Source organism: Bactrocera tryoni, chromosome 2 (genome assembly GCF_016617805.1).
Source record: "Bactrocera tryoni isolate S06 chromosome 2, CSIRO_BtryS06_freeze2, whole genome shotgun sequence".
Classification (NCBI taxonomy): Eukaryota; Metazoa; Arthropoda; class Insecta; order Diptera; family Tephritidae; genus Bactrocera; species Bactrocera tryoni.
The window spans coordinates 50062333-50134421 of NC_052500.1; the positions used below are offsets into that span (position 1 = coordinate 50062333).

At 36.2% G+C, this 72089-nt stretch overlaps 4 protein-coding genes across 6 annotated transcripts; 2 read left to right on the top strand and 2 right to left on the bottom strand.

Annotated features, from left to right (window-relative positions):
• Positions 1-4639: 4639 nt before the first annotated feature.
• LOC120769455 lies at positions 4640-19924 on the bottom strand. Of its 2 annotated transcripts, none has more exons than XM_040096459.1 (4): positions 19557-19924; positions 17464-18340; positions 6530-6823; positions 4640-6469 (listed from the first exon to the last, which is right to left on the bottom strand). In XM_040096459.1, the coding sequence occupies exons 2-4, from the start codon at positions 18325-18327 to the stop codon at positions 6107-6109; spliced, it is 1521 nt and encodes a 506-aa protein (XP_039952393.1). In that variant the 5' UTR covers positions 18328-18340; positions 19557-19924; the 3' UTR covers positions 4640-6106. The 2 variants fall into 2 exon arrangements, with proteins under 2 accessions (XP_039952393.1, XP_039952395.1); XM_040096461.1 differs by lacking the exon at positions 19557-19924 and adding an exon at positions 18963-19049.
• A 1086-nt stretch (positions 19925-21010) lies between these two features.
• On the top strand, positions 21011-22620 carry LOC120769456. 2 transcript variants are annotated; one of them, XM_040096463.1, is made up of 4 exons: positions 21011-21079; positions 21187-21253; positions 21311-21841; positions 21905-22620. In XM_040096463.1, the coding sequence occupies exons 2-4, from the start codon at positions 21242-21244 to the stop codon at positions 22367-22369; spliced, it is 1008 nt and encodes a 335-aa protein (XP_039952397.1). In that variant the 5' UTR covers positions 21011-21079; positions 21187-21241; the 3' UTR covers positions 22370-22620. The 2 variants fall into 2 exon arrangements, with proteins under 2 accessions (XP_039952397.1, XP_039952396.1); XM_040096462.1 differs by lacking the exon at positions 21011-21079 and having other exon boundaries at positions 21087-21253.
• Positions 22621-24029: 1409 nt separating this feature from the next.
• Positions 24030-26701, top strand: LOC120769454 (X-ray repair cross-complementing protein 5). The gene is made up of 6 exons (XM_040096458.1): positions 24030-24155; positions 24233-24328; positions 24394-24638; positions 24699-24824; positions 24893-25574; positions 25676-26701. Exons 1-6 carry the CDS (start codon positions 24141-24143, stop codon positions 26606-26608), a joined length of 2097 nt encoding a protein of 698 aa, XP_039952392.1. The 5' UTR covers positions 24030-24140; the 3' UTR covers positions 26609-26701.
• An 8798-nt stretch (positions 26702-35499) lies between these two features.
• On the bottom strand, positions 35500-37693 carry LOC120769138 (bifunctional 3'-phosphoadenosine 5'-phosphosulfate synthase). The gene has a single exon (XM_040096011.1). The coding sequence runs from the start codon at positions 37453-37455 to the stop codon at positions 35578-35580; it is 1878 nt and encodes a 625-aa protein (XP_039951945.1). The 5' UTR covers positions 37456-37693; the 3' UTR covers positions 35500-35577.
• Between the last annotated feature and the right edge of the window lie 34396 nt (positions 37694-72089).

A 72089-nucleotide genomic window follows, 5' to 3' on the forward strand; every position in this document is an offset into this window, starting at 1 on the left:
TAAGCCTATTATGTTGAGCGAAGCGCGCGAAACGTATTCTTTACAGGACTTAAATATTCGTAATAAAGTTGAACGATTTGTAAACGTTGTTCAGGCGTAAGTCTATCCACGATGAAATGCCAAACAATACTGAGCAAAAATAACATGACAGCTTGACATGACTGATCCGTGTTGCAAAAAGTTTCTCTACTTAGATCACCTGTTAAAAGTCGTCTTCTGTTCACTGATCTCCCATTTAACGGAGACAACAGAATACAATATGTGAGGACCTTTTTAAACTAGTATAACTGATTGTTATTCCTCATTTCCATTTGGTTTTACCATTTGCATGTTCGGAGACCCCGTCGCCGAGTACTATCATTCACTCCGGTGAATGAACGTCTAGCCACAATCTGCATCAAAGCGAGGTTCTTCAACATATCGCTGATTTGCGCCCACGCCCCGACGGAAGAGAAGGACGATGTGACCAAAGATGCCTTCTATGAGCGCTTGGAGCGCGCTTATGGGAGCTGCCCCCGCCACGATGTCAAAATCGTGCTTGGCGACTTTAACGCCAGGGTGTGCAAGGAAGGTATATTTGGCACTACGGTCGGTAAATTCAGCGTCCACGACGAAACATCCCCAAATGGGTTGAGACTGATTGACTTCACCGGGGCCCGAAATATGGTTAGCTGTAGTACTAGATTCCAGCATAAGAAGATTCATCAAGCTACCTGGATGTCTCCGGATCGAAAAACTACCAACCAGATCGATCATGTTGTGATAGACGGAAGACACGTTTCCAGTGTTATAGATGTGCGTGCGCTCCGAGGTCCTAACATCGACTCGGCCCACTATCTTGTTGCAGCCAAGATTCGCACCCGCCTCTGTGCAACAAAAAACGCACGCCAACAAACACAAGGAAGGTTCGACGTCGAGAAGCTGCAATCACAACAGACAGCTGAACGATTTTCTACTCAGCTTGCACTCCTGCTCTCTGAGAGCACTCGCCAACAACTCGGTATAAGGGAACTGTGGGACGGCATTTCAAATTCCTTACGTACAGCTGCAGCCGAAGCCATTGGTTTTCGGAAAGTGCAAAAGAACAGCTGGTACGACGAGGAGTGCCGTGTCGCAGCGGAGAGAAAACAGGCTGCCTACCTCGCAACGTTACTATCGACCACAACACGTGCGGGACGGGATAGATACCGACAGTTGAAAAGGAAAGCGAGACGCATTTGCAGACAGAAAAAGAAAGAGGCTGAAATCCGTAAGTACGAGGAGCTTGATAAGCTGGCCGACAGGGGTAATGCTCGAAAATTCTACGAAAAAATGCGGCGGCTTACAGAAGGTTTCAAGACCGGAGCAAACTCTTGTAGAACCCCCAAAGGTGATCTAGTGACCGATGCCCAGAGCATACTTTAATTATAAAGGGAACACTTCTCCAGCTTGCTGAATGGCAGTGAACGCACAACGCCAGGAGAAGGCGAACCCGATTCCCCAATCGATGACGATGGAGCAGACGTTCCATTGCCCGACCATGAAGATGTTCAAATAGCAATTACTCGCCTGAAGAACAACAAAGCGGCGGGGGCCGATGGATTGCCGGCCGAGCTATTCAAACACGGCAGCGAAGAACTGATAAGGAGCATGCATCAGCTTCTTTGTAAAATATGGTCGGACGAAAGCATGCCCAACGATTGGAATTTATGTGTGCCATAAAAAAAAAAGGTGACCCCACAATCTGCGCCAACTACCGTGGGATTAGCCTCCTAAACATCGCATATAAGGTTTTATCGAGCTTATTGTGTGAAAGATTAAAGCCCACCGCCCACAAACTGATTGGACCTTATCAGTGTGGCTTCAGACCTGACAAATCAACAACCGACCAGATATTCATCATACGCCAAATCTTGGAAAAGACCCGTGAAAGAAGAATCGACACACTTCACCTCTTCGTCGATTTCAAAGCTGCTTTCGACAGCACGAAAAGGAGCTGCCTTTATGCCGCGATGTCTGAATTTGGTATCCCCGCAAAACTAATACGACTGTGTAAACTGACGTTGAGTAACACCAAAAGCTCCGTCAGGATCGGGAAGGAACTCTCCGAGCCGTTCGATACCAAACGAGGTTTCAGACAAGCCGACTCCCTACAGTGCGACTTCTTCAACCTGCTTCTGGAGAAAATAGTTCGAGCTACAGAACTAAATAGAGAAGGTACCATCTTCTATAAGAGTGTACAGCTGCTGGCGTACGCCTATGATATTGATATCAGCGGCCTCAACTCCCGCGCAGTTAGTTCTGCTTTCTCTAGGCTGGACAAGGAAGCACAGAAAATGGGTCTGGCAGTGAACGAGGGCAAAACGAAATATCTTCTGTCATCAAACAAACAGTCGTCGCACTCGCGACTTGGCTCTCACGTCACTGTTGACAGTCATAACTTTGAAGTTGTAGATAATTTGGTCTATTTAGGAACCAGTATTAACACCACCAACAATGTCAGCCTGGAAATCCAACGCAGGATTGCTCTTGCCAACAGGTGCTACTTCGAACTGAGTAGGCAATTGAAAAGTAAAGTCATCTCTCGACGAACAAAAGCTAAACTCTATAAGTCGCTCATAATTCCTGTCCTGCTATATGGTGCAGAGGCTTGGGCGATGACAACAACCGATGAGTCGACGTTACGAGTTTTCGAGAGAAAAATTCTGCAAAAGATTTATGGTTCTTTGCGCATTGGCCACGGCGAATATCGCATTCGATGGAACGATGAGCTGTACGAGATATACGACGACATTGACATAGTTCAGCGAATTAAAAGTCGGCTACGCTGGCTAGGTCATGTTGTCCTGATGGATGAAAACACTCCAGCTCTGAAAGTATTCGACGCAGTACCCGCCGGGGGAAGCAGAGGAAGAGGAAGACCTCCACTCCGTTGGAAGGACCAAGTGGAGAAGGACCTGGCTTCGCTTGGAGTATCCAATTGGCGCCACGTAGCGAAAAGAAGAAACGACTGGCGCGCTGTTGTTAACTCGGCTATAATCGTGTAAGCGGTGTCTACGCCAATTAAGAAGAAGAAGATTTGCATGTTCGATTCGCCAATTTCCAAAGATGTTATATTAGTACTTTTGGAGGAAGATGTTGTTGCTGTAAAAGTGTATTTGTCATAAAAATCTAGCACGTTTGAATAGATAAAAGTTTAACCTACTAGAATACCCTGAACGCAACTAGTATTACTAATCCAACCAACAGTAGCTCACAAAGGATGACCTTTTAACACTCACTTTTCCTAGGAGAATATAATTCTACAAGGACGTATCTGTAGCGTTAGAGAACTCTCAGACACTTTCGGGAACACACATCGGAGAGGGACACCAGTCAAGAGAAAAATACGCCATATTTTACAGTTCTTCGATATACAAGTAAACGCTACCGAAGTGGGTGAAAATGTGAGTAGTGTCTGTGATCTTGATAGGAGTCAATCATAGCCAATTTCGGCTTCGTCGATTCTGTTCCAAAAATTTTGATACCAAAGTTGCACCACGCTCTGAAAGATCAAGTGTCAAATATATTGCTAAAATAATAGAAATCGCCGAGTCTGACCGTGTGTAAGTTCTAAGAAGAGGATGGTTACTGATGATGAAAAATGGGTGAGTTCCGACAACATCAGAGAAGAACGGTCATGTTTGAATCGCGATAAGGCTTCTGCTAAGCCAGAATTAACGTTCAGGAAAGTTCTATAATGTTATTCTTTATATTCTTAATTCGGACCTCTACTTTCAGCAGATAGAGAGTCTGCATAAAGCAATCACCCAAACTAAAACTAAGACCATCTTTAAGCTTAAGGCTCAAAAAATTAGGCTTAGGGTCCATATTAAGTTCGAAATCAACAAAGTTTAAGACTTGCTTTACTCTAAAGTATTTTATTACATAGAGAGAGGGGTACACAGATATGCGGGAAAGGCCCATCGTCAACTCTCAAAATGCGTACAATTATTTAGGATTTCAAAAGGCGGGAACTATAAATTAAACACAATTTTCTTGAAAAATTTTATGAAATCTTGTCCGTTTATCAGCATTATTTTAACGAAATGTGACCAAAATAGTGTCCGTGTCCGATCATTGGAACGTGCTCATGTCCGGTTACAAGAATTGGTTTTGTATGAAAATCGAAATGAAAACATTGTGTGCATGACAATTGTCCAGTTATGAGACATGTCCGATGGGGAATTCCACTGTATATGATTTAAAAAAAACTTCACGCCGTCGACATATAACAAAATTTTGGTACTCTATTATTATTATTCTAGAGATATCGTTAATTAATAAAAACAGCGTAGGGTCAAGATGATTCTATTACGGCGGAACACTTGAAAAGCAATTAATTGAATCAAAGGAATTATAAATTATAAATGACCATTAATTAAACACATAAAAAGTTCGTTTGTTTCGAATTTAAATTTTCTTTGTATTTCAATTAATTACAAATATATCTTTACAACTGGTAAATCAAAGCTTTTAAATTAGATATACACGTAGCGGAATTTCTATATTAGAAACTTGATTTAGCTATTATAACAAAACTAATTTCTAAGTTAAAATTTGAATTAAATATTTGGTTTTTGAATATCTTCGCTAATTGTCAAGAAACAATGTTCATTTGTTATCATTCAACATAACATAAGTCATTTTCATTACAAGAATACAACTTTTATACCATATGCGAATGCGTCTGTATGTATTAACTTTGTTTACAAGTGTTTGCCTCTAAAGCATTTCCCTTCTATTAAATACATAGTACATGTGTTAAGTGTCTTAAAATTAAGCTAAAAGCTTAATTCTAAGTTGTTTAAATAAAAATAAAGTAGCTAGATGATAATTGTATGTTTTCTGCGAGAAAATTATTAATATAAAGGAATTATATTTAGATAATGCCGTTGGTCATTTTGATTTTTGATTTAAATACTCTTTTTACGTGCAGTTTATTTAAAAATTCGGAAAGTATTTTAACTTTTAGCCTTTTGTTTAAAAACTTGTTGTTAATAAATAATATTCTTCGTTAAAAAATAAAGCAGATTCACTGTTAAGTATCTCACCTATTGTAAATAAACAATATTATTCAAAGGTAATCGTTGGTGCAATTGCAAATGAAATAAAAGGATGAGAATTATCACAATGCGTTTGCTTCATAAAATATTACAACAATAACAGTAGTTATTAAAAGAGTAGATAAACCTAAATTAAGAAACTGACCTTATATGCTGTAGTTTTTCAATGAGTTTCTCATGGCATGTGACACTTGTATTCAATACAATTTTAATGTTAGCGCTCATAAATTTGCAATCCGTTTAATTTCTTCAGTCTTATTTAACTGTTACTGCACATGGTAATGATTGTCGTGGTACCAAAGGACAGACCTTTAAGCCAAGGATGCTGTTTTAACGTCTACCACAGAATTAATCATACCTACCACAGTCGAATCTACCACACCGGTATTTGTTATATTCTACAAAGGACTGTCACTGAAGCATCATGTTGGTTATTTTATGCTGTTACAACAAAATCCAGTGCTTTTAATGTTGTTAGTTTTGTACAAATTAAATTGCATAAGTGTCTATAACGCCGATTAAATTTGCTATTACAGTAAATTACAATGTAGCATGGAACAATGAGATACTTATAAACTTATAATGTTTATGAATATAGTTTCACTGATTTTGTATTACAATAACAATTAAAAACATCGTTAAAATCCTCATTTTACAACCTTATGTTGTAGCGTGCAGGTAATATAATGATTATTAAATTATATTTTATTTTAACTTAGACTATTGAAAATGACACTTTTAAATACCATGTGCACTAAGACGAATGATAAATTAAATAAAATTTGTTCAATACAGTTAGTTTTCTTTTGATTGTTGGCTTAGTGCAAAAGAAAAATTAAAATCTACTATGCACAGAATAAAGTACTAACTACCGCGATTATTCTTTTATTTAACTTAACCGAGAGAATATTATTTAAAAACTTGTCAAACAAATCCGTGAATGACAGTTGCTGTGGCATATATATTTTGCCAGTGCTGCTATTTTTTTACGACTTTTGCATGCTTTGCGTGCTGCTGCGCAATCAACTAGTGGTGCTGGTTTGGTTCTTTGGCGATTCCACGGCTGGTTCCTCAACCGCTGGCGCAGCATCCGCGCTCTTCTGTAGACCATTAGTGCTGGGCAATGCCTCAATGTCGGGCACATGCACTGGCGGTGGTGGCGTAGCACCTTCGGCGCGCGCCAAATTCTGTCGCTGGTCGTAGATTTCATCAACCAATTTCTTGATGAATGGATGATTGAATTTACCCTCTGTAGAATCGAAGAATTCCTGATGTTTCAATAGACAATTATCACGTTTCTCATATTCAAATGCTTGCATAATCATGTCGAGTCGATCGAGGTCTTTGACGAATTTCGATTCAGCACTTTCGCCTGCTTCGTATTCCTGTTAGTCAAGCGAGAAATTATTAAATAAATTAAATATATTTTATATATACGTTTATACCTCAAAAAGTTCCATGATACGCTTGCCGCGCGGTTCTATTAACTTGCAAATGTCTTCCATTGCCTTGAATTCCATAGCGCGTTTGTCTGCTTTGGAGACGCCACAGAAAGGAGTTAGATCACCAACCACACTCTCGGCCAGATCATGCACTAATGCCAATTCCATGCAGCGTATCTGATTAAGACCCTCGCTACCGTCCAGTAGAAATGTCATCATACCCATGCGATACATATGGCCTGATATAGATTCGGGGTCACTGACGTTGCGCAGCACCCATCCCGTACGCTTCGTATGCTGAAATTGCAAAGTACACACATTAAATTGATTATAATTAGAACATATGTATGATTTTCATAATTTATAGATGCAGCTAATCTAAGACCTAATTTATATGTATCTGGAACGGAATTCAATTATGGTATGACAATATCATTTTTTATGGGAAAACAAAGTGAACTCTATATTGCAGCAATAAACAGGCGTATATGGACCACATAAAACCTACTGTCATTGTGCTTATAATAAACAATATGACGCCTACATATGAAATATAAGTAGTTAGCATAGTACACTTAATTGCATTTATCTTCAGCAATCACGATTTCCGATAAACGCGGAGCCAATTCGCGAAAGTCGAATGATTACCAAAGATAGTAGTTTTGATATGTTTGAGCTCAAATATAAATATACTCATGGACAAAATAATAGGTGTAAGCAGTTTTTACTTAATGACTTTGAAATATTTGCAACTAAAAAAAATTTTGTTTTAAATGAAACATATGCTTTAATTTATTAAACCTAATTATATATAGAGTCTTTCATTCCTAATACAAAAAACCGGATTTTTTTTTTCAAAACAAGACATAGCATTGGTCAAAATAATAGATGTAAAATATTTTTTTTTAATAAAAAAAAGTTCAAGTTATCCTTTATTCTGTCAACGGATTTTCAATAACTTTTATATACTTAGTGGTTTTTTATAAATTTAACAATTCCTTTCGGCATGGATTGAATTAATTTTTTGAAATGATCTCCTCTTAACGTCACTTCACAAGTTCTCAATAGAGTTAGAATCAGGGAATTGACTAGGCCATTACATACAGGTCACATTTTCAAATTCTCTTGTTGATAACACAATCTCAGCGGCATGTTTTTTTCAGCATATGGTAGCATAACATTTTGCAAAATACCACTGTACTCAAAGTCGGTCATTGCGTTCTTTATCCAAAATAAAAGACCAACATTATGTTTCCGCCCCCATGTTTAATTATATTTGTGGTGAATCTGAAATCAAATTCTTTGCCTTTATGCCGGCGGACAGTTCTTTTAAAGTAATCCAAAAATATTAATCTTAGCTTCGTCAATGAAAAAAATATTTCGCCACTTTTTTTCTCCGATGGGACAGCAGCCTTGGTAGATTACCGTATATTAATCAACGCCGCGAGCTAACATTTAGGCCAATTTCCGTTACAATTTGTCCTGAAGTCACAAAAGAGCCCTTTTTTGCCAATTGAAGTATACGGCAATCATCAATTCGGTCGGTCAGTTTTTCTTGGACTACCACGAGTTTCCTTTTAAATTATTTACAATGAATTACAAGGGTGTTTATTATACATGTTGTAAACTACAAAAATAAAGCGCATATAATTTAATGTAAAGGTTTGCCACTATGTTTAAAAAAATGTCGAGCAAGTGATAGCCGCGTCTGACACGAATAAATTCCTGTCGAGGGCCCTATTTACCGGACGTGCGACAAGTTTGATGGTGTTTATTATGAAAAGACAAACCAAAATGAGTATAAATTATGTATGAGCTATCAAAAGACTATTAAAAACAACACGTCTTAAAAAAACACCCCTTACATAAGCCGTCCATTTTGACCAAAAGTATTAAGTAATTTAAAAACAAAATACAATACTTGATCAGCTGACAAAACTAAAATGTTCGTACAGTTTTGTGAATTGACGTTTCTCGCTTTCACAGAAACGAACAACAAATAATGTTTTTCTATCTGCCTCATATTAGTTTGTCAAAAAAGTCTTGCGGTATTTTCGCTAGTTGGCGCTGAAAGCGCGTAGTTCTAGTTTTATTCGTCGCATCGGGTCATGCTATACCTTTTTGGAAAGCTCATTTCATGCGCTAACACGTTTTTGATTGATTTTCGTTTCTTTTAAGTCGTTCGTGTCAAAACTCGCAAATCGAAAAACAGATTTGCAGTAGCAACTTCTAAATAATACCATTTTCAGTAAAACCACGATACATCCAAGTCAGAATTTTTTCTCCAATTTCTTCAGTGCAAGGAGCAATATTAGCTGTTAATAATGTCAAGTTCATTTCAGGTTCAGAAATGATGGAGAGTGTTATACTATGTCGAATCAAAATAACTTGTGAAATATAAATATGTAAATGCATGTATGAACATGAAATTTATGAGTGATATTTTATTGTTCTTCGTCTTACTTTACTGAGTAAGCCAAATGCCCGATAGACAAGATAACCTCGAATAATAAGTCTTTAATTGTGATTACTAATTAGCTACTATTGTACGTCATGACAAATTTAACATATGGGCGATATACTTATACTTACATATACATATTAATATATACATATGTATATTTAAATGGAAATTTATAATGGTGTAGCCGATTTAATTGTCGAATTACCCTTTTTCTGTGCATCAAATGCAAAGGAGTCTAGTTGATAAGGAATACGCTCGGCTACGAAGCCATTCAACTGTCTATTACATCTTAAATATAGTATATATACATACATATGTATGTATGTACATAAATATTTATAAAACAGACTTTCATGAAAACTAATCGCTATTTGTCATTACAATGATTAAGACTTGCTTCAAATTAAGTTACCTGACTAACATAGAGCATTGTGTATAAGGTTATATAAAGATGTAAAGTGTTTTCATACCCAAAACTCCCTTAAAAAGAGTGAGGCTTTAAAAAGAATTTACCTTGCCAAATAAACATGTGCATACATACATACAAAAAATTCATCTGTATATCGCAACGAGAAACTGTATGCAATTTTTTATGCACTTTTCGACCATTTGAACTGAGAAGCTTAAACTCAATCGCTGACACGTAAATAACGTTATGAAAGCAATAAGTTTATAATTTTTTAACGTAATTAGCTAACATGTGAGGTAATTTATTGCTTTTAAAACGAATCAATTTGTCACACGTCAACAAGCTTGAGCGTCACTAGACATGTAAATAAAAGCCTAAAAAGGCGATTTTTTGTTTTTTTTAAGAAAACTACTGTATAAATTTTTTTAAAGTTAAACATAAAAAATTTCGAAAAAAAAGGTTTTAATTTTTAGCGAGATATTCGCTATTTCCTAAGTAAAAAAAGGTCCTAAACTGCTGTGTTGATTGCTGCTATCAGAAAAGTTGAGAACTATCAAATACAAAATGTTATAAACTTGTAAGATATCGCCTTTACAATGACCTACAATTATTGAAAAGATTTTAATTTTAAAAGTGAGCAAACGGTTAAAAATTATACATTTTATACTATGTTCGGACCGACAACAAAAACAAGTTTTCGTGCGAAAACCAGTTTTTCGTCCATGTAAAATATGTCAAACGAAAACACAGTTTTCGCTGAAAACTACTTGAAAACTTACATTCCACTCATTATAATCGGTTCCTGCTCTAGTTTAATCGATGTTTTAGGAAGATATATTTTGCCGGACCTAAATTGTCACTTGATATTTGTTTACTTTCCATATACAAATACAGCTGTCACTTGATATTCTCATATTAGGGGGATTGCTCTTGCACAACTTTGCACGGTGCAGAAATTGCAGAATTTTCTTCTTGGTGCAACGGCACAACAACAATAACGCAGAAAATTATTTGCAATGGCTGTAAAATATGTCAGACAAAAACCCATGTTTATTTTCGTGCCGTCATATATCACTAGATTCTGCAATGTGTGCTCTCTTGGCCTTGCATATTTCGGTATAGGATTTTTGCATTTTGTGTCATTGTGAAATCTTGCAAGAGCAAGAGAATGCCGCTATTGATATTTGTCAGTGAAAACTCATCGAAAACACACATTGTCGGTCCGAACGACTTAGATTCCACAACATACAAATGTGTTTTCAAAATGTTTTCAATGTCGGTCCGAACATAATATTGCCCCAAATTGAGATGAGTTCTGTCCCACCCAATTAAAATCGATAAACTGAAACGTCTTTGTGCGGAGAAATGATTTTTTCAATTTGAAATATATGATTTGAAAAAATGACGGTATTATGATTGTCGGAGTATATTTATCTCGATTATAGGTTATACAAACAACCGTTAAGTGAATAAAATTATTATACTGTGTAGCTACACGTTGCAACGGTTTATACAAGGCCTGTCGCAAAAGAAACAGAACTTTTTAAATATAACTGTTTCTGGGGGCGCCACCTATTGGTGGGTATATGAAATAAAAAGTTTGATCTTTTGTTGACATTTCGTAAAAATTTTAAGACAATTGGATAACTAGAATTGATGTTATCGATCAAAAAGTGACAGCAGCTTTTGGTTATCGGTCGTAAAATGCAAAGAGTAAATAATTAATTTTGTTTTAAACTTGGGAAAATGTTTACTGAAACATATCAAATGATGAAAAAAGTTTATGGTGCTCAGTGCCTGTCCCGTAGTAATGTGCATGAGTGGTTTAAGAGATTCCAAGAAGGTCGTGAGGACCTCAGTGACGATCAGAAGTCGGTCGTCTTCAAAAGTCAAAAATAAAGACAACGCTGATTTGTTTTTACGATTCCGAGGGTATTGTACACCGAGAGTTCATCCCACCTAACCAAACGATTAATGCTGTTTTTTACCTTGGTGTTATGAAGCCTCTTTTGTCACGCATTCGTCGTGCTCGACCACAATACCGTGAGGCAGGGTCCTGGCGTCTGTTGCACGATAATGCGCCATGTCATCGGTCGACGCTTGTCACTGATTTTTTAACAAAAAAACTCCATATTAACCATTAATCACTCATACTACTCACCTGATCTGGCACCCTGTGATTTTTACCTATTTGGAAAACTTCTTTGCCCATGAAAGGACACTGGTTTCAGGACATTTCAGCTATCCAAAAAGGCGACGACCAATATTCTCACGAGCATTCCCAAAAATGACTTTAAACACTCATTTGAAATGCTAATTGACCGGGCTAAACGCTGTATCGAAGCACAAGGAAACCACTTTGAATAAAAAAGTATAACTTTGAAAAATATTAATTTTTTGTTGTTTTTTTAACAGTCCTGTTTTTTTTGCGACAGACCTTGTATACTATGTATGTACATATATAAAAAAAGATTTCATAAAGTAAAATGTGTAAATTGAAAAAAAAAACAATAAACAAAAAAGTGGTGGTAACCCTACAACAAAGCAATACTTTTATTGAAGTCTAATACACATGACATATCAATTCAAGCTAGATAGATAGATTGGTTTTCGCACGTCTATGTACTTATATTACTGCTGACAAATATTTACAAATATATGCATGTATGCATACAATGTATTTAATATATGAAAAACCACACAGCAACACTTTAGCTGTGAAAAGTATGCACACTTTCAAATGATTTGCTTGCTTATCTTATCGCCCCATATTATATTCATATATGTATGTATATATACATATGTACATATTTATATACACAAACGTTACACAAAATACAAAAACTGTAGAGTGCAAGTAATAAGCGGAAATGGAGAATCAAATTCATTTGCAGCAATTAGAGGCATAAAATTACTAAGCGATCTCAAGTGGTGTGTACTATATTGGATATAGTATTTTTTTCTAATATTATATTTATGAATTTCAATGATTTTTATTATAAATAAATTCTTCCAATTACTCTCACATGTTTATTTTATCAGCGCTTTACCAATTTAAGCATTTCAATTTTTGTTTTTTAAGTTGTCAATGATTATTTCGAAGTAGTGCAACTACTCTTATTCCTCCCCGTATGATTTTTGCTGATGCATACGTAATCATTACATTTCTTCGAATTGCTAGAGTTACGTTTCGGAACGCATGGTAATAAAAAATGGTTTGCAAATATACAAAAATATGCAAAGTCGACAGTGAAATATTACATACATTTGTGTAATAAACATAAACATATGCAGTTTACAACGGACAATGCGTTACCCTGTAGTGAAACTGGAATAATAAAATTCACGATTCTTTCCCTTTGGAATGTAATTTTGTGGATATTCGCCACAAAATTAAACACACTAGAAATCGAGATTTTTTCTTGTTACACATATACATACATACACACATATCCGTTAAGCCCAGAAATAAATGCCCAATAGAGATAGCCAACTTTCCTGTTATTTGAAATTAGGAGCGTAAGTCACCTAGCTGACTTTGACAGTTGACCGGATAACTGATTTTTAGCAACGACTCGAAAGGTTCTCACGGCAGGCGGGTATACGTAACCGGAACGAACCCGCATTTTTTACCTGGCCAAGGACTGGCAACTCGGCAGAATTCTGCCTCTACAATAACAACTAGAACGGCCAAAGTGAAATCCTACCAAAAATAACTGTGAACAAGGAGATTTATATCGTCGTTTATTGCTACTAATAAAATCTAACATGTGAAGCTTCGGAGTATTCATGGTTCGCTAAAACATGGCAGATTAAATTTGCCACGAAGTTTATAACATTCATAAGAAAACGTTTGGGAACCTATAAAATATATGTACATACATATTTATATATAAACGTTCGGCTTGAGAAGTTGAGTCGATTCAGAAATGTGCGACTTAGAAACATACATACATACATACATACATGCATACATACAAGACACACAATCTGAGCGATTAAAATCGAGCCCTTGTATGAAAACTTTTTATTTGCGAAGAATATTTTAGATTCCTTGAAAGCGAAGTTTTCAATAAAAACGATAAGAAGAAGCAATTATTATTATTGACTGGCAACATGTTTAATTTACTTTGTTGATTATTGAAAGTTCAAAAAAAGTCTCAAAAAAGGAGTTACTATAAATAATTACTTCATATACTAAAGGGTCAATATCTATTGTTTTTTTTGTATTTTAATTTCAATAGCAAAAATTAGTATTTTGCCTCAACTGGCTACAATGCAAAATGTTATTAAAAACGCTCCTTTTGAGGCGCTCTCACACTGGAATGCGTTGAGGATTCCTTTATTTTTGCCAGAAATGTGCTGCGTCACTGCAGAAGATTTCACATGATCTCACAGTTGCCACGATTTTTAAACGTTATTCTGTGTATTCGCACGATTATTTGCCAAATGTCAAAATATGTCAAAGCCAAACACATGGTCATTTTAACAGCTGGTTTGACAGCTACACTTCTAGTAAACTTCTAACTAAACAAAAAACACTAAAAATCTATAGATTTATTCAGAATTCATATATGTATATAAATCGTCATAACTAAAAATTAAGATTATCGGAAAAATTGTATCTGATATTTCTATTTTTTTTTTCTACTTACTAAAAATATTTTTTTTACTATTATTATAATTATTTTAGTTTAAACAAGCAAACAAAAAAATATTTCATGTCATTCGGTTTTGTCGACCAATTTCAACAATATAAGTTAGTTTTCGGGTGCATAAACGTATATTATACTTTATTTTATTGAATAGTGTGAGACTTTCTTGCTGGGGTTTTCAATATAACGCACGAACTTTGGAGAAGACGGCAATAATAGTGTAATAAAATGAACAATATATAATGGATTTTTGTATGCGAATATATAAACAAATATACATACATATAGTATACATACATATACGAACATAGTATACGCAAATGTAAGTATGTACATTCGTTTAAAAGTTAAATTGATACTCACGTGAATGAATGAGTGATAATAGAAAGCAAAAAATTATAATTATAAGCATTCGCGGTAAGTAAAACGTAGAAATTTCTATTTATGACGAACAATAAAGTGTGCACTGAATGCATGTGAATAAACTTAAATCATAAGACAAGCGTGCATGAATAGGAAAAATGGCAGACAAAAAACTTAACATCTTAGCACTTAAAAATTAGTGATAACTGATGGCGATACGAGACTCAATAGAGTTTTATATCACAGTAATACATTTACTATGAAAATTTACTTAGCGTTTGTACTACAGATATCAATGATGAAGCTTTGACTTAACAAATGGGTTGACAATATTTTTTCAAGAAAACAAAGCGTTAATACCCAGCGGTTTAAAGATAGAGTGATCTCATGCCCTTCAGGTCTAGAGAACGGTTAACTATTCCAACAATAAAATTTTATAAAGTCTACCTATTCTAAATTATAAATGCATAAATATGTACATACATACATAAGTATGTAGATAAAAACGAATGAATTGCAAATGATAGCAAAAAAAGGAAAAAATCAGTTTGCTCTGAGACACATTTCATTTTTTCTTCTATTTATAATTTACTTTATAAACGTTGGTAATACACATTTTGTTGAAATCATAGCGGTTCGATTTTTCCACAACATAATTATTTTAGTTAATAAATAACTAAAAACTTAAATTTTACTTTTCATGCGTAAAAATTTCTCTTTTTAGTTGCAATGTTTTTGATGACATTGATCTTGGCCTTGAAAGCAGAGAAAATAGAGAAAAGTCCAAGACAAATGCAGAATGAATGAATGAGTAGAATGTAGCACAAGCATTCTTGAAGACTCGTTTATACAAATACATGTATTATATATATTTATGTGCATACATATTGAAATCATATTCAACATTTTTGTTGTGAATATTTTAATTAAATATAAACAAAAAATAAAAGAAGGGCATTTGACACTGAAATGTATTGTATTTATTGTATTATTTAAAATATATTTATGTACATAAAATGCTTTGTAATTTTCTAAATCACATATAATATATTCAGTTTTCATCAGAGATAATGAAATTGGAGAATCTCTATTAAATGGTAAGTTTGACATAACGTAGATAAAGAAGTGTTTTTCAAAACAACTTTGAGCAGAATACATAAGTAAAAGGTATAACTTATTAAGTCAAGAATTTTTAAATTTAAATAATAAGTTCATAGAGGACTTTTCCGATATAATAAGCTATGATTGTTGGTGTGAGTCGGATCGAAAGAAATTTTAAATTGTACTATATGTATATTATATTATATGCATATTTTAACTTTTGACACTACGTCTGACAAGAATAAGGCATCAAATTATTTATTTTGTTATTATTCTGTAAGCTGGTGAGTGATAGTTATCTATGCCAGTACTATACATACAATTCATTTATTTGCATTCAAAATTTATGTTAACATACTCATTTTCTCATAGATTACAAAAATGTATAATATACATATATACAAACTATGTGCATATATCTTTCCATATATTTGCGCAAGTGTGTGATGTATGTACGTACATATGTATGTAGCGAGCGCGTGAATTTTATTTTTAAAAATATACGGACTGCAACAACGAAATGTACGCTATAGAGAAAAAAATATACATTGTGTGCGAACGAAGGTGTTATTTACAAAATAATATAATTCTAAGTGAATTATATAGCTCACAAAGTTGCAACTATGTAAATGCATTAGAGGAGAGAATTGTTTAAATTAACAAATTTGCACTATTTGTAATTAAAATATAAAACATATACTGAAACAAGTTTTTTACGTAGATACATATCAAATAATACTTGAGACCAAAACACACACTTTTTCTTATTCAAGCTAAATAAAAGTGTAAAAAATTAAGGTTTTATAATATTATATACATTATATTTGAAAGACTAATTCAATATAACTTTTCATTGAAACAACAAAATATTTAGTATTTGTTTGGATTAACAGACATTGCACAAAATAATGTCCCCGTACGTCAATGAGATCTAGATAGGATTAAAATTTCCTTTATTTACTTTAGCAACAATTTATATAGAATGAAATGAAGAATGAATGCGAGAACAAAGAGAAATTGTGTTATGAAATAATACACATCTACAAAATGCAAACATTGCACGAATTTGGGCGATAATTTCTATATTGTGCTAATTTTGACAGCTTCCAGTTTTCAATTACATAACTGTTTTCCTTCACCATATGTATTATTTAATCGTTGTGAAAAAACTTCAAAGATTTTCGTCAATAATGAGTAACTTGTATTACAAACGTAAATACATACATAAGTTTGCATTTACTTAAAAACGCCTGATAATAAAATATTACAAAGAGTCTAGGCGCGGCGAGTGTACTTCCACTGCAGCAAATCTGCTTATGTACGGGTATTATGTTTGCAATTTACGTACTATACATAACTCCACGTTACTAAATTAATCATCAAACACAACTTTTATATTTATCGATTAAACAGAAATATTTGTTTTTATTGTTGCAGCAGTACATAGAATTGCGGTTTTTAGTAAATGAGTAACTCTTTTAGTAGCGGTAGCCACAATTTTCCACATGTTTCCGTTACCTTATTGATTTAGATAACAAAAGTGTATTTTGTTAGCAAGTATTTCCGTACGCACATTAAATGTTGGATCACTCTTACAAAAAAATATAAGAGCACACTTCGAAGGCTCTGCCACTAACTACCTACATTTATTGTGCACTTATATATTTGTTTTTAATAAACGCAAAAGAAACCGGTTTTATTTTAACATGCGAGTTCATCACTGAAAGTGCGGCTTGACATATTTTGCAAAATCTTTTATTGTATGTTTATTCAATACCACATAGTTAGTGCTTTTTTATTTTTTAGTGCACATTTTTACTAACCACTTCACTCAAAACTGTATTCGAAGCTATTCAGTAAACGGTTGTGTGTGTTATACAATATGGTACTGAGAAAATCGATGAATGATGTCAAATTATTGCAAACAAGTTTTCTTTTTGCTTACCTTTAAATTGCCAATTAACTCCATAAACTGTAGTATTTGGCCCAGCCCGGCGTTAAAGCATGGCTTACCAGAAGAATTTTTCTGTTCATTGCCATTACAACTGCTACCATTACTGGTGGTGTTTCCGTCCTCTGAGGTATGTTGCCCATTTGTGGCAGCCGCAGTTTGTTCATCCTGCTTCAAAGTTTTAGGTTCAGCAGCTAGTGATGACATTGCGTTATATTGTGTTTGCTTATTTTCAAAATTTTGATTGTTTTGTGTATGGAAGTGATGTAGATGCTGCTGATAGAACTTCTGTATCTGTTGAGAGCGTGTTATAGTTCCGGACACAATTGCTTTTCTATAATTTGAAGCATTCGCATTTGCTGTTGTAATCTTATATGAATTTACGCCAATTTGGTCTCTCGCACCAACTCTGACACTACCGTTTTCAATCGCTGGCAAATCGACACTGACGGTACGTTGTAGACCTGTTCCACATTTAACTTCGTATGCTTGTGAATGCCGCAGTGGCTGATATGTTTGTTGTCGATGACTAGAATTAGTTGCGAGGAACAGCTGTTGCTTATTCTCAATTTGGTGGGGTTGCAAATGTTGTTGTTGTGGTGATATCATCTCATCGGTTAACGATTGTGGTGACGTCACAGTCGTCGGTGCCAACAGAAATGCATTTTCATTGGGTGGAGAAATTGCGCCCACAAACGCTGGTATCGCTTCCAATACATTTTCAGATTTAGTAGTGGCTACTGACGATTCAGCCACAATTCGATTGAAGTTTTGTTTTATTAACTCCCCGCCAATGTTTTTAGCCCTACTGTTTTGTAGCTTTCGGAGAGCTTTGATCACTTGCTGAATGGAGAGCATTTTCGTTAAGAGGCTGAAATAGGAAATGAAAACAGAGCACAAGTGAGAAATTAGGGAAAAAAAAGGTGTAAATATGTATAAATTGTTGGGTGTATATGTCGAAAGTTTAAATGATAAGGTTAACGCCAGACAGAAAACACGTAAGTAATTAATGTATTTTTACAAAAAAAAAATGCTTCACTTATAATCTGTCTGCGTCTTTATATATATATATATATATATATATATGTATATATATATATTTATATATGTATACACATAAAGTTATACGTTTACATAATTATAAACAATTATTCATATAATTTTATAAAGGGTTATAATTGGTTTTAATGAAAATCTACAAAATTAATAGACTTGATATACAATTTCTTATAGAACGTATTATTAAAAGATTAATGAAAATATTTTCGAAACTCTGTTTTTATATATTAAATTAATTGTTGTGACTATAACCAAATTCATAACAACCAGTCATTATAACGTTGAATTAAAAATGATATTTCATTCACTTAAAATTCATAATTTTCGGAGCACGCATATGGTTTTTGTTTTAAACTTTTTTATTTCTTTTTATAATATAATATATAAACCCACTTTATTTAGCAAGTATCGTATACTGTCACGGCGCTTCTCACCTTTATAAAGGCTGTATAAGGCTCTAAAGAATTTATTCCAAAGTTGTATATTTTTCATAAATATTTTTATAGCGTACACTTTTTCATTGTGTTGAATGCGACACGTGTTATATCTCGGATTCAACTTGCAAATTTCCGACACAACGATGAAGGACACAACTGCATGCTTAGGTGTGCTGCTTTACTATGCACCTTAGTTATCGCTTTAGGTTGCCTATCTCGTGGTTGTCGTGCTCAAATATTTTGTCGCCGACCGCCAAAAAGCTGATGTCTATTGCCTCTAATAGTTAAAGCAGCAAACAATTATTTGAAAATGTTGAACGTATTGGTGAGGTAAATTAAAAATAAATACTTTACACTCTCGTCGTTTACCTCCTGCCCTTGGCCGTCGTAATCGTTTGTTGTTGGTTTGATGCGTGTTATAGCCAAATCAATAGTAATTAATCAAGGTAAAATTATAAGTTTACATACTTATCATTATCATTCTAATGTTTTATCTAAACTTAAATTTAAAAATTACTGATTTTGCCCACGCAACATATACCGTTATTGTATATTTACATTTTAACTTAAGTATATGTAAACATTAATTACCACACGTCTACTCCCACACCGTTTATAGATTGCACTGGTGCTGCTTACATATGCTAGGTACAAGTTCTTAATATTTTGAGAATTGTCTACAATTTTCCACTTTTGTTTATTTGTACAACAAAATAGTGATTGGTTTTAACTGGTATTTTTGGTTGAAGTGGAAAATCTGTCTCCCCGCAGCTCAAATTTACCACCCATTCACTATATGTTCTACTTCAGTCCCTATTACTGTCATTTTTATTACCAAACTTTTATTATTGTACTTGTCTGACTTGAAGAATAGTTTGACATATTATAGTTGTTAAGACGGGATTATATCTCATTCACAAATTTAATTAAGTAGAAAAATTAGGAATTAACGCAACTACACTACAGAAACCAACTAAATATGTTACATGAGCATATGAAACAACAGGGTCGCAAAAATGTGGATTGTAAGAATACAGGGAGTTTCAAAGTTCTAAAACATCAGCATATATATAGCTTTTCTGTATATTACAGTATTAATTTATAATCTCTAATAAAAAAGACACTGAGCTAAGTTATATTCAATAATCTTGTAAAAGACACAAGAGAGTATGCGGATTCCTCATTATGTTATGATAAACAATAAGATTTATTATAAATTTTTTGCTATTGTGAATGGCTCAACTGAAGTGTTACTGTTATAATTGAAAATACCGAGTATTGTGCTGAAGTCATCAAAACTTAATACTTAAAATGAACTATTCTACAATGTTTCTTGAGGCGGCTTTCAATAACTGGCATAGATTGTTCAATACTTTTGAACACTTTCATCAAGAGTTGAAAAGGGCTGGGATTTAGAATAACATCCTCCGAATTCGGGGTTAAAATGGGTATATACGGATAGAGGAGGTCTTCCAGATCAATAAAATACATATGTATTTATTTTTGCACTATTTAATATAAAATAAATGGTTAGAAACGAATTATAGCCCTGACAGACGACAGCGCTAATATGCATTAGCGGGCTTAATTTACATTTACTTGCGCATTTGACCCATGTTAATGCAAGTTTGTAATGCAGAAGAATTCCGTGCATTTAGCTGAATTTATCAAATTTGAGTAGGCAACCCTGCGCAAACATGGCTAGTTTCTGCTATTGTTTGACAGATGTCGCTTGAAATCTGCCTCCTTGCTCAACTTCTCAAAATATGTATTTAACAGCTAGCACAGGGTTGCAATTATTTTGTTACTTGTCATGGCACGAAAATAAACACGGGTTTTGGTCTGACATATTTTACAGCCCTTGCAAATATTTTTCTGCGTGTGTTTGTTGTTGTGCCGTTGCATTAGATGGAAAAATCTGCAATTCTTACACCGTGCAAGTGTTTTGCACGAGCAAGAGAATACCCCTATTATATTCATTATGGTCTTCAAAAATAGCTTGTTAAATTTTTGGGAGTTTCGGAAACCCTATTTTCGCGATAACGAAGAATCTGGCATCATCTGATTAGTGTATTTGTTTTTTTCAAATTATCACAACAATAACTTACGTACAGGTAAAGCAATTTTTCGCGTGATTCATACGTACTCAACATTTTCTACTTATTATACTATTATTTCTTTTATATATTTATCTCCACGTATATAAAATGTTTAATTCAAGCCCGGCAAATTTATTAAAGCCATCAAGTCCGATTGTACATCAAACGAGACCAACCATGACCAGTGCGGTAAGTTGCATCATGCATACTTAGATACATTTGAATTTTTTAAATATTTTTCCTTAGGCCAATTTTGAACCAAAAATATCTTTGGAAACACCTTTGGCGGATTATGAACGTCTCATGGAACAGTATGTCCAATCAGAAAATGTAGAAGATGATTATACGTTAGAGAATAATTATAAGAAAATAGCTACTCTCGCGAGAAAAACTGTGGATAAACTCCTTTTTGAAGATAGTTCCATTACAAAGGAGGATCAAGAAAAAATCGCAAAGTTTTTAAACAAAATAAAGGAGGACGCATGCTTTTTCGACCCAAATAGTTATAACGAATGGATAATTGTTGTGCGCGACAAATTGTTGAATAATAATATGATTGACTTTTGGCGTGATCACATGGTCAAAAAGGAACTAGGTATTTGTTGGGCCAGAGATTCTGATTTATTTGATGACATGGAAGACCCGTCGCCAAGAGAATTTTACAATTATGCTGGCTGCGTGGCACCTTTTGAACAAGTGGATAATTCTAGTTTGTCAAACTTTTTGAATCTCTCGACCCCAGCTGTACTCCAAACACCAATTGCTTCTACTAATGCTGTAAGTTTTGCCTTAATATCTAAAATTGTTCCATTGTACAGTATATGTCCATTTGTTTCTCAGTTGACTTTTGAACCTGTGATTTCGTTGGAAACTCCACTAGCAGATTATGAGCGTCTAATGGAGGAAAATGTCCAATCAGAAAGTATAAGAGATGATAACCTAATAGAGAATAACTATAAGAAAATTGCCGCTGCTGCGCAAAACATTGTGTGGAAGCTTCTTTTTGTACCTGGTTCCATTAAAAAGGAAGATCAATCAAAAATTGCAGAGTTGTTAAAAAAGATCAAAGAGGATGCGTGCTTTTATGACCCATTTACTTATAATGATTGGATAATTGGGGTACGGGACGAATTGATGAAACGCAATATGGTCGATTTTTGGAGAGAGCACATTGTTGAAAAAGAACTAGGCCCTTGTTGGGCTAGAGATTCTGATTATTTTGATGATATGGAAGATCCGAAACCAAAAGAATTTTACAACTATGGAGGTTGTGAGGCTCCATTTGCTAAAGAAAACGGAAAATGACGTCACTGTTGTATCTAGTGCACAGATAAAATGATTCATGCATTAATAACTAAAGTGCAACATCTGCGTCTCGAAATAATATTGATGTACTTTTCTTCTTTTGTTACACTTGTTTTGGCGTACAACAAATCGGTTATATATTTTTATATTTATTTGTATTTTGTTTTGCTGGCAAGTTTCGATTGATTTTCGATAAAAGCAAAAACAAAAAGAAATTGGAGTTGCCAGTTTCTCACCAAGAAAATTTATAACACCTGCTTATATTATTTTTTACACAAATCTTCTAATTAAATAAAACTTATGTTCGCCATGTATCCCCTATACATATAATTACACATTTATATATTAAAACATATAATAATCACCTTAAATGTTTTCCAAAGGAATTATTTATATTTGAAATTTTATACATCTTACTAATAAATTATAATTGTAAATATGAGAAAACTCATGATCTTTTTCTAACGTAGGGAGCCGGTTTCAATTTTTGAAAAAGTATTCAAAATACTTTTTACCAATACATAGGATATTAAAAGAATTACAATAGGGGTATTCGCTTGCTCTTGCAAAACCCTTGCACGGTGCAAGAATTGCATATATTTCCTCTTGGTGCACCGGCACAACAACAAATAGCCCTGACAGATGAGCAAAATTAATGCGCCTTAAGCAACGCTAATGCGCATTGAAATTTTATGGTGACAGACGGCAAAAGTTAGGAATATTGGAAAAATGGATGGCAAACTGTGCGTTGTTTATTTTCTGCCATCTAAAAATATTAAAATTTGTTTCTGTTAATATATCTGCACATAATTTAATTAGCAATATAATAGCCCTGACAGACGACAGCGCTAATATGCATTAGCGGCCTTAATTTACATTTACTTGCGCATTTGACCCACGTTAATGCAAGTTTGTAATGCACAAGAATTCCGTGCATTAAGCTGAATTTACCAAATTTTAGTAGGCAACACTGCCCAAAAATGGCTAGTTTCTGTTATTGTTTGACGATGTCGCTTGAAATCTGCCGCCTTGTTTGTGCTTACAGTGCAAATAGAAAAAATCGGCCATTTTTGAGCAGTGTTGCCTACTAAAATTTGGAAAATTCAGCTAAATGCACGGAATTCTTGTGCATTACAAACTTGCATTAACATGGGTCAAATGCGCAAGTAAATGTAAATTAAGCCCGATAATGCAAATTAGCGCTGTCGTCTGTCAGGGCTAAAACACAAGCAGAAAATTATTTGCAATGGCAGTAAAATATGTCAGACCAAAACCCATGCATATTTGCGTGCAATGTCACGCAAAAATATAATTGCAACCCTGTTTTAGCTGTCATTCTACATATAGACATATTACGTCGTTAAATTGTTGAGGAAGGTAAGTTTTAAATAGATTTTATTATTTCTATTTAAATTATAAAGATTTGTTACAGTTTTTTTTTTGTTAAAAATGTATGCAGAAGGAGCGCCAATTCACAATAGCCATGCTTAATAGCCATTCACAACAAATTGACCGAATTAGCCATTCATATATCACTATACCCTATACTATATAATACCCCTAATGTATTTTTATTCTATTAACATGAAACTTAAATTTTTATTTATCGTTTATCCGATATTATTTTAAATTCAGATCGATCTGACATCGATGTCATTCTATTGTCGACTTTGGTGTCTGCTTTTGTTGATTGTCAGCTGTAAAATTGTGGCGGCCAAATTTCACAACAAATCTAGACAAACAAATTTCTGTTTTTCAAAAAGTCAGCAAAATGGCATTCAATAAGGTAAATATAAAAAAAAAAGTAATTATAATAACTTATTTTGTAAACTTTGACAGCAATCATTTTTTTATTACTATTAGGAATTTGTTGTTGCCGTCCTAGATATTCGACCGTGCGCCCATGAAAATTTGAAATTGAAATCCGTGAAATTAGTATCAGAAATTTTAAAAGAAAAAGTAAGCTTCCATTAAAAAATATAAAAATACTGAAATAGAATTACATATACATACATATATTTTAGATTTGTGCGGGAAAAAAAGATTTTGTTTCATTTGTGCTACTTGGTACTGAAAAAACTTCCAACGATGTCAATGAGCATGTTTTCCCAGATAGTTACAATAATATAACACAATATCAGCAGCCACAGTGTCCGACATGGCAATTGCTTTTGAACTTCTATAAATTTGTAAATGAGAATGCTTGTGATGATGGTGAATGGCTTGAGGCATTAGTTGTAGCAATGGAAGTTATAAAAAGAGGTGAAGAGTAAGTATAACTAATTGCCTCTCTTTTAAAAAAGACATCTGAAACACTTAATTGGTACAGATGCTTCAAGTTCCAAAAATCCAGAATACTATTCTTCTACGATTTCAATGATGTGAAAAACTCTTATGATATGTTTGACGTTATCGCACAAAATGTGGCCCAAACAGAAGTCGAATTAGTCGTAATGTAGGTGTTATTAATTTATTTTTGTGCAACATGAATATAAGCTTTACTTTTTCATTACGTTTCAATAGATCAGAGAATATACAATACATCGATAATCCAATTAGCGGCTTACCGAAAGCAATATTTCGAGATGGCAAAAAAAGCAAAAACCAACTCAAAAATGAAGACTACGCCTTACAATTGATAACCAATTGCAGTGCGAAGCTTTGTAATTTTGAAGAAGCTAAACGTTGTATATTCAAAATTACCAATAAACGTCCGTGGGTTTGGAATAGTAAACTAACTATTGGTTCAGAGATCAACATAAAAATTTCTGGTATTATTTATATGAAAGATGAAAGCAATATCAAATTAAAGAAGTGTTGGGGCCAAGATGATGAACTAATTTCGCGTGAATTGAAATCTTTTGTACGTGGTTCAGAGATTGAGCCTACTGAGGAGGAACTCATTGATGGTTATATGTTGGGTTCCACACCAATACCCTATGATGAATCATTGAAAGATAATAAGGAACGCTATGAACCAGGCTTAAAGTTTGTTGGTTTTATAAAACGCAATTCTATACCGGAAGAGTATTTTTGTGGTGATTCGTTATACTGGATTGTGCATCAGAAAGGCATGAATGCTTCAGCGCAGAAATTGGATGCATTAGTACGCGCTATGACGAATTCAAATATGGCTATGCTTTGTTGCAAAGTGTTTAGCACTGCGTTTAATACTCCAAAAATGGTAGTTCTTTTGCCCAATAAGGTATTTAAAACTTTTTATTAATCATTTAAATATTGCAATGAAATTTCTTTAGCAGCAAGCTTTCCATTATAAATTATAAAAATAATAAATTAATTTAACAGTTGAATTCCGACAGGCCCGCCTCCCTTACAATGGTCGAAATAGCCTATCATTCACAGCATCAGTATTTCCAATTCCCTCGCCTTCGTACACAAAAAACAGAATGCACTAAAGAGCAAATTGCTGCCATAGATGATCTAATTGATTCAATGGACTTGACTATAAATGCGAAAGTGTGTGATGAGCCACGTGACACATATCACCCCGATCTTTTACCCTTCGAGTCATTGGCACACATTTATGAGCAAAATGTGTTGGATGTTTTAGAAAGGAAAATATTATCAAATGCTAGTGAAGACGATGAGCAATTTGCTGAAATGTTAGATGATAAAAATTTCGTAGAAATCTTCTGGAAAGTGCCTGAAATGCGTGAGAAGAACGCAAAGCGTGCAGCCAAAGTGGTAAAATTCTTATTTACGTTACAAGAAAACCAACCGGAAAGCAAAACAAACACAACTGCTAAGTTTAAATCTGAATTTATTCATAACGGTGCAAGCACTGCAACTGATAGCAGTTCTACACTGAGTTTTGATAGAGTTAGTGAGGATACCCCAGCTGAAGATTTTCGTCAACTAATAAACTGCATTGTTTTGAAAATCGAAAATCGTACAGAGCGTGATGCAAAATTTCAGGTTTACGCAAAGCAAATGCGCAATACTATTTGGTCATTACTATTCGAATCAAAAGAGAGCTTAAATTATGAAAAGTTGGAAACATCGTTAGCAGTTTATCGTAAACAATGTTATGACTTCAACGCATTTGATGACTACAACAACTGGATTAGCGAAATAAGAACTCGAGTTGTACAAAGCAAACTTCAACATTTCTGGCAAAAGGTTGTGGCTGATAAAGATTTGGGTCTTTGTTTTGTGAGTACGGATGCGGAGGAAACTAAGCAGGCGCTAAAGGAGTTCTATGAGTTACCTAGTGATTAAATATATGTAGTAAATTAAATAATTTGACTTGATAAGAATAAATTGGTACTGCATATGAAATGCATTCTATTTTATTACATTGTAAAAAGTAAACATTGTCTTTTACTTAATCTAAATTAAAAGGCATGAAACCACGTACAAGCGCATCGCGTTGCTAACTCGACACAGATTCTATCTGGATCATTAAAAAAATTACATATATATTTAAATGTATGTACATATATATATATTCACAAAGTTATTTCTCTTTTTAACTGTCAATTATAAATTTATGAAAGATATGATTGAAATTTAGTTAATAAAAGTGTAAAGCAATTATTTTGTTAATTTTATAAGTCTTTTATGAGCCTTTTAGATTAGATGAGATTTACAGATGAGGAATGTACCGCGACCTTATGTCTATTGTGCTCTCTCCTAAATCACAAAGACTCACTTAGCCCCAGCACATTGATGAAGTCCAATATTTTTCCGGGTGCTAGTGAAGCGATACGATCCCTATCAGGAAACATGGATCCAAGGGCCTTAATCCTGCGTCTACAGACTGCTGTGCAGTCGATCAGCAGGTGTTCCAGTGTTTCAGGCTCCCTGTCGCAGAACCGGCAGTTAGCGCAAGAAGATAGGCCCACCCGGTGGCCTGACAAGGAGGGCTCCGTTGAGACTCTCCATTGTGAGACCAATCCGTTCGCGGGCTCATCGCTCAAGGTGATGTCCAACACCTCCCTCCTGCTTATGGTTATGAATGTGGGTTCACACCTTACATTCTCTATGGCTAAGCTATTACCTAATATGTACTCTAAAAGAGACTCACCTCTTGCGTTGCAGTTTGTACTGCCCCATTCCAAGTGGTGGGCGCTTGGGTCACAGCCAATAATTAGGGGAGGCCTGTATCTTATACAGTTCTCCACCAGCCTTTCCACCACCTCCGGGGGTGCCGTGGATGCCTCCCCTGGAAAATAGGCTGAAGCCAGGACGAAGTCCTTGCCTTCGAAGTCCCTGGCTTACACCGCTACCAGATCCTGCGTCAGGAACTCTGAAATGCGGAAGAATTCAATATTATTCCGGAGCACTTTACAAGTTCTAGGTCTCTCGCTAGAGAGATCCCAGATTGCCTTATTGCACTCCGTCTTGAGGCTTTTAACCTCTCCTCTATGGACCCAAGGCTCTTGGATCAGCAGGATGCCCAATTTATCCGCTGTGAACCTGCTCGTTATGACAGCTGAAGCTGTCGCCGCGTGATGCAGGTTCACCTGGGCGACTTCCGTGTTGACGGCCACTATAATAGTGGTTTGAGGAGTAGCAGATCCTCATCCCCACCGTCAACCGCGCTGCCATCCAGTGGGTCTCCTAGTCCCTCGAGGAGTTACTGGGTGGAGGGTAGCTCTGCTCCCTGCCGCAGGAACTATCAGCAGGAACGTCGGGGGTCGCCGCAGGCTTAGCCTGCCCAGCCCTGCTCTCGCTGGGCTGATTCGCAACCTCGTCCACCTCCGGGGCTGTTACAGTCGCTGCCTGTTTTACGATACTCCTGCTTTGTTGAGTCACAGACTTGTCTGCTGCCTTGCTCCGTGCTGAACCTGTAAAACAGGCGGAAGCTCGCTGCTCGGACGTACTTGTACGACTCTTCGTCTATGTACAAGTACAGTCTCCAACATTTCATATCTCCTATTTCTTCCATCTTGCTGCTGACGACGCGCCAAGCTGCGATACTGAGGCCCAGGTTTTAGCTCTTCACCAGACCTAGGGCGAACTCATAGGGCTTCTCCCCGCAACGGGGGAGGAACATTGTCATGCTATGCATGATTGGCAAGTCTTCCGCCCTTCTCGCACAGAGGACGGACCCTTCCAGCCTTCCAGCTTTGGGGCGAACTCCCGCAGACAGTTGACGGACGTCTCGTACTTGCAGTCCACCTGCAGCATACCTCCTTTAAACTCCACCCCAAGGAAGGACGCCGCGTATTTATTCCCTCTGAATACCTCTTCCATGAGGAGGTCCTGGAGCACGGTAAGCTCCTCCGATCCGAGCGACTTCGCCGGGTAGTTTTAAGGAAGTACAGCCATGCGGATGCCTTTAACAGCATCCTCATCCCTTATCCTTTGTGTTGCCGCCCCTCATCCTTTTGGGAGCTGGGAGCTCCTGCGGCGTGATCTGGCCGCTCTTCCGCTTTACGGTTTGGACATAAGTGAGCCTGTTAATACGAATGATCGAATTGTCGCATTTTCTTTCTTAATTTGGGATCAACACAAAACAACAAGGGAATTTCGCTGTACTTTATCTTTTCTTTTTTCTTTTGTATTCTATTCTTTCGCCCTAATCGCTATCGTTAATAATCAAATGTCCTTATGCCTTTATAAAGAAAACTACAAAATTCAATCAATCTGATTTTAACGTTGTTTTTGCAGAGGCTTATTTCCTTATATACAGTTACAATAAAAAATATATATGAGGTATAAGTCACCCAGAAGTTCGAAAAACTTGGCAATGGAAGTATTGATCCGATTTAACCCTTTCCAGACATACTACTATCAGAAAAGAATCTCTCCAAATTTCGATTATATATCTCACACGTTGGCCGATATTTTCAGTAAAAAGTCAACTAAAGGTCCCAGTACACATGCACTATGCAGGATTATCATTCATTTTTACAGTGTAGGTAGGGGTGCTTATGTAATTTGTTCTGAGCGAATTTGGCTGTTTTAGCTTGAATGGTTTGGGAGATAAATACATTAAACCTTTTAGAGGGCGGGACCAAGTCCATTTTTTTAGCCACAGCTGCCTCTTGCCAATAGGACTCCCTGTGACAAATTGCAGCTTTGTACTTAATTTAGTGCTTAGATTCTTTATAAGTTTTCATTTAATGACACTTTGTGAGTGTGGCAGTGGTCCGGTTACGCCCACTTACGAACTCGTCTTCCGTGTACCAAGTTTCATTGCGACATCTCAATTGTTACTCAAGTTACGGTTTGCACAGATAGATAGACTGACGGACGAACGGATAAACAGTCACTTGGAATTCAACTCGCCTCATCATACCGATCATTTCTATACATACATATGTATAACTTTATATCTAACTCGATAATTTGAGGTGATACAAACAACCGTTAGGTTAACAAAACCTTTGTACCCTGTACCAACATGCTGCAGGAGTATAAAAAGTTACTATGACACCTGCATACAACTTTCATAAAATAGTTTTGTAATGGAATTGCCGAGTTGACAACTCTTGGACGGATGTTAAGCCCAGTTATTTCCGGTTATGTAGGGGCGAATCTCGTTGGAGACGAAAAAAAGTTGATAACAACACAGTGACGTAGCTACAACTTCGGGCGCCCGGGGCCAAGGATGATCTGCTGCCCCCCTTTATCCCCCTTTATTCACGAATTCGATTAACCTCAAAAACATTATGAAAAATCACTTTGAGTCACATTTTTAGCAAAATTCTCTTAGAAAAACACTCAATGATCTGACAAAAAGGACAATAATTTATTGTGATAAAACCTGTACATGTATATGTACCTGTATATGGCGCAGTATGATCGAAATTCTGGATAAGCTATCAATGGAAATATCACCCGTTTCACAAATTTGGAAAAGCTTAATGACTGTTTTGGGTTTCTTTGTGATTTTGAACAAATTATAGAACCAGCAACTTGCCGCATCCTATCCAGATGACTTGGATAACAAAGATTTATACAGTGACATCCAAGACGTCCTACTTTTATTAAAGAGAGCGAAGAAAAACGAAGAACAAATTGGATTTTCGCCAGAAAAAGTTTTATTATACATTTCTTCAATGGGACTGGAAGCCTACAAGACGTTAGCAACAGCTTTAAGAATACTACTGAATACCTGTATCAGTTGCATCTTGTGAAAGATCTTTTAGCAAACTTAAATTCATTAAATCTTACTTGAGATCGACCATGTGTCGGAGTAGACTGTCCAATCTTGCGATTGGACAGAATAGAATGTGAAACTGCTTCAACTTTAAATTACAATGATATGATATGTGATTTTGCTGCGATCAAAGCTAGAAAAGTGCATTTTTAAGTTCTATCACTATTTTTAAGAAAGATATAAGACAAATTCAAAGACTGAAGAGTAGTAAAAATTAATATTTTTCATTGTTATTCAGATTATTACATTGTGAGTGTACATCTCTATCTTTTATAATAAATTTAGCAAAAAAATTTGTTGAAGTATTTTTCTGAATATTAAAAAACAGCGAAGATCGTTTTGCCGCCCCCAAGACGTTGCGCCCGGGGCGACGGCCCCCTTCGGCCCCCACGCTCCCCCCTAGCTACGCCACTGTAACAACATTACTGAAACAAACTCGTAGGAAGAAGAATTTCATAATCAGCATTTCACTTTGAACGTCACAAAGTAGTAGGTGTTTGCTTCTGTTGGCAATTTTTTATGTTTCTTGTCAACCGGCTAAATTTAATTGCTCTGCAATAGTCGTAAATATATGCTAATCTTGGCGAAATGTGTGCCATCCAGTTCTTTGGATTCTCAGAAATATATACTACCTATTGCAGTTCTCTTCAAAAAATATTTCCGGTATATTTTTTTCACGAACACAATGCTAAGAACGGCAATAGCACCTTAGCGAGAAAAATAAAAGCATTGCATTTGTCTCTTGAAGGCTGAGGATAAGTTTGGCTTTGGTAACAAAATATATTCGCAAAGCGGGAATCGCTGTGGTTATGATATATTATATTACACTTTAAAAAAGTCGTATATTCTATTATACTGAATGTATACTGAATGTTGTTTTTTTTACATACATATGTATGTAAATTTTTTTACAAGAATCAAATATGGCGGGCAGAAAAGTAGCGTGTCGAAGACGGCTAATAAGTTAGCTCAATAATTGCATGCAAAAAAGAATGGGCACATACATACTACATACTCAAGTATGTATTTAGTTCTATGTGTGTTATGAGTTGGAAGCTGTTGTATCTTGGCTAAGCTAAGATAGATTTCTGCTTACACAGATGACTGTACGTTTGCTTAACACGCTTCTTGATGATCTTTGTGGCATGTTTTACCACTTATGGTTTTTAGTGCCTTAGGCTTGTTTACAAAGTTCAACGAACCTATTTCTAACATTAAGAACTACTTCATTGTTTGTTCTCGATTTTCTCGCTTTCTTCAATTTTCATACTCTCGAAACGTGTTGTAATAAAGTACAATAGTTTCTTTGACCAAATGGTTAAATTGAGTAAAAATTAGAAGATTTTGAATCAAATTAGGAAGTACGAAAGGTTTCTAGGGCGGGCGTGAAATGTACATATATAACATATGTATATACATACATACTTATGTATCTCACAATCTAAAGCTAAATCGTTCAAACTTGCTGAGTACAAGTTCTTCTTTCCTTTCTGGTAATTTGGGGACTCTATCTTAAAAGAACTACATCAGCATGGAAGTCAAGAATTAGTAAAGAAACCAACTTTTGTACGCTGTTCTTAACCTCATTCCAATGAAGGCGTTCTGCCTCGACCGGCACAAACGGTAGCTAGAAGAGAAATGTTAGTCGTGAGAGTTCTGAACCACCGATAGCCACTGTTCAAATAGTTTTTAATCGGCCTTGGAGAGGTGGTTATGATGGATAATTATTGCTTGTCTAGTCGCGAAATCCGTGCATTTTTCGGCATACCTCAAAAAGGGTTTTATCCCATGTTATAAGCTCACAATACTGCAATCCTTTCTCATTCCACCTTGGCGCCATGGATATTTGGCTTTGCCGTCAATATGGTTGCTCGGCCAGGTTTCACACACAATTTTTTGCATTTAGTGTTGTTGTAATGGATCCATTTTACAATACCAGAACATTAAGTTTGTCTCGATGTTTGTAATAACCGGAAGAAAATGTCGGCGAGCCTTTAAAATGTATATATAAATGATCATCGTTACGAGCTGAGATGAATAAGCCATGTCTAGCTGTTTATTGATACATAACGTAGTTCCCCAGTTTTTTTAAATGTCGAACTGAAATTTTGCTTTCGTCTTTTTTTCCCCAAGAAGGTGCCCATTTGTCAGAACCAACGATATTCATATTAAGTGATCGATTAAAGTCCAGTACATGGTTGGAAAACTTTTATTTGAAAAAATACTTTCACGAACTTTGACACAGATTATTACTGTCCAAAGCAACATTACAATCTCAATAATTGGCAACATTCGATTACACCCGAACTTAGGTCTTCCTTACTTGGTTCCCCGAATTTCGTTCTTCATTAGCATTGTCAGCAAAATTATAGAATGTGTTTGTTATTTTGAAACCTTTACATAATGCATTAAATTTAAAAAAAATGTAAACGTAGCTGCTTCAGATATAAAAAATTGAATTTTTTTGCCAGGAAATCAAAATTAGTTTTGCTGGTCATAATTTTTCATACAATCATATTACAACATACCAAAGCAAAGTCAAGGGAAGCATGAGCTAAATAACTTGCGGTTAATGAAAATGATAAATCTTTGATGTTTTCCAATACATTTAAACGAATATTCATACATACAGAATATCAAGTACTCACTATGCATTGTTGTATACCTACATATGTATGTATGTATGTATGACGATGCTTAATTAAATTTTTTCTCAGCATTTCATTTCTCTGATCATTGAAATAAACATTAAAAATTAATAACGAGTGAAAAGGTAGATAGTGTGGATTTAAAATAATATTTATTTAAAAACGTAAACGATAAAAAAATCAACAATAATTTGGGTTAGTAATATATGCATATATACAATTGTTGTTATAGAAACAATATATACAAACTTATATACACACTTAGCAGATAGAATTCATTACGAGCAGTTGTTCAAATGTTAAACCTTTATCTCCAGCGCATATTTACATACTTATGTACATACCTGCATATAGTTATACATACAGTTGTTGGCACAAATTCGTTGATTAGTTTAACTTAATATAGTTTTCGATTTTCATTCTTACTTTTGACGTACATATGTACGTACATACGGCATACATAAGAACGAAAACGTTGAAAAGTCAAAATTATAAACATAATAAAATTTTACTAATTAGTCATAGGAATTTGCACACGAATTATTTGTATAATATACCCTATAAGAAGTTTGTAACCTTTAGAAGAAGCGTCGGAGACCCTATAATATACATATATACATAATGATCAGCATGATTAGTATTTGACGAGATACCTTCACGAAATTTGGCTTGGATTGTTTTCCAAGTCAATGCTGCTTATGGCTGACTTTTTGCCAAAAATATTGGCCTATTTGTGAGATATGTTGTTGAAATTTGGGCAAACTTCTAGTTGACTTTATACTACATATGTATATCGGCCAATGTGGGAGTTATTCTAATGAAATTGGGGGAGCGTATTTTTCAAATAACAGTGTATCTTTGTATCTAAAATGGGGTGAAAACTTGCCCTAGACTCCATATAACTAACAAACCTTACGCATGGTATTTCCCCGACTTTGAACCCTTCAAGTTGCAAGGGTATGAAATGTTCGGTTACACCTGAATTTAGCCCCTCCTTACTTATTATTTCTGTTTTGGTCAATATAATTTTTATTGATAACGAGTTTGGAGAGAGTTGAGGATGATAGGTTAACTAGAAAATAATTTTTAATATTTTTAAATAATGTTTGAAGTTTACCATATTTTTAACGTCATTTTGGAAAGTATTTTGCAAAGAGCGTACATACATATTTATATATAATACATTAGGATTTTCCTTATTTCCCAAGCTAATTTTTTTTTGGAAACGCTCTCTGCAGTTTCAGACAAACTCTTTTTTTTTAAATTTAAACTTTACGAAATCTTATTTCTTTACCCATGTAAATAACAGATTTTATATACAGGCTCGGTCACACGATCAAATGGAAAGTTTGTATATACATACATATGTATGTAAGTATGTATGTATATATGTATGTTATAGAGCCCCATCTAGGCTAAGTGACCATAAGAAGCAACATGATGTCGAGAAAAAACAACTAATGTTGTTTTAATTACAGAAATACATATGTATATACTAGCGTTATAGTTTGTTTGTGAACATGCATAAAAATTTCACACTAAAAAGTAACGCTAACGTATTTACTATGTCATCGTTGGCCATAAATTTCTTTGCAAAGAAGTTATAACTTTTCGTAGAAAAGACTAAAACTAAGTTGCTATGCTTAGATACATACTTACATAGTTAGCCTTTCATTATTTTTACATCGGTATGAAAGTGTCAATGCTACTACTACGTTTGTACTACGTATTTATAGAACCTTCTACCTTACCTTCTTCTTCTAAAAACCAGTTTAAAACATTTTACATATTTTAAAGACACGCGTTGGGTTTGTAATACCGTTAGGTACAAGCAAAAACAAATTTTTGGTTGCGCAATATAAGATTAACGTTTTTTTTTATTAATACAAGTATAATATAACATAAAAAAGGCACAAAATCAAGAAAAAAATGTAAATAAATTTGAGCTTAACACATAATCTAACAAACATTGTTACTTATAACTAAATTCAAAGTACATACGCATTTATATAAAAAAATAAGTAGGTTTAGCTACCAAAATTTTCCAGCTTAAGAAATAACGGATCGAAAAGTAACCACTTTCAATCGTATGACATGGGTCATAAGTAAAAAAAAGTTTACATTAACAAATGAAATGTAGTTATTTTTCTAGCAATATTACAAAGGAAGTTCAAATAAATTTGTCGCTGGGAGCTACATACATATATTACTATATGATTTACAATCATAAAAGTAGTATTTAGACATAGGAATATAAATAATTTATGCATTTTTACTAAAAAATAATTAAATTAAAAAGATTGACACTTTCAAAGTATAATTTAAAAACTTTTAAAATACATAGAGGGTATATAAACGTACATAAATACATACATATGTAGGTATATGATTTTGTATAATTTTGCTAATATTTGTAAAAAAACTAACCCTTACTGGCTTAATAACGACTGGTAATATTCCGATAATATTTTCCACGCTTCCGGCACCATGAATCCATTAGGCGGTAACTGTCCCGTTCTGGCTAATGTACGCATTTTGGTACCTGATATAAACTCGAATTCGTCTTTACGGCTTGGATCAAAGAAAGCCATGCGTGAATTGCTTTTGTCATATGCAGCTACTCGGAAGGGTAATATTTCTATAGTGTCCAAACCAGGTGCCATTTTTAGCACTCGCGCACCGTGTGTCGCATCAAAAAGATTGCCATCAGGGTAAAGTGTTTTATTAGGATGTGGTACACCTGCTGGGTCCCGACCAACAATGTAAAAATTTGCCCCTGCATTCATTCTTGCTTTTGCATGCCATTGCACTTCAGTTGGCCCAGCGTACATCATTGGTGAGGGGAAAATAGCTAATATAGTGTCTTCTGCTTTTAAAACTCCAGAATCAAGTACTGCTTGGTGTTGAGCAATTCTTACGGGCAAGGGGACATCATCATCTTTTGTCCAACCCCCAAGGGGATGCAGCAATAAAACTGGTTTCTTAAATCCTCTTTCAATTAATTGACGTTTTGTATCTTGCATTAGTAGTGCGTGACCATTGTGAATTGGATTTCTTAATTGAAATGCAAAGATTGCGTCCGCTCCCATTTCTTTAAATTTTGCTCGTAATTCGTTTGGTGTTAATCTGTATTGATCTAAACCATCATTCCAACGTATTCGTTCTAAAACTTCCAAGTCTCCGCCGACCAAATAGTCTCCACCCTGAGCAATAATCTTGATATATGGATGGTCTTCATGACTTGTGCCAAATTGACGTGATACTCTCTCCTCTTTACGTTGAAAATAAAACTCTGGCTTACGCATAATGGCCACCGGGTTGCCTTTATATGTAAGCGCCACAGACGATACGCCATCTAGTTTATTTTTTATGTCCTCTGTCACTGCCAAAACAATTGGAACTGACTGATTTTTACGAGTTGTGGCGTCGTCAGTAGCAATTGAATTGAAATGTATTGTCTGCAAAAAAATATCTTCTCTCATGAAACCTTTTAGCGGATGTGCCCATCCTTCCGATAAAACTTGAACCCACTGCAGATCTACATCGGTTAAAGGGATCGAATGTAATGATTTTGCTTCATGCAGAAGTGATTCTTTTAGTTTTGGTTCTACAAACAATTCTTCGATTTCATTTGAATTTGCCTTACTTTTTGGAATTATTCCCTCTTCTTGCAGAAGATTTATTACTAACTGTGTAGATTCTTTTATAGTAAATCCGGCAGTGTTAATAACAAGCTCAGGTTGTACAGGTTTTTCATAATCCTGTGTTATTCCAGTGAATCCCTTTATTACACCTTCTCGTGCTTTCTTATAAAGACCCTTTACATCACGAGACTCGCATACAGACAATGGAGTATCCACAAAAACTTCGTAAAATTTTAAATCGGCTTCTTTATGAATTTTTCTAACTAAATCGCGATCTTCAGCAAACGGTGAAACAAAACTGCAAATCGCAATCACTCCACTGTCAGCAAATAATTTTGCCACCTCCCCGACCCTTCGTATGTTTTCTTGACGATCAGCTGGTGTAAAACCCAAATTTTTATTTAATCCCGTGCGTATGTTGTCACCATCAAGTCCATATGCTGGAATGCCACGTAATACTAGATAAGCTTCTAACTCAAATGCAATGGATGTTTTGCCAGCGCCGCTCAGACCAGTGAGCCAAATGGTACATCCTCGAAAGCCACGACATAAACCTAAGCTATTGCCTCTGAGCTCTCTTGTTACATTGTGTTTTTGTTCAGAAACATTTGTTGCAACTTGAAGGCACGTTTTTTGTTTTTTCTTTGAAGATTCTTCGCTCATTGTGGAAATATGTATGTTAAAGAAAGTTAGTTAGACCAATTTATTCCCAATAGCAAAACAAACACCGTCTTTTTATTTCAACTTTTCTATATTATCAGCATTAAATCAAAAGAACTCCGAACACTATTAACCGGCAAGAATACACGTTAATATTCATTAACTAATCGAATATTACTGGCGTTGAACTGTCATATCTTTTATTGATAAGGCACAATCTTTTAAAAATTTCTCCTTTCAGCTGGACAATTTAACAACTTTTGACAGCTTAAAATTAGCTCCCAATGTTGCCAGATATAATTAATAGTAATAGCGATATTAATCAGGTGACCGAAAAGCGATGATTTATGTCTTTGATAAAAAACCTGCAGTTTTTCGCAAGCAGTAATTGTAAAGCTTTTATTTAGCACCATCTGTTGGGAAATACAATAAACTGATTTCAGTGTTGGCAGAAAACAGTAATTAAATAACTTAAAAGTTGTGTGAATACCGATACAATATATTGATTATTATTGGATTATTGTTGGTATCATAATTGGAATACTATTTTTTTTAACTAGTAGAGATTTAATTTCGGAGAGTGAGTTATTTATCCGATGTTCTCCCGATACATAGACAGAATTTTTTTCATTTACGCCTATAGTTCCAAAGGAGATGTTAGTTTAGTAGAAATCTAATTTTGTAAACTTCAAAGATCTTCTATTCTAAACTTATGATCATTCTACTGGGCAGATCTGAATAAATGAGTCTTATGAGAGATTAAATTTAATAAGACATGCCATCATTTTCGCTTCTTTTTATTCGAATTTACATATTATATTCGTCACTGCAACTGCTGCAGGCTTCAATATGTTCATTTCTTTTGTGTTATCAATCAGTTACCTCTTAACACGTAATTTTCTGCAGACAAGGTCCAGTTAATTATGTGTATTTTAAAATCATGATTTGATTGAAAACCTTCGCCATTGACAAACATTTCGCAGTACTGGACAATAATGTAAAAAATATCGACTCACTTGCATACACTTAGGCGCGTTGTTATAGAGGTGTTCGAAACAAGATACAAGAATACTATGAATGTGTGCGTTTCCTATTTAACGGTTTTTGTGGGCGCTGATATATGTGTTTGTGTATGGGTTGAAGGGGGTGGTGTTACATTTTGAGCGGATTGTAAGAAAATATGACATGAATAACTGCGCGTTGAGCTGGCGAGGATGTTGGTGGCATGAACACAAATATTTCTTTTTTCACTATGCAAAGGTAACCGGCAATAATGTATGAGCGTACGGTGGTACATACACTGCAACTTACACTCACACTCGCACTCTCACTCTTACAGGCATAGAGCGTAAGGTAATAAAAAATGAAATATTGCCGCTATTCGGCATGCCATGAAAATCGGATAACATATTTTATGCGAAAAAATATTATTTATGGCGCACAGAGGGAGCAACATTTCATACTAGTGGGCGCCAATGTGCACACCATCGCCAACAGGAACAGCAACAACAAAGTAATAATATCAAAAGCAGCAAAAAAAATCAGCTTACTCATACTCTCAAGTAGAAAAGCGGCATTTTGTTGGCCTGCGTGCTCATTGCGAGTTTGGCGGTTTCCTTATTTCTCTCACTTCTTTCTGTGTGCTCACTTGGCGATTCCCCACTCTTTTGTCTTTCGATTTCGTTGGGTATTCGCAGATTTCGGCGTTGAACTTTTATATTTGTTCGGATGTGTTAGGAAAATGTAACATATTGTAAACACATACTAGTACAAATTTTAGCCAACAGTCAATAAGCACCAAACCACCCAAACCACGTTCTTTCTCAAGGCCTCATAAGCGCTTAATTTACCTATAACCCTTTGAAAGTTAAAATTAGAAGAAAAAAATTATTGAATTCAATTCTCTCCCTTTTACACATGATTTTCACAAGCTAGACTTGAAGTGAATTTCCAATCAGCGAAACTATTCGCCACAGACTGGAATAGGTATTAATCACTAGGTACAAAGTTCGGACTATAAGAAGGACGCATTAGAACTTTTCAAACAATTTTATGGAGCTTTTGGACAGTCATTATCGATGTGTGTGTCCTGGTGTTGTCCTGGTGGAACACAATTCCCTTCCTATTGATTGTTACAATACTGCATCAAAAGATCTCATTGTTGATAGTTCCCTGCAAATCCTACCAAATATATAGCAGTACATTCCAGGACCGTTTTTAGTTCAAGTTGTCGTAAGTGATCCATTTTTCATTACCACTTCAACAATGGCTTGATTTTGTTATGATTCAACAGCAATGTACAGGGTTTGTCCGGAAAGTAATAGGACTGATGTTCTTCCTCCGCGACTGTACTTCGGAGTCTGGATTCGGTAGAGGCCGTTCCTAGCTAACGAACGAGCGGCTAGACACACGCGACGTGTTTCTGCGAGTGGTTAAAGCCGAAAATGCAGCGTTCGTTAAAGCAGAGGTACGCGATTATGTAAATTTTGTGTGAAACTCGGAGAATCTGCGAGGGAGACTTTGAAATGATCAAGCATGCTCGATGCTCGTTGTCTTTTGTGACATCAAAGGCATCGTCCATCATGAATTTGTTCCTCCTGAACAAACCGTCAATTCCAAATTTTACGTGGAAGTCCTTAAGAGACTCAGACGAAGGGTCAATCGGATCCGACAAGACATTGCAGCCGATTGGAAGTTGCACCACGACAACGCTTCGGCTCACACCGCCTTTCATGTGAACAGCTACCTAACCAAGGCCGGCATCCCAACGCTTCCGCAGCCGCCCTACAGCCCAGATGTGGCCTCTCCGGACTTTTTTTTGTTTCCTTGCCTGACAGGCAAGCATTCTGAGACGACAGATCCAAGCAGCATGCACCTCGGCTCTCAAGGCCATTCCGGATCATGCTTTCTGTGACGCCTTCAATGCTTGGAAATCGCAATGGCAGCGCTGCAAAAGGAGCCTAATTTGAAAGGTTTTAAAGAATTGTAACGATTGGTGTATTGAATTTTCTAAAATCGACTTAGTCCTATTTTTATCCTGTTAGAGTTCTTACTGGCATGGTTGGAATATCGGAAGGTTAAACCATTTTGAAAAATCTTCTGGGCCTAGGAAAAATGAAAGCACGACAGGTTCCAAAATCACTAGACTTTTTCGAAAAACAGCGTCGCGTTAACTTCTGTGAAATAATGCTTTCCGAACACCAGGACGTCATGAAATCTATTATTACCAACGATGAGTCTTAGATCCATGATTATGACCCGGAAACAGACGATCAATCGGCCGAATATCGCGGCAAAGGTGACCCAAAAAAACCATGTCAAATTAGGTTAAAAATCAAGGCTATATTGACAGTTTTCTTCGATTATCGAGCTGTGGTGCACTCCGAATTGCTTCCGACCGGTCAAACTGTCAACAACTATTTGACAATTATGCGCCATTTGCGTGAAGCTATTCGTAAAAGTAGGCCGGAATTATGGGCCGACAACACTTGCTTTTTGCACCACGATAATGCACCGTCATATACTGCATTGATTCTTCGTGAGTTTTTCGCCAAATTTTCGACTAATATCGTGACGCAACCACCGTATTCACCAGATTTATCTTTGTGTGATTTTTGCCTATTCAGCAACTGCCGTTTTGAAGCCGTTTTGAGTAATTAAAGACAGTATACCTGAACCGCTACGCGCATTGAGGCTATTCCAGAAATTGGCTTTACCAACTGTTTCAAGGATTGAAAAAAACGTTGACCCAAGTGTATTGGGGGCAAAGCGGATTACTTTAAGGGCACGACATAGATTTTGAATAATAAATGAAGAATTTTAAAATTATGAACAAAATCTTACTATTTTTTTGCTCATAGTGGTATATGGTATTTATAAGCAGTTGTAGCTTATTCAAAAAATTATTTTATTAAGGGATCTATTTTGCCTTTTTCTTAGTCACAATAAATTATTTAATATTTTAGTAAATTACACCACTGTGCTAGCCAACGATCATTCAAGCATAGATTCAGAAATGCATAAAATTTCCAAGTCAATACTGATCTCAAAGTCTTCTATGCGTGTACACATACATACATATGTATGTCTCGAACTTAAGACCGCATTTATTCTGCTTTTTGCCTGCTGTAACGTTTATTGCTTAGTTAGTGTGCGGTTTTTGCCACATTCCTGCCACCATTTGTGGCAGTTGTCTGTAACTTACTTACAACGCTTACATTTGTTCATTCACATATACAGATGTATTTGTTGTTACTTGCTGGATATTTCTTGTAAACTTTTTCACCATGTTTCCACATAATGAATCGCAAGCCAAATAGACGGACCAGTCAGTAGCTCAAGCTTCACCAGCGTTTCTGACTCATACATACATACAAAGCCATATATATGTTTATATGCACATATACATACATATATGCATATGAGTGCTTTGTTTGGTTGTCGTATGAACATTGTAGCAATTTGTTAGCAATTACTTGCCAATGATTTCGTTTGCATATATTCACTAATACGGATTAGGTTGGGCACAAAATTTGTTAATTGTTCACCTCGTTTACATGTTACGAACACTTTTTGTGCGATTCGGATATTATTTAATGGATAAATATTTTGTTGTTGCTCCATTTAACAATACAAAACGCTGGTTAGTTCATTTAGCGCGCAATGTTAGCGTGCGCTAAACTCTATGCTAATCATTCGGTGTTCTAGAAAAGTGTAAATGTGTGAATATTGACTATTTATATACGCAAATGCATACTCACCTACATAATATATTAATATACAGGTAATACCATAAGTGCGCTAAAATATTTTTGTAAATAAAAAGTAAAACTCTTTATTCCAATTTTTAATTTTGCTTATATACAAGAAAGGTAGGGCTGATTTCGGGTACCGAAGTTTATGTATACTCTCAAGGTGGTCTCCTAAATCTCATGTTCCGAGCAGTCATTGTACTATATGGAGTGAAAAGTACTTAACATAACTGTGATAGTCCAATCGGTTGAATAACGAATAGCTGTTTTACCCTCTACAGGGTATATTAAGGGGTATGGCCACTGTAGCGGGTACCAAATCAAGTGCAGATTCATTATTTCACAGAGTTAATGAAACATTTATCAAGGTTGCACTTCAAGCTGATGAAAAATTTGTTTTTCGGTTAATTTTGTTGACTATAATAAAGAAATCGTGCGATGTGTCATTAATCATTTTATTTAAACGCGCGACGGAGGGACATTTAACATCCATAACTGTAAAAAAATCGTCGTTAGTCTACAAGAGAATAGCCATAGAAGTACGTACGGATATTTGAAAATATTGATTCCTTCCATCAACAACTGACCAGATATTCACCATGCGCCAAATCTTGGAAAAGACTCGTGAAAGTAGAATCGACACACACCACCACTTCGTCGATTTCTAAGCTGCTTTTGACAGCACGAAAAGGAGCTACCTTTATGTCACGATGTCTGAATTTGGTATCCCCGCAAAACTAATACGGCTGTGTAAACTGACGTTGAGCAATACCAAAAGTTCCGTCAGGATCGGGAAGAACTTCTCCGAGCCCTGCGATACCAAACGTGCTTTTAGAGAAGGCGCCTCCCTATCGTGCGACTTCTTCAATCTATTGCTGGAGAAAATAATTCGAGCTCCATAAATATCTTAATAAAGACAACAATTTATAAGACTGTACAGCTGCTGGCGTACGCCTATGATATTGATATCATTGGCTTCAACAACAGCGCCGTTAGTTCTACTTTTTCCAGACTGTATAAGGAAGCGAAGCAAATGAGTCTGGCAGTGAACAGGGGCAAGACGAAATATCTCCTGTCATCAAGCAAACAGTCGTCGTACTCGCGACTTGGCTCCCACGTCAATGTTGACAGTCATAACTTCGAAGTCGTAGCTAATTCCGTTTATCTTGGAACCAGTATTAAGACCAACAATAACGTTAGCCTCGAAATTCAACTCAGACTAACACTTGCCAACAGGTGCTACTTCGGACTAAGTAGGCAATTGAGAAGTAAAGTCCTCACTCGACGGACAAAGATCAAACTCTAAGTCACACATTATTCAATGGATGGACGATGACAACATCTGGTGAGTCAACGTTAAGAGTTTTCGAGAGAAAAATTCTGTGGAAAGTTTATGGTCCTTTGCGAGTTTGCCACGGCGAGTATCGCATTCGATGGAACGATGATCTATACGAGTTATTCGATGACATTGAGCGGCTACGCTGGCTAGGTCATGTCGTCCGAATGAACGAAAACACTTCAGCTTTGAAAGTCTTGACGAAGTATCAATTAACAGAAGCAGATGAAAAGAAAGACCTTCACTCCGTTGGAAAGAACAGATGAAGGATGACCTGGCTACTCTTGGAATCTCCAATTGGCGCCAAACACCAAAAAGAAAGAACGATTTTTAAAAAATTCTATTGTTGCCATACCTCTTAAGTTTGCCCCAAAGTTTGTAATATCCAGAAGAAAACGTCTGAACTAAACCCTTGCCGTCTATCGAGTGTTCAGGTGCTTTGGAAAAGTCTCAAACATCAAAAACGATTTAGTGGATTGGAATCAGAATGTATCCATGTTTAAAATACTGTCCTTTAAAATATTGTTCCTTGAAACCCGAGAAGCACTGTCTCTTTAATCGATGCTGTAAATGGAGTGCACCCATCGCGTGCATATTATTCGTAAATAACATATCCTCCTCATTTTTTTGAAGCCGCTTATGTTAATAAGAGCGTCCAATACCATTTTACACTCGCCTAACAAAATTTTATGAATTTTTGCAATATTTTTTAATGATACTCCTCTTGTGGTTTTTCTGAACAGGTCGAATAAGTTATGCTGTTACGGTAACGTCGAATTTCAGCGAACCAGTACATGACCTTTATAAATGCTGTAACAGACTTTCCGTAACATTTACAGAGCCATTGTTGTGCCGCAAAGGTGTTTTGCCCTATCGGAGATCATTATTTTATCAAAGCACGCAGTTAACTTTCTTTCATTGAATATGAAAATCGTAGTGGTAGCACCACTTTGACACCAATTATTTCATAACCACTAGATGAAATGCCACCAGAGGTAAGGATAGAAATTTCTTCTTAGCCCCAGGTAGTACTGTTGGTAACTGGTACTGTAAGTGAGAAAAGTTCTCTGATTGCCATTCACTTGGGAGTGGCCAGAAACGATTCTTTTACATATGACTCAAGCAGCTCACGACTTCCGGTCCTAGACCAAGTAATCTCTGGGTAGCCAAATAATATCCGTTTGAAGGCGAAACGGTCCCTTAATTGGGAAGATTCCGCTGCCCAGCTGGTTGACGTCCTTGTAAAAATAGACATCACCGCCGTCCAAATTACAGTGGTCATCTAAAGAAGCGCAAATTCGGTGTGACTTTTGTGGTAAGAGAGAGACTCCGTCACCGACTCCTGGCATTCACCAAGATGGATGACCGTCTAGCCACAATCCGCATCAAAGCGAAGTTCTTCAACATATCGCTGATTTGCGCCCACGCCCTCACGGGAGAGAAGGACGATGTGACCAAAGATGCTTTCTGTGAGCGCTTGGAGCGCACATAGGAGAGCTGCCCCGCCACGATGCCAAAATCGTGCGTAGCGACTTTAACGCCAGGGTGTGCAAGGGAGGAGGGGACACAGTCGGTAAACTCAGCCTCCACGAGGAAACATCCCCAAATGGGTTGAAGCTGATCGACTCGCTGGAGCCCGAAATATGGTTTCAAAAGAATAGCTGGCACGATGGGGAGTGCCGTATCGTAGCGGAGAGAAACCAGACTGCCTACCCGCAACGTGACAATCGACCACAACACGTGGGGAAGGGTTAGATACCTAGAATTGAAGAGATAAGCGAGACGAATTTGCAGACAAAACAAGAGAAATGCGTGAGAAACGTAGAGCTTGACAAGCTAGCTGACAGGGGTTCGAAAAGATACGGCGACTAACAGATGGTTTTAAGAGCGTAGCATACTCTTGTAGAACCTCCAGAGGTGATCTAGTAACCGCTGCCCAGAGAATATTAAAATTATGGAGGGAAAATTACCCGTCTGAAGAACAACAACGGGGGCCGATGGATTGCCGGTCGAGCTATTCAAAGCCGGCGGCGAAGAACTGATAAGGAGCATGCATCAGCTTCTTTGTAGAATATGGTCGGACGAAAGCATGCCCAACAATTGAATTTAAGTAGGCCTCCTCAACATCGCGTATAAGATTCTATAGAGAGTATTGTGTGAAAGGCCTGGCAAATCAACAACCGACCAGATATTCACCATGCGCTAAATCTTGGAAAAGACTCGTGAAAAGAGAATCGATACACACCACCTCTTCGTCGATTTCAAAGCTGCTTTCGACAACACGAAAAGGAGCTGCCTTTATGCCGCGATGTCTGAATTTGGTATCTACTTCTGGAGGAAATAATTCGAGATATAGAACTAAACAGAGAAGGCATCATCTTTTATAAGAGTGTACAGTTGCTGGCGTATGCTGATGATATTGACATCATTGGCCTTAATAACCGCGCCGTTAATTCTGCTTTCTCATGAATAGAAAAGGCAGCGAAGCAGATGGGTCTGGTGGTAAACGAGGCAAGACGAAATATCTCCTGTCATCAAACAAGCAGTCGTCGCACTCGCGACTAGGCACCCACGTCATTGTTTACGGTCATAACTTTGAAGTCGTATATAACTTCGTCTATCTTCGAACCAGTATAAACACCACCAACAATGTCAGCCTGGAAATCTAATGCAGGATAACTCTTCCCAACAGGTGCTACTTTAGGCAATTGAGAAATAAAGTCCTCTCTCGACGAACAAAACCAAAACTCTATAAGACACTCATTATTCCCGTCCTGCTATATGATGCAGAGACATAGACGATGACAACATTTGATGATTCGACGTTGCGACTTTTCGAGAGAAAGGTTCTACGGCGAATATCGCATTCGATGGAATGATTAGCTGTATGAGATATACGACTACATTGACATAGTTCAGCGAATTAAAAGTCGGCTACGCTGGCTAGGTCATGTTGCCCGGATGGATGAAAACACTCCAGCTCTGAAAGTATTCGACGTGTTACCCACCGGTGGAAGCAGAGGAAGAGGAAGACCTCCACTCCGTTGGAGAGACCAGGTGGAGAAGAACTAGGCTTCGCTTGGAATCTCCAATTGGCGCTACATAGCAAAAAGACGAAATGACTGGCGAGCTGTTTTTCACTCGGCTATAACCGCGTAAACGGTTTCTACGTCAGTAAAGAAGAAGAAGATTTGAGGTGAAGATCGGAAATCGTAATAACCCGAAAAAGTGTTTGGCCGGAAAGAAATTTCGCAACCATTTTCGCCATTGGCATTCGGTAAAGATCAGTAGAAATCCAGTAGAAATCCAGTAGAATTATATAAATTTCGCCTGGCTTGAACTGCTGTCGAAAATGCCGTTTTCGATCTTCCACCTGCGATAGGGTACCAACCAAAAACTGTTCTAAAAACAAAAACATATTAACCAACAAGCCTTAGCTGTTCAAATATCTAACGGTACAGCGGTTAAGTCTGTGGCTGGCTGCGAAAAAATTCAATAGGAGCAACTTTTTCATCAAGCGAAATTACTTTGTGAACGACCCAATAGTATTGGTTTCTTTCCGCTTTTAATTAACAATCGTCACCAAAAATACACCATTAAACAGGTTATTTATTAAAAAGCACCTTATCTGATTGCAGGAGTTCATAAAAAAGCTTTTAGCAAATAACAGACCAAAATTATTAGAAAAAATATAATTAAAGGCAGCAATATTCATTAAAAGCTCCATAAATGGCAATTCCAATTTCAATGATTTAATTACCTCGAAAGCTTTTTCACACTTACTAATTTTCCACGCTTTTCGTTTAACCCATTTTGTTTTTTTGTGTTCACAACCAGCTACGATTTGTATCGCAATTCAATAAAGTTTTTATGTGCATTTCAACCGAAACGCTTGTGCATTAGCCATTCGAAGTTTTGTTGTAGGCCATTAATTTTGGCAACATGTTTTGGCTTATCAAAATTAAATGCTTTGCTTTGACAAAGAGTACCGGTTTGAATAGTTCAGTTTAAGCGGCATTTGGCAAAAAGACTAAAATGGTTTTACCAATTCGCGCCACACTGTGCTACGGTACAAATCACAAATATGTTGCAGAGCAGAGAGTGTGGGTTTGTATCAAAGCCAGTTTGCCGACTACCGGCTGCCAACTGTCACTTTTACTCGCCACATGCCACCACATACCAAGTGCCACATATCGAAACATAACAGCGGCAAACATGTCAATTACACGTCCACATGCAGTCTCAAATCAAATTTACGGCGACGCCAGGCGAATATGTGTTACGAGCGCTGTGTGTGCACTTAAACCGTATGTAAATTTACAAAGGAGAATGTACGATTCGGCGACGGTCGAGTTTGCGCACAAATTATCTGGTCATGTCGGCCCGACCAAAACATAGCCGTCAACGGTCAAGACGGACAGTGCGCCAGTTTGCCAGCGCCGACCGACAGGCTGTCCAGCTGCCAGCTAACTCTTTAGGTTGGCGCGCCGTTTGCAGGCGAACGTACAAACGATACCGGCCGTTCCGACGGGCAGGCAATTTATTTTGACTTTTACGAGTGCGTCTCGTCGTAAATTAAAACTTTTGCAAATTTAATTTGAGGTGAGTAAAAGCAACAAAAACTTGAACTACAGCAAGCGTAATTTGAATGTGGTCTTAACGGCCGCTATAGTTTAGCCGCATGGCCATAACGCAGCCGTCCAATACATACATACCACCAAACACACCATACTTACGTTCAATAAGCCAACCAATTAACCAACCGCTTAAACCCCCCCAACTTGGCCGTGATGCGTGCAGCTTGAAGCTACATACTTAAAGCTGCGAGTGAAGCGGGGAAATCGAAAATGAGGCACAAAAAACGCATCTGTTAACGGCCGGTAATTCAGTCGTGGTGGGTAATTAATAATTGCCTATAAAACGCTGTTTTTAAGCAATAAAAAACTGCACAAATTGTAATTGAATAAAAGTGTATAAATCTATTCGCGTATAAGTATGCAGCTGGCATACATCTATTTCGCGACTGCACCGACGTCGGTGACACGAAGCGCGAAGGACAGGGTGACCAGCGTCCACTCAACATGGTCAGTGATTAATTTTAGCTGTTTGCCACTAGTTGTTGGGCTAAATGCACGCTACACTGCATTGGAGTGGACTGAATGAAATATTATAGGCTTGCACTTATGCCAGCGGAGCTGTGAAGATTTATAATTTTGCAGCGAAAGTGTGGCACGTTGAAAGTTTGGTACGTTGCGATGTCGGCCAATGCCGAGATGTGGATTATTTATGGTCGATAAGAGTTCGAAAATTAAAATCAGCACATTGCAAGAAGTCACCGATTAAGTGACAAAGAATAAGTGTGGAATATATTTTTAGAAAGAAGCACTAAATCGAGTCCGCAGCTGAAATAAATGTTCTTTATGGGTTAGTTCGAGTTTTTCACATATTGCATAGTTAAGAGCTTAATTTAAATGATTTGGCGAAGTGGATCTTCAAAGCTCTACAATAGAGTTAGGCTGAAACCGCTAGCAGCCTTGCAGAGAGTCTCTATAAATAAGCTATCAGAAGTCAACCCAGATAAGTTAACTTACTGTACATTCTGAAATCATTTATTATTTTAAATGTATGCATAATGAGCAAATAACTTATGATTGATGAATTTCGTGTACAGTTATCAACACTTTCATAGAAACATTTTAATTATGCATAGACACAACCCACAACAGTCGGGTCTGTGTAAACGGAACGGGCCCGAATTATTATCCGACCAAGAACTGTCTACTCTGCAGTATTCTGCATCTGAAAAAAGAATTTTATATATGCCATCCTCTGTTAGATCAAATAATACCGGGAACTGAAACTTCTGCTTGATACCTAGAAATATTAACACATTCACATGAGAATAAAATTTCGAACACAGTTAGTTTAAAGCGTAAAGTAATTCCAAAATCATCTTGAAAGTATTTAAAAACGCTATAATTACAAGAGATTTATATTTGAGAGAATTTATGAAATGAGAACTAACAAGCCTTTCCATTAGATGCTCTGATCTTATTATTATAGCGCATTTAGCAGTCTCCTACAACTCAGAGTTCAATTTACAGACAGATTCAGAAAAATCCAATTTGTTTATCGCGTTTACATTTGTTGTCCACACGCTTTGGTAGACCGACTAGCCAAATGGCCACTTAAGTATTTTATGCATACTTTACTTTTTTGCATTACTCGAAATCACACACTGACAGCTGTTAAGTCAAATTGTGGTTTTATGTATTTTCAAGTATATTTTAGTCTGTGGCAACGTATTTCGCTAACTAAACTGACAGCCGAGGTTAAAGTTGATGATTATGTTGACAGATTATTTTTGTAGCTGTCATACAAGTGTAAAATTGACATAAATACGTCGACAGAAGTACGCCGGCGGGGCAGCGGATAAAACAAGCGACAAGCGTTAGTCAGGTGGTCAGTGAGTGCAAATGCTGTTGAGAGAGGGAGGAATGCGTTGGGGTTAATGTTGGCTTCAACTAAAGCGCAGTGAAAACATTGATTTGGCATTAAACACGTATTTACTACATATGCATGTGCTAAAATACGTATAGGAGTGTAACCCAGCAGTAATAATTTATGTCTTTGTCTGGCGGTATACGAGGTTGTTCAAAAAGTTTTGTCGTTTGATAAGAAAAACACATTTTTATGATTGAAAACACACTTTATTATTCAGTATAATCTCCCTAAACACTAATACACGTGCTCCAACAATCCTCCAATCTGTAGATTCCATCACTGAAGTGAGAATCCGGAAGGTCTACAAAATACGCTTCAACAGCCGTTATGACCTCTTCATTTGATGAAAAACGCTCGGCATGCCCACATTTTTTGAGTTCTGGAAACAAATGGAAGTCGCTGGGGGCCAAATCTGGTGAATACGGTGGATGCTCTAACAATTCGAACTTTAATTCCTGGATTTTAACCATTGTCAAAATGCTCTTGTGACACGGTGCATTGTCCTGATGAAAAAAAATGTTTCTTCTGAAAACCGGGGTTTTTTCACGAATTTTTTCCTTCAACTGTTCCAAAAGATTGCAATAATATTCAGAATTAATTGTTTTACTAGTTTGTAAGCAATCCATAAACAAAAATCTCCTCTCGCATCTCAAAACACTGATGCCCTAACCTTCTTGGCCGATTTCCCGACACGAACTCGTTTCGAAGCCGAACAACCAGTTTCACACAACTCTTTAATCCACTTTATCCCTTTTAAAATGCTCAAAATGTTGCTGAGAAAGTCGCATTCGATTTGTTCCATTGTTAGCGAAAGCTTTCTAAAATCCAAAAATTTTACTTAAAATATGGCTCACACTGCTTAATGAGATGACTAAGTCTTTCTCAGTCAATCGACGATCTTCCAAAACCATATCCTCTATTTTGGCTTTGATTTTTGGTGTTGATGCGCTTTTTGGACGTCCTTTACGTGGCTCGTTTTCAAGGCTTGAACGACCACGTTTAAATTTAGCAACCCATATTTCTACTGTTCTAATTGTAGGTGAACAATCATTATACACTTTTAACATTCGTTCGTGAATTTCTTTTGGTGCTAAACCTTCCACAAATAAGAATTTTATCACTGCACGATATTCAATTTTTCCCATTGTAAAAAAATACTGTGACACGGCGACACTAAATGGCTTGTAAACAAAGAATGAATTGACAGATTGAAATGAAACTTCACATACGTTCATATGAAGAGTGGACCAACAAAACAAACGTAGCAATGCTCTCTCTTATCGAACGATAAAACTTATTGAACAACCTGTTACCATTTAATATTCCACAAAGATGGCATTGGGGGCAATACACCGAGTTAAACGATCCTTCAAATAGACATCAGTCTTGGCAGTAACTTTTTGGTTGTCGCTATCAGAACCTGGATAGTCTGATAGCAAGTATCAGTATCATTTGTTTTCATAAAAAATATGTATATTTTTTTTTAACTTGGTAAATGCTTGCTGATTTTGTGGGTCAGAAGAGAGGAATATGTACTATAAGTTCTTACAATGTAGTCCATTGTTACCGGTCACTATAAATTTCGACAGTGATTTTCTTCTTAAAATAATTTTTTCAATTAACGCTAAGAAGTAAGAATGTGTTTATTGAAGTAAAATTTCGTGGGAATATGTTCAGAGTCTTAATAGTTCAACTCCAGCTTTTATAAATACTACCTAATTTCTCAAGTTTCAGGAAAATCACTCATACGGCTGACTTTTAAGAGTGGATTTCAAAAATATACAATAGATTTGAAATTATCTGTTAACCGCTATTAGAAATATTGTGCATATAATTTTATATTTACTGGGGATTGAGGTAGCAAACGTCCAAGCTGTAGTGATCGAGATACCGTGATCGTTTTTAAACCCTAATAATGTTACCATTTAGGTACTCTTTGTAGTTTTAGATTTTTCCAAGATGTTTTTTTTTAAAATTGAATACTAGGATAAAATATTTAATTCTCATTCGAATAGGTTTATTATAATGCACGAACTAGAAGAATTACAAAGACCTGTTTTCAATATTTTCGAATGCTTGGGTCATTTGCATCGTTGATGTACGATGTTCAGACACCTTCAGTTGCCAAACCGAAAATGGTTATCTTCAAAATACACAAGTAGATTAATAGAGAATACCGACTGATTTGAAAATACTGTTGCATCTGGAAAGCCGACAGTGTTCCGGTACAATAGCAACATTTATATCAAAATATTCGTCTAATACTTTTCGTACCATTCGTAAACTCTCGACTTACTACTGGGAATACATGATAAAAGCTTTAGGTTTTCTAGAATTGTTGCCTCGGTTAGCATTGGCAGCGATTATCTGTCAACGTACGACTCTCATTTGTAACCTCAGCCGACAAAATGTCGCAGGGCTTTAAATTTATTAACAATGTCGACCGTTCACCTACAAGAATAATATAATATTTAAATAAGCATGAATGTACGAGTATTTGTGTTCGTTGTATGTACCATAATTTCGCACACAGAACGAAAGACATTGTTATTTTTATTTGCCAGGGGATCCTTTCATTTGTCGTAACTCGTCGTAAGCGACATTTTCCGTTGCCGACACACTCGAACTGTCAAACTTCCGTTAAGCCATCCGTTTTTACTAAATATATGCACATGCTTTTGATGTGAGTCTAACTAACTACTCTCTTCCGCCATTCTGTCATTCATTTGTATTGTGAGAAGGCAACTAACTAACCGCTAACTACGACTTCCTTTGCTCTGGATGAATAAATAAATTTGCCGCCGTCAGTGTCATTATTCAGCTATTATTGTTGGTATTTCCCTTCGACACTATGCCATTTGTTTATTTTCATTTGCTGACTTTGCTTTAATACATATGTATATCTAGTGGCTTTCTTACCATTTATCATGGCTTATAAATTCTTAAGGAATGCTACAGTGGACAGCATTCCATAATTTTATAACACTGTTGGAAATTGTATTTTTCTTGCTTGTGATACTATCTGTCAATTTAAATTGACTTAAAAAGTACTTATTTATGAAAACTGAAAACTTAAAGTTAGCAGGAAAACAGCTTTGTAAAATATTTTGGGAAAATTAAAGAAATAAATTTTACTCAGACTATTTTTCAGGTTATTCTAACATCGCTGAGTATGATAATATAAAAAAATGGTTTGCTTGGATTCGAACATACTCGGTCATATTGTGATGTAAGGGTGGTCACCATAAAGCAGTCTACAAATTTAAAGCACCACCTATAAGGTCCAATCAGTTTGTTGACGATAGACTATAATCTTTCATACAATACGCTCGATAGAACCTTATGGTTGGGCATGCTATTATCGTCCGACCATATTCTACAAAGAAGCTAATGCATGCTCCTTATCAATTCTTCACCGCCGTGTTCGAATAGTTGGTCCAGCAATCTATCGGCCCCGCCGCTTAATTGTTCTTTAGACGGGTAATTGCTATTCGAACTTCTTCATGGTCGGGCAATGGAACGTCTGCTCCATTGTCGTCGATTGGTGAATCGCGTTCGCGTTCTCGTGGTGTTAAGCCTTCACTGCCATTTAGCAGGCTGGAAAAGTGTTCCCTCCATAATTCAAGTATGCTCTGGGCATCGGTGACTAGATCACCGTTGGGGGTTCTACAAGAGTATGTTGCGGTCTTGAAGTCTTCTATTAGTCGCCGCATCTTTTCGTAGAATTGTCGAGCATTACCCCTGTCGGCCAGCTTGTCAAGCTTTTCACACTCTCGCTTTTCTGCCTCTTTCTTTTTTGCCTGCAAATGCGTCTCGCTTCCCTCTTCAGCTCTCGGTATCTATCCCATCCCGCATGTGTTATGTTCGATTGTAACGTTGTGAGGTAGGCAGTCTGTTTTCTCTCCATTGCGAAACGGCACTCTTCGTCTTACCAGCTGTTCTTTTGCCTTTTTAAGAACCAATGGTTTTGTTTGCAGCTGTAAGTAAGGAGTTTGAAAAGTCGTCCCACAGTTCCCTTATACCGAGTGGCTTATGAGTGCTCTCAGAGAGCAGGTAGAAGTGCTGCACAGAGGCGTGTGCGTATCTTGGCTGCAGCAAGGTAGTGAAATCTAATACCACAGAGAAACATATTTCGGGCCCCGGCGAAATCGATCAGCCACAACCCATTTGGAGATGTTTCCTCATGTAGGCTGAATTTCCCGAGTCGAAACCGTAGGAGTAGTAGGATACTTAGATCATCTACATATACGTGCTGTTGCACCAAAACAACTGGACATAGCTGAAGGAAAGACAGTCTTAAGGGAAACTCCGGCTACCTATGCAGAATGAGCAGTCATCATAGAAGAATCTCGGGAATAGAGAGTCTCAGAAGAGGAATCTTTGGAAAATTGCTCATTTAATTTTTTTTCAATAATTTTCTCCTAATACAAATGAGGCGGGAAGAAGAGGAGTCTCTAGAAAATTGCTAATTTTTAGTTTTTCGTGCTATAATTTTCTCTCAATACAAGGTGCGTTCTAAAGTAAACAGGACTTAAAAAAAAAACAGAACGAATGGTTTTTTCGGCAAAATAAATTTATTTTATTCAAAACTACGGGCTCAACCGTTGTCCTGCGTGAAATTATGTGTTTTGAAATGAAAAGAAAGTTGTATTTTTATTGTGTTGAAAATCATTTATTTGTGTTTTTTCTACATTTTTTTTAATGTAGAGCAGCTTGATAAACAAATTTTTTTGATTTCTGTTCTGGTGCGTAAATGTACAGAGAGGATGGTTATCCAACTTGTCAACGCGCCACGTATATCTGGCCGTGTGAAACACATAGCTTTTCTAGATTTATACTCTTCTAGCGACTATCCTTGTGTCCTGTTGATTGTCATCGCAAAGGCATTTTCCCTGGAAACTGAATACGTTTGAACTGAAATTGCTGTCCCTTTGCTTTCGATAGCTGCGTCACAATTTAATATTAGCTCTTTGTTCGAAGCTCATTTTTGCACAAACACAAACACAAACATACTGACACTTAAAACGAAATAACTTCACTTCCAATCAATGAAATGTCATGAAATTCTCACTGGACATTCGATAAAGATAGCAGATTCTAATGTAGCAGTTGATATATAGATGGTGCCTGTTTACTTTACACAAAGTGTTTTTAGAAAAACCCTTACTTGCTGTCAGATTTCAAACACTACCCGGAAGCATTGCAATAATTAATGTAACAAATCGGTCGCATTCGCCGCCGCTACCGTTAAAAAAAATCTTTATCCACCAAAAATTTTACAAATAAAATAATATTAATATTACACTTATTTTCGTATGCGTTTGGTGAGAAAAGTCTGGTATGATAATGACTAACGCATAGACCAGTAATCGCCTTTAGCGATTATTTTCCTATAATAATTAAAATAAACTTCTGACAATATTTGTTTCACTTACTCAGTTCTACTGTCCACATCTACTTAAATATTTATCCATAGTTTTTATTTTACCAACGGTGCAGCATGTTCCTTTTTCGAATTGATTGTTGCAAAGTGTCAAAGATTTCCGCTGCACAAATCCTTTCGCCTCAATTCATCGCCCCAAATTTCTAACGCTTTTCGCATTGCAATCGCCATTGCCGTAGTTTGTGTTTCCACCTTCGCCATTGTTACTCGTACAGTTGCTGTCACCGTCGGTGCTTTTATTTTAGTTACACTGTGTTGCCGTGCTGCCATTTTCGCTGTTGCTGTTGACAGATAACAAATTGTAGTGTTTCCTTCCTGTCGCTTTTACCATTTATTACACGTGACAGCTTCCGTTTCGTGGGCGTTGTTGGTGTAATTGTTCGCTGCCGCTGTTGCCGCTGCTGCCACAGTGGCAACGTATGACTGCAAATCTGCAAATGTTCGCCATACGTTATTACAATACGATTTACTATTGTTATTGTTGTTGTACGTACATATGCGAGTGTGAAAATAGTTTCTACTACTGTTTGAATTCTCTTTTGCTTGTATTTTGCTGTCGCTTTTGTTGCCTCTGATATGTCCGAGCGTGCAAATATCGAACACAAACAACGGAAAAGTTACTATAACGGCGACATGTGTAAGTCATGACTTTTGTAAGAATCTCTGCGCTGTTGGCAGTTGCTGGTAGGCTATGGCCTTCTCTCTTCTTTCGATTACCGAAATCCTACTTACAATGCTGCAACGCAGTGCAAAGCCCAGAGAATGCCATTGAATCGAATCGGTTTGGAAAAGTGCTTGTAAAACAGTACTTCGTTTGTGTTTCACGGCAACCGCTGAGAATTGTGGATAAAGTGAGCTATACCGTACAACTATGTATAACTGTACAAATGTGCGAAAGCTGATAAAGTGAAGTAAGTTATTGGTAAACAGCTTGCTTAACTGCCGTAGTAATGTGAGAAATACTTGATTACGAAAATTTTGGGACATTTGCAAAAAATGGAAGGTTTTTCCAACTTAATGATACTGCTAACAAGCATTACGTAGTACTAGTAATCAACCAAACTGGTTTAGCGCTGAATATGACTGAAATTGTTTGAGATTTTGTTCAGATCCTAATATTCCTAATGTGATATAATGATTTCCGGTTATTTGGTTGACTTTTTTCCTATGTACCAAATATGTTGCCTTTGAATTAATTATGGATTTTAACATAAATATTTTGAACACGAAGCAAAATGTAGAAATGAAGTGTGTTTATGCCCTACGCATGTATAATATTGTATACGCAAGTTAATAAGATCCAAATTCGATTACAATCCATTCTAATTCTTCGCATAATTATTGTAGAATCCTTATAACGGGTGTTCCAACTTGAGGTACCCTTTCAATAGCCTTTTTTGACAGATCGCGCGTGAGTCATGTCATGCTGTCATGTTATTTTTTTCAGTATTGTTTGGCATTTCATCATGAAAAGACTTATGCCTGAACAACGTTTACAAATCTCTCAACTTTATTACGAAAATTTACGTTCTGCTAACTAATGACCTACATAATCGGGGTACTATTCGTAACACCATCGCCCATCTTGAGACCCAACCTTCATTATTGGATAATATTCGATCGAATAGACCACGTCCAACACGCAGTGAAGAAAAAGAGTGGAATCGGCGTCGTTCTCAGAAATTCGGATTGACGTATGGAACGACTTGGCGCATTTTACGTCGAGATCTTAAATTAAAGAGTACAAAATACAGCTTGTCAAAGAACTAAGGCCACTCGACTTTGCCAAGCTACATCGCTTCACTCTAGTTTTCGAGCCAAATTTCGTTCAGCGATGAGGCCAATTTCTGGCTCAATGAAAAAAAAGTCTAAATTGTTGTATTTGGGACAAAGAGCAACATGAAGAGCTGCTATTTCATCCATTTTTCGAATGATAATATTTATAAATGAACAGTGATCGACTGTCTGTCTGTCCGTTTAGGACCGTTGCTACGTTTACAAAGCGCCATTACTTGAGGACAAATAAAGTGCCATAACTAAGCCGAAAATTAAAAGTGCAAACCTGAATTTTGGTAAAATGACTCGCATTAAGGTGGGCTGGTGGGTAGATAAAATCGGGTCAATACTAACCTTTTCCCCCATATGCCCAATATACAGATTTCAAATTTCCGGTTGGCTTTATTCCGTATATACCTTTATTGGTCAATATGTAGATGTATTTAAAAAAAAAAACTTTTCTTTATTTTTATGCACTTGTAACGTGTTGCTACAGAGTATAAAAGTTTTGTTCACCTAACGGTTGTTTGTATCACCTAAAACTATTTGAACAGATGAGTCCGGTCTGTCTGTCCGTCTGTCCGTCTGTCCATCTGTGCAAGCTGTAACTTGAATGAAATTGAAATATCTTCGTTAAATTTAGTATAAATTGTGACAGAAAAGTACCAGGTAATAGGAAACGCAAAATATTTAATAATCCATTAATATTTATTTCACCTTCGCCTTTGAAGTAATCCCCACCAGATGTAATACACTTATGTCGACAATTTTTCCAGTCCTCAAAATACTTTTCATAAGCACTTTTTGGGATGGCCTTTATCGCCTTCAGCGAATTTAGTTGTATGTCTTGGAACGACTGAAAACGGGTTCCACGGAGCGGCAATTTCAGTTTGGGTGGAAGGTCGTCCAGAACGAGGTATGTATTCAACCATCTCTCGACCGTCTTTGAAGACTTTGTACTATTCGCAGGCATGTGTTTTTGAACCATTGTGAGCCTTTCCCGACATTCGCAACGATCCCGCCCTCTTATTTGTTGAATATACTATACATATCTTCTAAACAACTTTGATAAAATATATATAAATATCAACCTACCTTGGAACGTTACATTCTTATACCATGTTCAGACCGACACTTAATCACACGATTTCGGCACTTCCTCGAAGTGATTTGAAATTGATCCACTCTAACCGTGTGATTCTGTACTGTGATACAGTCTCAAGTCTCTAAATTTGAGATTTTAAGTTAGAGATTATTTTTGGGACTTGAGACGATTTTGCTATTCTGTAAGCGACAGTCACAAAATCTATTACATTTTATTATTCAGAGATGTTTTTTCACTTGAATGAAAATAAATATCTCGATAACAAATATTAAATTTTCTATAAAATAGTCAAAAAACATAATAATCATTTAAAATAAAAATATATGTTGACTTTGTTTCATAATAATTACGAAATTTATGTAAAATTGATTTATTTTTAACCTTTTTGTGTTTGAGTTGCTTACAAAATATAAAAAAACGACAGTCGATCTATGATGATCTCTATTCAGTATATTCAATATGGCAGACAAGAGTTCTTTTTAGTTTTGAGACCTGCTAACCACCAGGCTTCAAATTTGAGGCAATATTTTGAGACTAACGCTAGAGACTGTTTAGTGAATAATAACTAGTCACAAATTGAGACTTTACCTCAAAATGTCTCAAATAGAGATTAGAGCCTGGTTAAAGAATCCCGCTATAAATCTCTCGGTGCGATTCTGATTTTGTGCCACCTACTTGTCACCATTGGAAATCTATTACATTACCACAGCTGATTCAGACATTACAAACAGAAAAAAATGTAAATAAACACATTTTTTTAAAGCAATGAATATAATTTCACCTGGAAATCGACTTCCCAAATGAAAAAATGCGTCCACTGTTTCCATTATATGGAAATATTTAAAAGAAGTCGACTTTTGTTACAAAATACTATATGACAATGTTTTCTTTTAATAAATATTAAGCGATGTGAACTCTTAAATGGCAAAAACAGCTGTTTTATCATCTGTCCAACGGCAGTGAGAACGGGCTGATTAGTGAAGGGCTTAAATGTAATCTAATCCCTTCAAATTTCCGGTCTGAACATGGTGTAAGAATGAGAAATTTGACTTTTCGTTTACTCTAAAGGTTTGAAAAAAAATTGTATGTCTGTTTTTAGGTATTTAATTTAGACTATTAGCAGACAGACATGGTGAAATCGATTCAGCTCATCATGCTGATCATTGATATATACATACATATAATTTATAGGGTTTATAGCTTCCTTCTAGGTGTTTCAAACTTCGTGGCAAACATAACAGGTCTGCTACGTAGTAGGGTTATATATAAGTATATGTATATATATATAGATTATATGCAAAACTCAGAATTTAGTCGACCATAATCTCATTATGCAATGCAAACATTAGCAAATAAACATCTTTAAGTATATTGCAATGTATTTGGCTTCGAATCAGTATCACTGCAATTATTTGTGGCAAAGTTGGTTGCATGTCGCCAACGATATGCGAAGAATTATTACTGCAGGACAATATAAATAATCTAAGAACTACTAATATGCTAAAGACATTTCCGACTTTCTCAAGGCCAATGTAATGCAAATATGTATTATTGAATATACATACATAATTATGTATGATATGTGTTTCATGTCAAGACCGATAAGTAACATATTTCTGTCTGCCGAACAATGCGCGGATATCATAAGGAGGACTTAGGCTCAGAATTCCCATCACAGCTATTATAAAACTGTGGAAAATATTATATGCCTTGATATGATATGTTGATTGATGTGGTTTATATAACTTAATTATTCCCGGCACTATCAACGACCATTACTCCATCTAAATTGAACGCAGGTAACATTCATCGAAATGATTTCAGATTATCTATAATAGTAACCGCAGATTTATGCAAGCTTCTCTTCAAGTCAGCTGGGACAAATATCATGTCACATTTTGTATTCCATTCGCATTTCAAATGTGTTCGTATATTTGTGTGACACTGACTGTCTCGAAAATCAATTGTTTTGCTGTGGATAATTTTCCTGCTTCCCGAAATGATTTAGCCAATAAGAGAGATTATCTTACCGCAATCACGGCACCACACTCAACTGAGCACAAAGTTCATGAGAAGAATTCAGTTAAGAGAAGTGTGGTTTACTAGCTAAAACAGTGGATAGAAAATCTAAAATACAAAAAATAGTTTTTGACATATCTGACTGAAAATTTTTCTTATAATAAGACACTGTTAGTAAAAAGTATATATACTTATTCTTTTGAAAATCGGAATAATGACTACAACTCGCATGCTTATAAAGAAATTATCAGAATTACATTTCTTGTTTGGTAATCTAGTGATTCGATTGTTAAATGTATTCGCTTTGAATCCAAAAAAGATATATAGAATATCCTCAACTAAATATGGAATATATGTAGATATACAGATTAATTAATTGGTGATTATTTTTACATCTCGTCTATAAGATCACGCTTACAGTAATTTTAAATCTCAAATTAGTCCGTACCCGTCTTTAAAAATATCTTCATTATTGCGATTTCCGATTTTCTTTCAATTGACTCTGAAACCAAACAATGAGAGTGAGGGTAATATTAGAAAGAGCTGGGAGTATTGAAGTTAAAAACTTTCAACACGATTTTCGGACATATTTCTTAGAAAGAAAGTGAAATTGTTGGAAGTCTTGAAGGGTATCCTAACAGATACAGCACTTGAACTAGTTATATAAATGATATGACGTATATTCTTGAATCGAAAAAGTCATACCGATGAAAAGCTATTGGACCATTGGATACCCTTAAAAGCTTATTATCTCTTTGGTCTCATTTTTTATCAGGATATGCAGTATTTGTGACACTGTTCATCTTGTTCATCTCGTTTGTACCTTTCTATCGTAAACAGTAGCTTATATCACAATAGACACATATGTATGGTTTCACACCGTGAGCATACAAAGACAACAAATATTGGGACTAAGCCTGCCTCCATCCTATGCTGCTCTGCTCTATTCCTCGCATGTTTTGCTTCTACATCTCTTGGGGTTATGCTACTTGCGGGTAAGCATTGGCAGTTTACTTAGAATTGGTTCTTTATGAAGTCATAAATTATGTTTTGTTCCGGTTCGTTGCCTTTGCCCGGGTTATCCATGCTGCTGGACATAAAGATGTATGAGGGAATTTCGAGCAGCGCAGACCGATGTGTTTGTGTTAGCAAACATTAGTGCGTGCTTATATTTCAATTGTACATACATACGCGCACATCCCACAAGGAAATCTGAAAGGTAAACGGTGAAAGGCTTGAACTAATAAGGATTAGGCTCTCAATTGGTGTTATTGTGTTATTGTGTTTCTTTCATTGGAATAGAGAAGGAAATCAAGAGATTCATGTACTTACAAAACTGAAAGTGAGCAAAAAGTACAGATATACTATTTTTGAGGAAAAGTTTTCATATAGTCGGTATTTTAAAGGTATTCGACTAAGAACCTAAGAAAGGTGGACTTTTCAAATTTTTTAGCAGTATATTATTTACTATTATTCTAGTCCTGCATAAGCTAGATTAAGTGAGAAAGGTTGTTGTTGTTGAAAGAGCTACTCAAACCTTAATGTCTAATGAAATTAATGTCATCTATCGACTGTGCAGGAAGCGGGATGTTTTGAAGAAGGCGGTTCGAAGGGAAGTGGTAGGGGGTCGGAGAAACTTCTTAAAGTATGGAGTGTTGCTGAATTCGGGTCCAAATATATGGACTTTCCGGGTGAAGTTTAGAGTTTAACATGAACGTTGAGATCATTGGCTATGTTCCAGAAATGACGTGTGTAATACTGTGGTTTCCTGGAGATATTCTGTTAGAGATCTCTATATTTTGCAAGTTAGTCGATTTTTCGTAAGCATTCTACTAGTCTTAGGCGATCGCAAATTTGCTGTAATCTCCGCGCTTGCTTTTGTGTAGCTCTACACTTTCCTTAGAAAGGCGATTGTTTGGGGAATGCCTTCCGTATTCTAAAATATTTTTCAGAGAGTTTTGAAAAATTCTCTATTTTGGTTATTCGTCAACTGTGATGTTGATTTCAATGTTATATTGGTTCGATTAGTGTAAAAGGTTGTCGCGGAGTTTCTAAGTAAAATTATAGTATTTTGTATTAAAATTGGGAGTACCTATCGAGAAGTATTCAATGCTGCTGCAAGTAGAATAAAATTTCCTTCAAGGTCTTCAAGATGCTCAATACACACTTTCATACATACAAACATTTACAGCTTTCCATAAGTGCGCATAAGTTTTATCCTTATTATCTCGTGTGTATCAGCTGTCTGACATTAAGGACCTAAGTTCATTTCTCTGTGCCACTCTATCGACAAGTTCTACTCCAAGTTAATAGTGCGTCGATGAACATGTGTTTGTACGCATATTTGTGAGAAGTTGTTTTAGCAAAACGGTTTCCTTAGCTGGTCAATAAGAAAGGAGGGCTGGCGTTGTGTTCAAATATTTATCGTTAACCAGTTTAAGTGAGAATTAGTGATTTGTTGTCCGAGGGATATATTTAATGCATGACAAAGTCGGTGTAAGCACATACATACAAATACAGTTGCTTATGGCTACAAAGTGTGCTGAGTTATAAATTATTGGGCTAAGACGATGTGTATGTTGAGAAGTATTACATTTTAAGACGCATATCTTTTAGAATATTATTTATGTATTCATACCAAGAGAATTGCACAATAAATTTTGGTTTATTCAAATAATTGAACTTAGGAAATGGGCAAATAAATGTTTGTAAATTTATATAACAACTTCATTTCAATATAATTACATATGAATTTGGAAAAGTAAAAGTGAGATTGAATTGGGACTTTGAAGCTTTTTCAAAATTAATATGTAAACGAAATGAGTTTAATGGAAGAAACAAAATGTTATAGCGCATTCATTTCGTAAAAATGTAGTATTTCGAAAAAACATTATTATATCAGGTGCCCGTCCACTAATTTGTTATCAAGGGTACGGAATCGTTAAGTTCAAAACTCTGTGTTTTGAGGAGTGTCCTTTTTCACGAACACAGGCATTTGACTGGCACAAAGCATTCATTGATGGCCGTGAAGGTCTCTGTTAATGACTATAAAATCGAAAAAGTCAAAGAAACTGAGTTTGGAAGAGAGAGATAACAAAGAATCTCAACATTCTTATCGACCGACTCGACACATTTAGGTTAATGCTTTGGGGATGAAGGGTGCCAATACCAGGCTCCTACTAAACGGCCTAAATCTTTTGCAGAAAAGGTCGTGTAGACTTCGCAAAAAAGATGCTAGACTACTACCTGAGAACACTATGTTCATTACTCTAATGCATCATTACTGCTGACGAATATGTGTGGTAAATAAGGAATACTACATGGATATTTTAAGGCGTCTAAGTGAAGAAATTCTTGGTAAACGACCGGATTTGTGGGCACAAAATTCTTGGATTTTTAGCAAAACGAGTGCTACCGTCAGTCCTCATATCCACCGGATTTGTCTCCTTATGATTTTTTTGGTTTTCGAAACTGAAAAATCCAAAAGCTTTGAAAGTTATTCACTGAAGGCATTGAAGGCCACAGTATGGAAAATTTAATTAAGCCATGACTGGCTCAAATCTCATAAAGATGGTATTATTTCAATTTATTTTATTCCTTGCAACCAGTTGCTACAGAGTAATATAGTTTTGTTCATCAAACGGTTGTACGTAACACCTAAAACTATTCGAGATAGATATAGGGTTATATACATATATATAAATGATCAGGGTGACGAGAAAAGTTGAAATCCGGTTGACTGTCTGTCTGTCCGTGCAAGCTGTAAATTGAGTAAAAATTAAGATATCTCGATGAACTTGGCATGGGGGTTCCTTAGTGCAAAATGTCGAGTAGATGGGCGTAATCGGACCACTGCCACGCCTACAAATCACCATTAACCGAAAACACATAAAATGCCATAACTAAGGACTAAATTAAGATATAAAACTGTAATTTGGCAGTTTTGAAAAAGTGGGCGTGGCCCCGCTCTCTCATCCCCATCTCTTAAACCACTTAAGCTAAAACAACCAAATTTTCTGAGTACAAATCTTACAAGAACTTCTACTGACACTGTGAAAATGGATGAAATCGGAGGATAACCCCGCTTACTCCCCATATAACGGGGCTGTTGAAAAGTACTAAAAACGCTGAAAATCAATAACAAAAAACGCTAGGGATTTTAAATTTTACCACCAAGATGGTAAGAGAGAGCTTATTGGAGCCGGCGTGAAAATTGGACGATGGGCTTGGCTTCGCCTACTTTTTGATGAAATCCTATATCTGAATTCGGCAAAATTTAGCACCTGGCATTTTTCTTACATTATTATGTTACATTGTGAAAATGAACGAAATCGGACAACAAACACGCGTACTTCCCGTATAGCATAATTTTAAATTCCACAGGATTGGTTCAGTTTCCAGTACATGAATCAAGAAGCAATTATTATAACGGGATAACACTTTGCACGAATAATGTCTTTAGTGTGTGCGACCTTGTGATCTAAAATTGTTTAAATCCAATAAAACTGTTTAAGCCCATAGGTACCGAATATATAGACCCCTGTACCTATAATTGAATTTTAGTCGACGGTACGCTACGGTAATTGACGGTCAACGTGTGATATGTATAACTGAAATTAAGAGATAACAAGAAAAAACGTTAACTTCGGCTGCACCGAAGCTAATATACCCTTCACAGATCACATTGGTGCCTTAGAAAATAATCTATACCAAATTTGGTGAAGATACATTGTCAAATGTGAAAGTTTTCCATACAAGAACTTGATTCCGATCGTTCAGTTTGTATGGTAGCTATATGCTATAGTTGACCGATCTGACCCATTTCTTCGGAGATTTAATTGTTTCTAAGGAAAATAATCTATACCAAATTTGGTGAAGATACATTATTAAATGTGAAAGTTTTCCATACAAGAACTTGATTCCGATCGTTCAGTTTGTATGGTAGCTATATGCTATAGTTGACCGATCTGACCCATTTCTTCGGAGATTTCATTGTTTCTATGGAAAATAATCTATACCAAATTTGGTGAAGATACATTGTCAAATGTGAAAGTTTTCCATACAAGAACTTGATTCCGATCGTTCAGTTTATATGGCAGCTATATGTTATAGTGGTCCGATATCGGCCGTTCCGACAAATGAGCAGCTTCTTGAAGAGAAAATGACGTTTGCAAAATTTCAAAACGATATCTTAAAAACTGAGGGAGTAGTTCGTATATATACAGATAGACGGACAGACAGACAGACGGACATGGATAAATCGACTCAGCTCAACATACTGATCATTTATATATATACTTCATAGGGTCTCCGACGCTTCCTTCTGGGTGTTACAAACTTCGTGACAAACTTAATATACCCTGTTCAGGGTATAATAATTTTCGTATAATGGTAAATGTCTGTATGCCAAAAATGGGTTGAATTGGACCAATACTTCCCTTATACCCTATATACTTAATATAAATAATTCGAATTTCAGGGTGACCAATATGTGAGTTATCCCAATGAAAGTAAGAGAGCGTGTTTTACACATAACAGTGTATCTTTATGATTCTATATGATTAGTTTTACACCTTAAAGTATTTCCTTAGCTTTGATTCTTGCAAGTTGCAAGAGTATAAAATGTTCGGTGGCACCCGAACTTAGCTCTTCCTTACTTGTTTTTCATTAATTTTTTTCTTCTTTCCTAAAATATTTCGATGGTGTTGTCATTATCCAATTTTTACAGCAGTTTACAGTAAGCCATTTTACAAGTATTTGGGAATAATTTTTATACTTATTCTTATATTTTTTATTTGCTTCTGGCGTTATATTTTCTCTTCATCCACTGAGGTCCCGGAAGCTTAGGCTTTGGTAAACTTACCCAGAATGAAAACTGTTCTTTGGTTCGGGCTTTTCTTCAATGACTTCAAAGACTTCTCTCTTTTCTTACGCTGGTTTGCTCCTTTTGCAGCCAGTGTATTTTGATTGGTACTGATGGGTGCCCTTGCGGTGGAGTGTACTATATTTACACTTCGGGCTTTTCCCTTATACTTGAAAACCAAGGGCAATAAAAGAACACATGTTCAGAGTCTTCTATACACTCTGTACACGTCGGACAGGATGGACTAAAGTCATGACTATATTTGAAAAGGTAGCTTCTGAAGCAACCATGCCCACTGAGAATTTGGGTAAGATGGAAATCCTGGTCCCCATGTTGTCTACTTATCCAGGAATGTATGTCCGAAATCAGTCGGTAGGTCCATCGTCTTTGCATGAAGTTTGCTACCGTTCCTGCCACATTGCAATGCTTTTACTTCTCGCTTCTCTTTTTGCTGTGGTAAACGTCTCCGATAAGTTATATATTAGCGCGAATTCGTCTCCCTGGAGGCGAGGAGGGTAACTTTGTCGGTCTGCGTTATGGATGCTGGCCTCCTGTATTCTGTTGTCGATGTCGTTGTCCCTTTCAAAGCGTTAGTCGCCAAGGTGTTAGAGGTTGATATTGTTTTTTTTGGGATCTTTATTTGTGTTTTTTTCTGTTCCCACGAGTCAGCCGGGAGGGGTTGATCACTCGTTCGCAGAGCCGGTATGCGTAGAGACCTCACTCATGCTTTGGCGGGGACTGTTCGTCATGAATTATTTGATTACCGTCCACGACCATCAGCACAAGTACTTCGGTATCTTGGCTTAGGGTGGTACGGGTGTCCTCACACTTCCACAAATAGGAGTTGGGCGTAAAACCAAGATTCATACATATCCTAATTGTGGGAATTATAAGGTATCCCTCTTAGTTCGTAGTAGGAATGTGTTTGAATGTTTCAAGATGAAAAACTATTAGTGTTTAGCAAATGTTATAAATTCTTTTTATAGTATGTAGTACAGTTACTCATAAAGGCATCTCGTTCTGCTCAAGATGGTGCTAATATTACATTTATCTCGCGAAAAAGTACCAAACCCTTGGAGAGTTTTTTTAAATATTTACTCATTTGACTGTGCTTAAAATATACTGATTATGTTGGATGTAGAGCGTTTTCTTGATAAATTAGTTTGGGGCTAATTTCTTTCAATATTTTATGTAATGCACTATTGAAGAGTTATCCGACTAAAAAGAATTGTGCTACGGTTTCAGTAGGGAAGTTTCTATGATCCACTAAAAGAACTTCAGAGCGGGTGACCTCCACCCACCAGTGTTAAACCTAACTAAATTTTGTAATGAAAAGTACTGTTTCTATAAGATATTGGCATAAACTAAATCGCTTGCCATTAGTTATGTAACACAATTTTATTTAAATATTCCCCCCGATCACTTGTTTATCAGTGTGTCACAGATGTATGTACTATACATATATATATAATATTGATGGAAAATTTTTCATTTAATTAAAAATACAATTTTCTACAAAGTCACTATTTATTTATGAAAAAAATCAAAAAGCGCTTACGAAAAATGCTTGCTTTCAATGAGCCTAACAAGCTATTCTATTGATATGTTTTCGAACAATAATCCAAATGCAATATGTGTGTGCGTATGACATGTCGAAGTCGAAGTTCTTTTGTACTCTCATATAAATTTTTTGTGGCTTGAGTATTTTACGTCAATATCCTTAAATTCAACAAGGCTTATACAATATGTATAGGTATGTGTGAATGCCATTGTTGTTAGTGCGTAATTATTTGAAAAATTTTTGTTAGAAATTTCATAAATCATTGACAGCTTTGCAGTATGACATGTGCAATTGTGGGCGCTTGGATGTATGCTACATATGTGCACAAAAGCCTATTTGATATGTACTGAGTGGGTTTTGCTTAAATATAAATATACATAATACCTATACATATATGAACGTTGTTGGCAAATACATCAAATGCATGTGTGTGCAATTTCCAAAATGCACTGATCAAACCTCTGCAGAAAATCAAATAAGAAATATTTGCTACGTACGGTCGGAATTTGCCATTTGTTGTGTAAATACATACTATATTATCGCCCATATCATTTTTATGGTAATCAATGACTGTCCATATGGTACATGTACAACAAAAATAATCTTGTCAGCATTAGTACCAAAATAACTAGAGTAACATGACAGGCATATCATACAAGCATATTAGGTGAGATATGTAGTTGTATATTGAATCATTTTGACGGAGATAGAAATAGAGCTTTGTTGGTATTGCGGTTTCTGAAGACCTATCTACCATTCATATGTATAGAAATATGCAGTTCTCTAAAAATTTTTAAACAGGGTGTATTGTGCGTATATTCCAGTTAAATTGCTGAAGAAGGTAGATCAGATCAAATTCTTTTAGACAACATTTTAGCCAAATAAATAGAGCTTAGCAAAAGATATGTAGCATTTTTACTCTTTTACATCACTGTTTTCTCCCAATTTACTGTCTGTATTAGGTTTAAAACTATATTAGGGTGGCCTGCGCAGAGATTGCGTCCATTATGGATGGCAAAGTTGAATATCTGTATTTCGTGGGATCAGAAGGGTGTGCTGCATTATGTGCTTCTGAAACCAGGTGAAATGGGAAAAGCTACCGAATAAATTCACCAAATTGAAGAAAGTGATTGCCGAAAACATTATTGACAATGCTCGCCTCATGTTGCAAGACTAGTTAGCAATTATTTGGAAAACAGCGGCCAAGAAGTTTTGTCTCATCGTTGTCGCCTTATAGCCCAGACTTTGCCACTTTTGATTAAAACTATTGTATAGGGTTCCCTACTTTTTTTTAAAGAAAAAACACAGAAACTTCAATTTATCATTCGAAAGAACATTCCTTGCCATTTATTTTTTGAAGGTCTCTTTCAAATGTTGGCTGCGACTACGTCTCAGATGATCCATTCGTTGACTTAAACCCATAGAAAAAAGTCTAACGGTGTGATAGCACACGATCTTGGTGGCCAATCGATCGGCCTAAAGCGTAAAATTATCTGCTCATTGAAGTGTTCTCTCAATAAATCCATTGATTGATTCAATGTGTGGGAAGTAACGCCGTCTTGTTTAAATCAACTGTCGCCGAGATCTCCAGCTTCAATTTCAGGCACGAAATAGTCGATTATCATGGCGCGATAATGGTACCCATTGACTGTTACGTTCTCATCGGCATCTTTTTTTAAGAAATATGGTCCGATGATTCCACCAGTTCACAAACCACACCAATTGAAATGACAGCTTTTAAATCTTTTCAGGCTGCTCTTCGTCCCAAATGCGGCAATTTTAGTTGTTTACATACCCATCGAGCCGAAATTGAAACCCATCGCTGAATAAAATTTGTCTCGAAAACTTGGGATCTTCTTGGAACTTTTCAAGAGCTCATAGAGCGAAGTGATGTCGCTTGAGAATCTATATATATAAAATAAAAAACTTCCTGTTCGCATACTCCTCCTAGACGGCTTGCCCGATTTCAATGAAATTTTCAGGGGTGATTGGGGTCTGTTTGGAGGGTGCACATAAGACATTTAATGTGTGTATCATTGCACGTTTTGCAAAAAAAAAAAAATGATACATCCCGCCTATACAAATTCTCATGAAATAATGTTTTGCCGCAAGATTGGCAGTCCTGTCAAATGCCTTTTACTAATAAACAGAAACAACTGGTACTGCAAAAATATCGGGTGATTTTTTAAGAGCTTGATAACTTTTTTTAAAAAAAAAACGCATAAAATTTGCAAAATCTCATCGGTTCTTTATTTGAAACGTTAGATTGGTTCATGACATTTACTTTTTGAAGATAATTTCATTTAAATGTTGACCGCGGCTGCGTCTTAGGTGGTCCATTCGGAAAGTCCAATTTTGGGCAACTTTTTCGAGCATTTCGGCCGGAATAGCCCGAATTTCTTCGGAAATGTTGTCTTCCAAAGCTGGAATAGTTGCTGGCTTATTTCTGTAGACTTTAGAAATGGAAGAACTGAACTTGGTTGACATGTGGTTTCAACAAGATGGCGCTACATGCCACACAGCTCGCGATTCTATGGCCATTTTGAGAGAAAACTTCGGAGAACAATTCATCTCAAGAAATGGACCCGTAAGTTGGCCACCAAGATCATGCGATTTAACGCCTTTAAACTATTTTTTGTGGGGCTACGTCAAGTCTAAAGTCTACAGAAATAAGCCAGCAACTATTCCAGCTTTGGAAGACAACATTTCCGAAGAAATTCGGGCTATTCCGGCCGAAATGCTCGAAAAAGTTGCCCAAAATTGGACTTTCCGAATGGACCACCTAAGACGCAGCCGCGGTCAACATTTAAATGAAATTATCTTCAAAAGTAAATGTCATGAACCAATCTAACGTTTCAAATAAAGAACCGATGAGATTTTGCAAATTTTATGCGTTTTTTTTTTAAAAAAAGTTATCAAGCTCTTAAAAAATCACCCGATATAACAGACCCACTGAAATGCTTCCAAATGTTCATTACACCAGAGATCGTGGAAGAAATTGTTCAATGGACAAACATTGAAATTGCTAATCGGCAGTCCATCTTACTTGCAACTACAGATGAAGCTCAAAGAAAAGTAACTTCTTCAAATGAAATTTCTGCCTTAATTGGACTCTTGGTACTAACAGCAGTCAAGAAAGATCAGCACCTGTCTGCAGATGAATTGTTTGACAGATCTTATGATGGAATAACATATATTTCGATAATGACAAAAGCAAGCAATCGATTCGACGATAAATCTGCACGTTTTCAAATAGTTGAAGACAAATTTGCCCCCATTAGAAAAATTTGGGAGATGTTCATTCAAAAGTGCCGGGAAAATTATACGCCTGGAGAATACCTTACGATTGACGAGCAACTACTGGCGTTCAGGGGAAAATGTAGCTTCCGGCTGTACATTCCAAACAAGCCAGCAAAATATGGACTCAAAATGGTCATGATATGTGATAGCGGTACAAAGTACATGGTTGAGAAATTCCGAGTGAAATGAAAAATGTTAAAGGTCGTAAGTGTAAAACGTCAATGTTTTGCTATGATAATGAGCTGACGCTTCTATCATATAAGCCGAAGCCGAGTAAGGTAATATATTTATTATCATCCTGTAATGAGGAAGGAGCAGTAAACCCCAAATCAAAAAAACCCTACATGATCGAATTTTACAACAAAACGAAAGGACGCGTTGATACCTTTGACCAAATGTGTAGTGTCATGAGCTGTTCACGCAAAACCAACCGATGGCCAATGTGTCAATTTTTTGGTATATTGAACATGGCTTTTACTAACAGCTACATTATTTATTCACACAACGTATTTCAAACAAATAAAAAACCTCTCAGTCGTTCTGCTTTTATGAAAAAATTGCATTCTGCCCTTATTCAAAGTAATTTGACAAACAGACTTGAAGTACCAGCATTGTCTACGTCGTTGCGATCAAATATTGAAAGTTGTGTTTCTTTTGATGAAAATGCCACAGATACTAACCGCCAAAAAAATTTAACAAAAAAGAGAAAGATTTGCGCAATTTGTCCGCCTGCTAAGAGACCGATGATGAAATCATTTTGTGCAAAATATAAAAAAAGTCTTTGTGGGGAGCATAAAATAGAACTTTGTGCCTCTTGTACAAAATGAGAACTTTCACTCCGTAAAGTATTTTTATGTTTTCAGTAATAGAATTATCTTTACGAAAAAATACCATTCAGTGAAAATATGTTATTAAATTGTTTAGTTTTTTTAAGTTTCTTAGTTTGTATTTTGTACAAAAGCCGCATGAATCAGAGCTA

Excerpts from the sequence above, each read along its gene's own strand:
- LOC120769455 (XM_040096459.1), bottom strand. The coding sequence starts at position 18,327 with ATGCTCTCCATTCAGCAAGTGATCAAAGCTCTCCGAAAGCTACAAAAC. Across the intron at positions 6,824-17,463 it reads AGTTAATTGGCAATTTAAAG|CATACGAAGCGTACGGGATG; the intron begins GTAAGCAAAAAG and ends TTGCAATTTCAG. Across the intron at positions 6,470-6,529 it reads GTATCATGGAACTTTTTGAG|GAATACGAAGCAGGCGAAAG; the intron begins GTATAAACGTAT and ends CTTGACTAACAG.
- LOC120769456 (XM_040096462.1), top strand. The coding sequence starts at position 21,173 with ATGTTTAATTCAAGCCCGGCAAATTTATTAAAGCCATCAAGTCCGATT. Across the intron at positions 21,254-21,310 it reads GACCAACCATGACCAGTGCG|GCCAATTTTGAACCAAAAAT; the intron begins GTAAGTTGCATC and ends ATTTTTCCTTAG. Across the intron at positions 21,842-21,904 it reads CAATTGCTTCTACTAATGCT|TTGACTTTTGAACCTGTGAT; the intron begins GTAAGTTTTGCC and ends TTTGTTTCTCAG.
- LOC120769454 (XM_040096458.1), top strand. Across the intron at positions 24,639-24,698 it reads GTTATAAAAAGAGGTGAAGA|ATGCTTCAAGTTCCAAAAAT; the intron begins GTAAGTATAACT and ends TAATTGGTACAG. Across the intron at positions 24,825-24,892 it reads GAAGTCGAATTAGTCGTAAT|ATCAGAGAATATACAATACA; the intron begins GTAGGTGTTATT and ends ACGTTTCAATAG.
- LOC120769138 (XM_040096011.1), bottom strand. The coding sequence starts at position 37,455 with ATGAGCGAAGAATCTTCAAAGAAAAAACAAAAAACGTGCCTTCAAGTT.